Source organism: Primulina eburnea, chromosome 12 (assembly GCF_022965805.1).
Source record: "Primulina eburnea isolate SZY01 chromosome 12, ASM2296580v1, whole genome shotgun sequence".
NCBI classification, from domain to species: Eukaryota; Viridiplantae; Streptophyta; class Magnoliopsida; order Lamiales; family Gesneriaceae; genus Primulina; species Primulina eburnea.
Window position 1 is genome coordinate 30,638,578 of NC_133112.1, and position 60,948 is coordinate 30,699,525.

Sequence of the window (60,948 nt, forward strand, 5' to 3'; positions counted from 1 at the left end):
ATTTATTGATTACATATACACCACATAATTAAGAGTACACAGTGAGCACAAACACTAGCACACAAGTTAGTACAAATTTGTCAAATTTCAAACTCTTATTTATATTTATAAATTGATTTAACTCATATCTCATCAAAATCTCAAATATAGGATCAGATCGAGCTCGAGTTCGAAATTCAATTATAACAAACTCTTTCTCAGCTCGAAAAACAAAAAACTCTTATATATACATTATAGAAAAAAACGTTTAAAATAAGTTTTTAGATAAAAAGATATATTCTATCATAATTAATTAACCAAATCTAATGTTATTATCAATATATTACTTAAAACATTATCTCATAATAATTTATATTTTAGATTAAGTAGGTTACTAAAGAAGATCGTGTATAAATAAAAAAGGTGGCGTATGATTTTATGAAAAATTATTCAAGCGTTTGTTCAAGTCTTCTTCTCTCCCGGGTTTTTTTTTCTTTTTATTGAGTAGACTTTAAGGTACGCTGGAATATCAAAATCTCTCCTTCTGCGTGATCTTTAAGAGAGATTTATGTATTCTCCGTCTCTCTCCAGTTGTTGTGTTTCGCTATACAGTAATGATTTTTAAAGGGTTTTTTTCTTTTTATGATTTTCTTCCTAAATTGGTTGATTATTTACTTTTTTGGATTGTTGGGTTTTGAAGCTGGGTTTGTGTATATATATATGTAGTATATAAAGGTCAAGTCTTTGCAATTATTTCCATCTTACTGAATGAAGTGTTTGTGCCATTAATTTACAGGTAATTATTATTATTATTTTTTTATTTTAGATATGGGAATTTTGTGTGTATAATGCAAAGATCTCTCCTAATTTGTATATCTGAAACCGTGTTATTGAGATTTGTTCAGGGTGGAATGATTTCTGGTACGTGGGAATCGTTTTAAACGTGATGAATTGCTTTAGGATTGTGAAAGATTATTATTTATTGGGGGTTTTGTTTTTTCTTTGAGCTTTATAGATTTTTGGGTCGTGTTATTCATTGTAGAGAAACTAGTTTTTTTTGTCTTGCCCCCTAGATCAAAATCCTGGATTCACCCCCGATTTTTTGTTAGTTGAAATCTGTGGCTTGCCTGGTATGATGAAGGTGCATTGATGTTCATAGACTTTTCTGTGACTTGATCTAATGAAGAGACTAAAGCTTGTTTGTCTTGATTCCAATATGCCTTCAAGTTTTTATTTTTCAGCAGTTGAATAGTAAATAAATAGATTTGTTCCCTCTTTAATGTTTGCTGCTTGTATGATATGTGTCATGAGAATTTGAAAATTGTTGAGTAGTAGCTAATTTTTCGCTTTAATTTCTCTATTCGTTTTTTGAGACCACGAGTTTTCCAGTATTTAATTGCTAAAAGAATGTGTTTAAACTTTAAATGTTCTGGGTAAATCATGGCAATAGACTGGTCTATATCATTATCATAGAACTCATGCTGATTTTTGAGGACACTCACAGTCTGATTTGTATGTGGTATTTGATTTGAAATCTATCTGGTTTAAAACAGAATTCAGAAACCGAAAACAGGATCATATAAATGGCCAAGGAAGCATCAAACGGGGGAAACCATATCACCACCAAACCACCTCCCGAGCCTTCACCTTTGAGGAGAGCAAAATTTTTTAAGGTGCGATGAAACTGAATCTGCTCGCAGATCAGCGTGTTTTTTAAGCTTATCTCATTTGGAAAAAATGCTCTTCATCTTATGGGCTTGGTCGTACTCGTAGATGATTTTAACAAAATTCAAGAAGATGTTTGTATAATTTGGATTTTGGAAGATTATCTAAGAGCATTCCATACTTCTCGGTCTTTGTATTCTTTTTATAAAATAAAGAAAAACAGAGCGCTCAAAAGTATCTGGTTGTATTCTGATGTGTGGGACTCTGTTTTATTAATGACTTATCAATGCAGGCAAACATGAGAATTTTGGTTACTGGTGGAGCTGGATTCATTGGCTCTCATTTAGTTGATAAGCTTATGGAAAACGAGAAGAACGAGGTTTGAACTCTTGCTTTTTTAAGTTATCTCGCACTACCTGTGTGAACTACTAAGTTCGCAAATTGGATGAAATTTTTTTGCTAATTTTTTTTTTCCGATGTGCTCAGGTTGTAGTTGTGGATAACTACTTTACGGGATCGAAGGAAAACTTAAGGCAATGGATTGGTCATCCTCGATTTGAGCTTATTCGACATGGTTGTTTTCCAGATATCCCATTTATGTCCTAGTTCTCTTTCCAGGTCCCTTGTGTTTTTGCTAATCTTTATATTTTGTAGATGTTACGGAGCCATTATTAGTTGAAGTTGATCAGATATACTATCTTGCTTGTCCTGCCTCACCGATTTTCTACAAATACAACCCTGTGAAGGTCAGTCCCTTTGACCATGAAACTTTTTCTGAAAAAAATCATAATGTGACATTAATAGTTCGTTTTGTTAATAGTCCGTTTTTCTTTCCTTTTCCTGTGTCATGTTGACAGACAATAAAGACTAATGTCATTGGGACACTAAACATGTTGGGACTTGCCAAGCGCGTTGGAGCTAGGTTTGACAACTAGTTCGACTTTTTGTTTTATTATCCTTTATTTCATTACTTGTGAATGTCGATTACAAACACAATTGTTTTACTAGGATTTTACTGACATCAACTTCAGAGGTTTATGGAGATCCACTTGAGCATCCTCAAAACGAGAGTTACTGGGGCAATGTGAACCCTATAGGTATCCCATCTAGAAATCTACATCTTATTAATCTCTGATAGTTTGTCCTCGATATCTTGGTCTAACCTTACAATTCGAATAACACTTTAAAATTTTCTCAACTAATGATAATATCTGATGACATGCTCGATAAAGTGTTGAGAGAAAATACGCATGCACAGTGTTTAACTACTTAACATGGCATTGCAGGGGTCAGGAGCTGTTACGACGAGGGAAAAAGGGTTGCTGAAACTTTGATGTTTGATTATCACAGGCAACATGGAATTGGTACTGGTCTTCTTCTTTCCACTAGTGTGACCATTAGCCATTAAGTACACTCCTAACAAATATGAAATCATAATTTTTGTACAGAAATACGGATTGCAAGGATTTTCAACACTTATGGACCACGAATGAACATTGATGATGGCCGTGTTGTCAGTAATTTCATAGCTCAAGCTATACGGTAACTATCATCTCCCTCAATACCCGGATCTTGATTGCCCCCCTAATGTTTCCCGATAAATATCTGAACAATATGTGTTCTCTATACTTTGTATGTAGTGATGAACCTTTGACAGTTCAGTTACCTGGAACACAGACGAGGAGCTTCTGTTACGTTTCTGACATGGTACTAAGAAACATCTTGTGAAGCATCTTTTCAATCAATATTTCATGTTAATATCTGTCGCGGTCCTTACTCGATTTCCTTTTTGGTAAGGTTGATGGTCTTATTCGACTGATGGAAGGAGATAACACTGGACCGATAAACATAGGCAATCCAGGTTCATATTTATATACATTCAATCTGTCAACATATTCAAGTTTTTTATTAATTGTTCATTAATGCTACTACTCTCAGGCGAATTTACAATGCTGGAGCTTGCTGAGACTGTGAAAGAGGCAACTTTCTCAACTTTTCCATGTTCTAGTCATATTTATCCATAAACGCTACAACTTTACGCCCTCTGATGTTTAAAGAACCGATAAACATGATTGTTGTTTGCATGTTTTGCAGATGATCAATCCGGAAGTGAATATCATGACTGTGGAGAATACACCTGACGATCCTCGACAGAGAAAACCTGATATAACAAAAGCTAAGGAACTGATAGGATGGGAACCGAAGATCAAACTACGCAATGGCATTCCTTTGATGGAGGATGATTTTCGCAAGAGGCTTGAAATTCCCAGGAAGAAGTGAACTCTACAACGCAAGCTTCATAATTGTGATTTTTTCCTTTACAGGACTACTATTATCATATGTTTTTTGAACTACGGATCTTAAAATTGCTTTGCTTTATTTCATATACGACATATAAATAAACAATTATACATGTTGGGATTTTTTTGACTATGGAAAAGGGGAAATATTTATTTCGCATGATTATCAACAATAATCATGGAATTTTTGCAATGATGAATATTACATGCTCTTACATGCTTTTGAATATATTTTTGTAGTATTTAGTTTATATTTGGGAATTGATGTCCACCTATAATAATTATTTTAATTAAACGAATAAAACTATATCTTATTTCATTTAATAAAACTCATAATAAGGATTTTTGTGCAGTAAAATTAATGTCCACCTATAATCATTATATCAACTATTAATCTTTTTTTTTTCAAAATTCTTATAAATATTAAATATTTTTCTATCATTTTCTATGATTGTGAGATTGATAAAAATATTAGATTGATAAAAATTTTCATCAAAATAATTAATTAAATCATTTCCCACTATTGTCATTGGATAGGAGACTTGTTCCTGTGACATATCTGCATGTGTTGCAGCTTCATTTTGCTTTTAAGGTTGAATTCTTGTGAAGAGTGTTTTTTGAAACGAAAAGATCTGATTGGGTTTGATTGATAAGTTAATGTTGAGAACTGATAGGGTTTGATTGCTCCATATTAACGATAAAATTTAATATATTTGAAGATAGAAAAAATGAGTAGGTCTCATGTGAGACCGTCTCACGGATTCTAATCTGTGAGACGGGTCAACCTTACTCATATTCATAATTAAAAGTAATACTCTTAGCATAAAAAGTAATACTTTTTCATGGGTTACCCAAATAAAGATCCGTCTCACAAAATACGACCCGTGAGACCGTCTCACACAAGTTTTTGTCAGAAAAAATAATATATTAAAAAAATGTTAGAATTAACAATACGATTATTTAATATTGTTATTAAATTTAACATCTTACGTTCGAAAATATATTTATTGAGATAAAAGATTATGATAATAAACTAAAATAATAATTTATGTGTCATTGTAATGTAATAATAATGTGATTTTCAAAACAGAAACTGATGTATTTTGATTTTTTCAATCAATTTTATAAACAACTCTCAATATTTTTAGTTGGATAAACATGTTAAATCTATTAAAATTAAATATTTGAATTTAATGATGAGTGGGAATACATTATAAAATGTAGGGGTGTCAATCGGGTCGAGTGGGTCGGGTTTCAGGTTAACTCGCGAATTTTTTTTATTTTTTTTCAAACCGAACCCAACCCGAACCCGAAGCAACCCGAAAACCCCCAACCCGAACATGAACCCGTCTAACCTAACTCAACCTGCCTAACCCGAATTTTATTTACCTTTTAAAAAAAATTAATGAAAAAAATACTAAAAAAAAAAAAAATAATAATAATAATAATAATAATAATAATAATAATAATAATAATAATAATTTAATTTAAACATATAATAACAAAATTTCTGATTTAAATTTGAAAGTTTAATCGTAAAAAATTAAAGTAAATTTACTAAATCAAATAAAAAATTGTTAAAAAAATAAAAAAAATATACAAAATAAATATTAAGTGATGAAAATTTATCATATAATATACAATAAATTTTGTTCAAACATACAATATATAAAAATATAGGTAATATTTAAAAAAAAAAAAAATCGGGTCAACCCGCGACTCAATCCGAAACCCGTCTAACCTGCAGGCACTAACCCGAATCCACCAGAAACCGAACCCGAACCGAACCCGAAAAACCCCAACCCGAACCTGATTTTTTTCGTGTTGGGTCGTGTCGGTTGACGGGTCGTGTTGCATTTTGACACCCCTAATAAAATGAATAACTAATCTTTTGTAAAATTCTAGTAAATGTTTCCGATGTAGAGAAAATATTGTCTCAATTTTAATTGAAAATATAGAATGCATTGAAAATTTAAAGTGATCAATTTTTATGATTTAGTATATTGATTTTATGTCGCATGATAACTGTTAGTTCAAAGAATTGTATTACTTCTTTTTTTAAAACAAAGAATGTATTTGAGTTTGATTTTGTCAACATGCTATATATTTTTTTCCTGATTTTTATTTTATCATAAAATATAAATTTTCAAATAGATTAAAATGAATTTTTTTTTCTCAACTACTTATGTATAATATCAAATCATATACTCTACTACAATGTTTTATAAATTTGTATAATAAAGTAAAAGGTCATTTGCATAAACTTTTTTGCTAGGTAGAATAAGTTATCATACTATTTAAAAGATTTGAGTTGAACCGTTACTACCATCTATATCTTTTAGTATAATAGTATACTCTCGGTCTTACAATTTTTATCGGAATCAAGTTAACGAGTTTGATTCTCATTTATTACAATAAGTACAATTATTAGGAGAGAGATCGTTGGTTATAATAATTATCCTTGTTGGGTATAGCGCAAGAGCTGTTGTATAGTTTAAAAGATTTGATTTTCATTGTTACTATCAACTATAGTTTTGATAAAATGACAAACGTTCAGTCCTACATTATTCGATTGTAAACCTAAAAGAAATAAGTTGCATCAACTTTTAGTTTTGAATTGGTCCTTTACATATTACTCGATTTTTAAATTGAAAGCATTATTCAGTTTTCAGATGTTGTTGTAGATTGAATGATAATGGTTTCTTTTCAAATTGAAGAAATACACAATATAACTCATGTAAGTATTATTAACTAAAATATTTAAATAAAATATTGGACGTTTAGATCATCAAAATAAGAAATAAACAAAGTGCGATCCTTGAGTGAGAAATGAGATATTCAAAGAAAGTAATAATAACCACAATGAAATAGTACACCTGTATGTGTTTATCACTGTATTTTGCAACTAAAAGGTCAATAAATTTTTCCACATATTATTTTTATATCATATTTAAAATAATTATTGTTAATGAGTTGCACTTTGTTATGAAAAATCTTTGTGAATTAATTGAATTTGAAAATTCTTATATATATACACAGGGGCATAGCCATAGTATGAGTTGGGCTGGGCTCAAGACCAGCAAAGATTATCAATTTTTTTTATATATAGACATAGTGTAGTCCAATTATTTCATTAAGCACATCCATTACAAAAATAAAATGAAAAGAAAAAAAGAGAGAAAGTAAAAAAACGATAGAAAAAAAAGCTCATCTCTCACAGCTTCAGGAGCGCCTGGAAATTGAAATTCACATCTCAATAGAGCTTCTCACTCTCCGTGAAGCCTTGAATCCCAGTGATGGCTTCAAATCATTCTCTGAAAGTGCTATTTAGGATTCATTGGGAATTGAAGAGGGGAGAACGAGCAGACATGACTTTCCGGAACAACCAACCCAGATCCACCCTTAAGTGGTATTACCAGCCATTCTGGAGGAGCAGTTGATTTAGCAATTTCCTCGGAAATGCAGCCGGAGGGCAATCTGTCTTCCTACCCCTGGGAGCGATAATTTGTATCGATCACGATTTTTTGATTGATAAATTTTATCCTAATGATTTTTCTAAAGATGACATGAAACATTTGAAAACTCGATTGGATCATTACAAGCTTGATGTATTTGAAGATCCGAGGTTTAAAGATGTTGATTCTCTTCCTAAATTATGCTGACTACTAGTTGAAACAAAGAAGTCGAGTATTTATTCATTATTGATAGACTGATTCGTTTGGTCTTAAGTCTTCCAGTTTCCACTGCTAAACGTAAGTTTTACTACGTTTTAACATGTTTTGAAATTATGATGTTGTTAGAATTGAATACACGTCATATATGTTGTTCTTGACATGTTAGACAGAGTAGAATCGAAGTCAGATTAAGAAACAGACTGAATATGGAATTGTTATGAATTTCAGAATGAAATTGACTGAGAAGTGGTATCAGATTTGTATGGTGATTGATTTTAAATGAATGGAATTGATATAGACTGATATAGTATTATCAGTATCGCAAGATTGTACTGTTGTACTGTCAGAAATTGATAAAACAGAGATGTGGTGATTTGATTAGAATATTGATATTGTCATTGCCAGATTGAACAGTGACAGACGTTGAATCAAGACTTTGATTGTATCAGATCGACAGCAAGAAATGTATGAATAAATGTTGATTCGGGATTGCACAACTCGAGTTAGGTTTGACTTGAGTTTCCCTAAATCACATACTTTATTTTATTGCATTGATATTTGCAGATTATCAGATTGATATGTTATTGTATTGACTTAGAACAGAGTCAGAGTCCGAGCCTAGGGCAGACAGCCTAGCTAGGGCAGAACCGCCGAGTCTTTCTCAGAACCGATAAGACTCTAGACTTACGGTGTATCGACGAGCTTCAGATGTAGATCGACGTCTATCTCAGACACACTCGATACAGCATACCAAAGTCTAAATTAGATTGGGATCCCTAGATTTGAGATAAGATAAGATTAGATCACGAGTCATTGATTCATGTAGTCAGATTAGATACATGCTTCGATGTTTGTTTATGCTTTTATATATGTTTTATATGATTGCATGTAATACATTGTTTATACTGGGATATTTATATCTCACCGGAGTTATCCGGCTGTTGTCTTGTTTGTATGTGTGCATGACAACAGGTGGGACAGGTACAGGGTCACAGAGATGAGGACATATCGAGATTAGAGTGGTGATACCGGACTTGGACTAGAGCTAGGGTTTAAACACTTGATAGTAGTTGTTGAACCTGAGTATGTATGATTGTATATTTTATCAGATTTACACTTTTATACTGATATGTATAGGAGTTTGATTCCATTACCTTCCGCATTTGAAAAAAAAAAATTTTAGACCCTATTTATTATAATTGATTAATTAGTCCCAATGACGATTTCAAAGATGATTAGCGTCCGGGTCCCCACAACATGTTTACATATAACAAAATGTATAGACAATAAAAATAATAAATAAAAGTATTTTTTTCGACATTAATTTTTTTTTTTGTTGTTTTTATAACTTTTCATAGTGAGATGAAAAAATAGAAGGAAAATATATTTACACAAAAAACTAAAAATGGAGGAAGAGTGTCGTTTTTCATACAATGAATTCACTTTCCATGTGTGAAAATCATAACCGTGGAGAATACTCCAGATGATCTTCGACAGAGAAAGCCAGTCATAACCAAGGCAAGTCAGTTGCTTGGCTGGGAACCGAAGATCAAGTTACGCGAAGGCATTCCGTCATGAAGGGGGATTTCCGCCAGAGGCTTGGAATTCCTAGGAAAGATTGAACTACTGCTACTATGTTTTTCGACATGTTACTGTAATAGATGCTCTATTATCCAAGTGATTTTTCTCTTTGATCGGCTCTTAGTGTACTTACAATAATTGAACGATGAACATGCAATACTTGCATTGATGCAATTTTGATAGCATATAACAAGATCGTTCGTACTTCTTGCTTTGTCAAATATCACTTTCCTTCTTTTTTTTAGTTTTTAGCGTCTCTTGCGTAAACCTCATGGAACTCCGAAAAACAAAATAAAATGAAAAGCATTAATTAAAGTGATAAGACGATATTCACTGCAGAAGAGAGTTTCTCTTCCTCATTTTAATGTCAAATATGAACACTTGTAGAACTTTAAACCGATGGGAGGTATGATACTTCAAGTAAAATCTTCTGCAATGCTTGAGGCTTCGAGAAAAAAGGCGAGTGGTCGGAACCCTTAAGCTGGAAAGTTCGTGTTGGCGGATTAGATTGTATCATTTGTTCTTGAAGTGGGAGAGGAATGGCAAAATCTTCATCTGTTTTGACGTAGAATCTTGGAATGGAACCATAGTTTGCTTTAGAAAATGTGAGCTTCTGTGCTAATGGCCCAAAGGGTATAGTTCTCATGGTTACTGATGCTAGTGCAATATCCTGTGTGTGAAGACAATAAGGTTCAATTGTTTGATCAAACGTGGATGTAATAAAAAAATGGATAAAAATATATATATTGTACTTTATTACATGTTTGGTACGTAGAATAGGTATCTTGTAAGACGGTCTCACGAATTTTTATCTGTGAGACGGGTCAACCTTACCGATATTCACAATAAAAAGTAATACTCTCAGCATAAAAAGTAATATTTTTCATTGATGATCCAAATAAGATATCTGTCTCACAAATACGACCCGTTAGTCCGTCTCACACAAGTTTTTGTCTAGTATGTATAGGTTGAGCGTCGATTGAGCAATCATATTAAAATTTTTAAGATATTACTATGAAATGCATACCTTAGAAGGTGTACGGTTGAACAAGAAGTCTTCTAGCAATGATTTATCGAAATCAATGGCAGTGGGAGGCTGATTCTTCCCATTTGAATACAAAAAATTCTGAGCTCTTTGGTTTAATTCACTCAACAATTTCTGCAAAAAATATCACAATATATAGATTTGGTTAAAGATTATGGAGTGTATATTTTGAAGTGAGAATGTTGGTGTGTTTCAAGAAAATAGATCTATCTTTTTTTTACCCAAGACATATGTCATGTGAGAATATATAATAGGCGAAATTGTAATTTTGATAATATATATTCTATTTCTGATTTTGAATTTTTATATTTTCAAATTTCAATTTTGATCCGATAACATTGTTTTCTTTGTAATTTTATTCATATCTCCTGACATGGTGCCTACATTGCGCTGATTTGCATAGACATCAACAATCCAGCAGAAAAACGATTAAAATTGTCAAAATCGAAAGATATATGATTAGTTTTTTTAACAAAAACACCAAAATCTCAAAAAACATAAACATACACAACCAAAATTGTAATTTTCCCAATATCACATCAAGACGTATAGTTTTTAAAAACGATTTGTAATTGATTGAAATTTAAATAAACTTGAAAAATGGTGACAATTGACAAACCTTTTGAGAGAAGACATCGAGGGCACTTTGGGAATCAGCCAACATAGTTGCAGCAACAAAAATTGCTTTGGAGACTTTGGTTGGATGCAATTCCATTGCATAAGAAACACAAGCTCCACCAATATCATGTCCCACCAATATCACCTACACTCGTATACCAACCAAATTTTAGACCCAATAAAATAAAATAAAATAACATTTTCTTTTATTGATCGATGAGAATTTTGATTATTATAAAGTATAATAAGTTTTTTATGAAAAAAAAAATCTAAAAAGAATTTATGTTCGACCATAAATTTTCAGAAGAGTCTCGATGTTTAGAAATGAAGACTTATGATGTAGTTAGATAGACATTAAAATATGTATAAGATTGACAGTTTGCCGCTTTAACAAAAATATAACTGATGATAATGATACAAGTTATAAATCATTAAAAAATATAACAGTTCAGTATCACGTTTCGGCAGCTCATCACGCAATCTTATTGCTCCTAAACATATAAATAATAAATCATTTACTACGTTTATTTTTGTATTATAAAATCCCTAATTTATCCAGAATACATGTTTCATATTTTCAACATATATTTCTACCATATTTTATATTTTTCCACAATCTTTATTTTTAGCTCAACTTCTAGTGTTCCCAAAAATAACTCAATTTTTAAGTTATACTATTACTCAATAAATTTACCACATTGTCCAAAAAAGTGGTTTGTAGATCATTTTTCATCAAAGTTCCAAGTTAGGATGAGTTTCCGGTTTGATGAGACGGTCTCGGATTCAAAACTCAATCGTAAAAAAATTATCCTCCGACTCTCAAAAAAAAACCCTATAAACTATTAAAAATTTAAATAATCCAGCGTAATCTGACATATCTTTATATTTTGTCAATATAAATGAAAAAAAAAAGCCTTGAATTCAGATAAAACTAAAATATAACCAAAGAATTTCTCACTGAATGAGAGGGAAAAAGCTAACCTGTTTGCCATCTTCAAGATCGACAAGGAAATCAAGAAGTGGCTTTGAGTATTCTTCTAAAGTTGTGATTGAATTAATGTCACAAAAGTTGGCGCCAGAACCAGTTAGGTCTATGGCATCAACCCCACAATTGGCTTCTTTCAAAAGTGCAATGATTTTGTACCAACACCAAGCACCAAATCCTCCTCCATGGACTAGTACAAAATGTTTCTTGTCATTCCCTTCACTTGTTAATGATTCCTAAAAAAACATATAGGGCACACACATTAGCTAGGATGGCTCTTTCTAGTAAGCATAAAATTTAATAATTTGTATGCATGTATCTACCATAAATATAATGTCCGCCAATCGTGTCCACCTCACACTAGATATGCATGTACAAGCACCAGGTAGGCATAGATGTAGGTACAGCTGGTGGACAACGTATCAAAATTATATATATGTATGTGTGTGTATTGCATCAACGTTATGAGTGTAAGCTAACACATTATATTTGGCCTTTAATTTTCCATTCTAGGGGAGTTAAGCTAGGTTCAAATCTCCCAACCCCAATGTATCAAAATTATATAAACATAAAAATGGTTGATCTTATTTATATTGTATTGAGAATAACATTGCACACAAAAGACAATAAAGAATGTGAGAAATTAAGATATGTCTACATTTAAGTTGTATTTGGATTGAACGAATTTAAGTTGTATTTGGATTGAACGATTTGGATTTGAGAAAAAGTTTGAAAGAAAATTTGAAACAACTTTATATTAAAATGTGTTTGAAATATATTACAATATTTATTCAAAAAATAATTAGTTAAGCATTTAAAATTAATTATAAATGAATTTATTCAACCATAGATTTGAAATCCATCTCTCCTCTTCAAATCAATGCAATCAAAATGCATCCTTTTTTTACTTTTTCTTTTTTTTTTCCCCTTTGCATTCCTTAGTGCTTAATTCCTCTCATCTTAGTCAAAAAATAAAATGCAAAATTAGTTCAAATCCCGGTTCCTTATTTGTTGCAATTTCATCTTAATTTGAAGCTTTGAATTTATTTTTCGTTCTATACCCAACAACACACAAATAAGTCGAATCAAATTCAAGCCCAAATTATTTTATCCGACAAATTTGCAAGCAACTCTTGTTCATAAAATCTGAAACTAAATAATTTTAAGTCACATTTTGAAAATTTACACGACTTTTAAAATAACAAAGTTAATTAAACTTTAAAAATATCTAAATAATTCCTTTATTTTCGATGTTAAACTCAAATAAGAAAAATGTAGCACGTTTCAACTTTAATTTAAATTTCAACCCAAATTATTATTCTATAACTATATTTAAAAATTAATTTAACAATTTGTTCTAACCTAATAATTTTATAAATAATTAATGATCGATTTACCATGCAATAAAAATATTCTGGTCATAATATTTATTTGCCAAATATAATGTAATTATCCAAATATGTGTTATAATACATAAGAAAAATTATAAAAAAATAAGAATCAAATTAATTAAAAATGAAATAGCTTTTGTTAAATAATGTGGACACATTCAATAAGTACCTAACAAAAGTTGAAAATGTTCAATTAAAAATCTTTCGTATAACCACAGACAATTTTTCAGAAGTCAACATATTAAATTTCATTCAAATTCTGAGTCTAATTCTTTGGTACACGTTGCCTTCCACGTTAATGAATCCACACCATATTTAATTTATACGTTGTATTTTTCAAAGAAAGAAATTAATTAATGGTAATCAGTGGCAACATGATATTAATTCTTTTAATTAGTATACAAAATCAGAAGAAATTTAAAAAAAAAAATGATGACAAAATACAACTATTAAAGAAATTATTTCATGAAGGATAAACCTGAATAAACAGTGGTGAGGATTGCTGATGAATCGAACTCGAAACCGAACGCGATCTCATGGACAAATTCTTCTGTTTCTTGGAAGATGGTGGGTTTTTGGTGGACACAGAGCGGTTTAAATGGTGAAGAATATCGCTGTTGTTCTGCAGGTGATGCTGGTAAAGCATGGACGCAATTTGGGCTTGTTGTTTGATGTAAGAATCGTCGAAAATCTGATCGGATTTCGACGAGGAAGACGGAGGGGATGGCTCCTTTTTCCTTGAACTTTTGAAGGAAGAAGGTGACATCCATGGCGGAAGAAGATCGAAGGATGATGATGGAGGTTTGGGTGTTCTCTGAGGTGTTTGAGAGAAACATGTGAATGAGTTTCCCATTGCATGAACATTGTGTTTTGTGTGAGACTTATGGGTTTTATACTTATCAATGTAAGGGTGTTTTTGTCATTTCACTAAGTGATAAAAAATATTTTATTATCAATTTATTTAGATTAGACAGAAATAAATAAAAACTTTTCCTTCCTATTTTCAACTATATATATAGTTGAGTATTTTTTTTTATGACATGGTATTTGCAGATACTATTTTTCAGAAATTAGTCACACTATAATCCAGATAACTAACTTTTATATTCCATAAAACTTTAATGTAAAAACTTGTGTGAAACGGTCTCACAAATCGTATTTTGTGAGACGGATCTCTTATTTTAGGTCATCCATGAAAAGTATTACTTTTTATGCTAATAATATTACTTTTTATTGTGAATATCGGTAGGATTGACATGTCTCACAGATAAAGATTCGTAAAATCATCTCACAACAGACCTACTCAAACTTTAATATAAAAGTACACAAGGATTAAAATATAAATTTTAATTTAAAAAAATATATATAGTAATTATAATAATGGGTGCCCATTCCCTCACTCAATTGCACAGCAATGCAGGTGGCAATGTTGAAAACACAAAATTGTTGACAAAAGGAAACTTCGACATTATGGGAAAATAATAATAATAATAATAATAATAATAATAATAATATAACATTGACTAGGTCTCATGTGAGACCATTTCACGGATCTTAATTTATAGACGGGTCAATCCTATAGATATTCACGACAAAAATTAATATTTTTAGCATAAAAAGTAATACATTTTCATGGATAACCCAAATAAGAGGTCTGTCTCACAAATAAGACCCGTGAGACCGTTTCAATTTTTGCCTATAACATATCACATCACAAAACCAAGTCAAAGATAGCAACGTCTCCGACAGCAAATTTTAAAGTCTTAGATTGTCTTGAACCGTCGGATTCCTTCTTTCAAGAAATTCGACTTTTCGGTGAAATTTTGTACTCTTTTCTGTCCAGATCGACAAAATTTTCTTTACATCAATCTTCTTGTTATTCTTTCTTGATATTAGATTACACTTCAGTTAGTAGATTTTATATTTAAGAAATTAATAATATAACTTATTGTTGCATGATGAGATTCAACATCCTTACATCATCTCGCGTTTGACTCAAATTTTACGACAATTGAGTTATATTTTCTTTTTGTTTTAATTTTATAGTCTCATCGTTCTTTGTTTCATCTTACGAGTCAAGTGGTGTCATAGTTGGGTTGAGCATGCCGGCCGGATGTTCGAGTTTTAGACAGTGAGTTTAGAAAAAAACGATTGAATTTTTTTAAATAGAGAAAGGTTGGTCTAATTTTTCAGTCACTATTGAAAATTAGGATCAATTGGGCTTCGATCAATTCGCATTTATAGAGCATTTAATTACCGGACCAAATTTGGTAATGTGCAAACAAACAAACAAAAACAAAATTTATACGTTGTTATTTATAATGTTATTTTTATACAATATCCCAATTTTATTTTTTTCCCTAAAAAATAAAATTGTATAGTATGTTTTTTTTTTCAATTGTGATTCTCTGTATTATTAAAATTGAATTGTAGTTCTATATGCTATTAATTTATGATAATTTTAGTAATTTTTAATCGGGCATACTGATGCACATACGAACATCACATCGGTATCAGGTCAGCACTATGTCGGCCACTTCGAAATATGGCAAAATTTTAAGAAAAAAACAAAATGACATATTAAAATTAAATTTGACAATATGAATCAATACAAAATCTTAATTAATAAATAAACACAAACAAATTTACAATTTTCCCCACTAATATGCAGAAAAATGAATTAGAAGCAACAAATCAATTTTAATTCTTCTTAGTTAAAAAAAAAAAAAACCCTAATGTTTGGAATTAGCAACCCAAAACATACGGGCTTCGAGAGTTGGGCCATGATTTTCTTTCTTTCAATTACTTTTTCCTGAATTGAGTAATAGCAGTTATTCAATTTTTTTTTAGAGATTATACATATACAAATGCAGTTAGGATAAAACACAAGTTTAGACGATGATGAATGAAATTACTTAACAGTGTCAACAGATTTTATAAATCAAACTGTGTTAGCAGCTTGAAGTAATTTTCCAACCAAACTAAGTGATTCGAGCAACTAAAAGTAATAAAGTGCGAAAACAACTCAATAGACAAATTGAACAAAATTTACTCATAAGATAATATCGATTCAGGAGTTTTTTTATGAAGCTCGAAGACAAAGCTTCTAAGTTTCTGATTTTTTTGTTTCTAGTATGATTCCACTGGAACATTTGATTAATGCAAAATTTGTACAAAACCCACTTCAGCTCGGTCCAACAACTCTTTGAGCTAAAAATCTTCGAAACTACATGTAGTAGCCCGAATGCCGAATTGGGTAATTAACGGATTAATGGTGATTAAGAAGGTTTTATGTGTAATTTTTGACGTGGTCATGATCGGAAGGTCTGAAGATGGTTCGGAAGCACCGAAGAGTTCGGAAGGTCCGAAGTGGGTTAGGTGGATCCGATCATGAGGTGTCAAGAGCAGCTGGACACGTGCATGTTCGGACGGTCCGAAGTGTATGATCGGAGGATCCGATCATGAGCTGTCAAGAGCCGATGGACACGTAAGAGTTCGGACGTTCCGAAGAGGGTTCGGACGATCCGAACATGGCCTATAAATAGTGGTCGGATTTCCTCATTTTGACTCGCCAATTCAGAGAGTTCCGTAGCATTTCAGTCGTTTCTGACAGGTTCTAGTCTTGCTCCGAGATTTGGGCACTAGCGGGGAGCTGCTGGTCTTGTAGCAGAGCTGTGCTCTAGTTAGGAGCTAGCGGCATCAGCGGGCTAGCGACGGACGAAGGTTTGGAATTTTATCAGTATTTATCTCAGGATTATCTAGTTAAGTCTGGTAGATAAGTTTAGTGATGGTTTTCACTTGATGAATAGGCTTGGATTAGACCTGTTGTCTGGTTGTTCCAGTGGATTAGGATTGCTGTGATAGAGGTACGAAAGTACTATCCGAGATATCCTGGTTGAGTATACATTCTTATATGTGTTGCATGATTATGTGGTGCATTCATATATGTCATATGATGCATGCTATTATGTCACGTTTATTACTGCACGTTGCATTTCATGTTGAGCCGTATCTTCTTCGAGATAGCCTTTACTGTTGAGCTGTATCTCTTTCGAGATAAGCTATATCTTGGGGCCGCTCAGCCCTGTCTTGTGGACGCATGGACACCGAGAGTACACAGTGGCCGACGGGTCGGGAGGGCTTCGGTGGTCCGGGACATTTTAGGTCCACGTCTGTCTTGTAGTGGATGCAGTGACCCAGAGGTGTACCGCGCGGCACTATCCACTTGGCGCCTCTAGACTGAGCATTGTTGAGATCCTTTCCTTTGTGACTCCTGTTTCTTGACTACCCCGGTATCATGATCATAGCATGTGCATTTCATATAGGTCTGTATACTCATATTTTTGTACTGGGCGTTCTTATCGCTCACGTCCTCGGTTTTGTTTATTCTTGGACACCCCATTTCCCACGGGGCAGGCCTCAGGTTGGACAGCTCAGGAGGAGCAGGAGGAGGACGTTGAGTAGCTGGTTGGTTTAGTTTATCGGTATTGTTTTGATTCGTTTTGGTTGTATTGGATATTTTATTTTGAGTTATTCTAGACTTCGATTGGGTTGTATAACCATCATTTTGTTGACTTTTCCGCTGTTATCTCTGATTATTGTTTATTAGGTTAATTGCATGCTTAGTTTTTGATTAGTAGGTGATTCTGGAACGGGTCACTACATTTATGGTATCAGAGCATGCATACGATTTTGGGATATAGATTTCTGTTTTGGGATTTCCGTTGACCAATTTACTAGTTTCCCCATTCTATTGTTGTAGCAATGGCTGACCACTTTGGTGACGGGAGTAGTCAGGGGAGTGTAGGTCGATGGGGTGACCAGGACGATCGTAGGCGTCATAGTGAGCATCGTCATCGTCGGGATGGTCCTAGGCGTTTCGATATGCATCGTTTCATGCAGATGGGGCCTAAGCCTTTAGTTGGCGGTGAGACTCCCGATGATGCGGAAGATTGGTTAGAGCGCATGGAGAGTTGTTTCCGTGCATTCCAGTGCACCGATGAGCAGAAGATAGAGACTCTTAGTTTTCTTCTCGAGGGCCGTGCTCGCAGGTGGTGGCGATCGACTTCTGCGCCGATAGTTCAGTCGCAGGGTAGAGCGACGTGGGCCGATTTCCGTGCAGCGTTCATGCAGCTGTACTTTCCTCCAGCCCTTCGCCAGGCCAAGACGATTGAGCTCCTGAACCTTAAGCAGGGGAGTATGTCTGTTGATGAGTATCAGCAGAAATTCTTCGAGTTGTTACCCTTTGCGCCTCATATCAGTGGCAGTTCTGAAGCCAAGTACGATCATTTCCTTCAGGGCCTTAACCAGGAGATTTTTGATCGTGTCACCGTATGTGATAATCCTACTTCGTACGATGGGTTGGTGAACCGGTGTCGCCAGGCAGAGATCAGTCTCCAGCGTGGTAGGGCTATTTTTTCTTCTAGACCTTCGCATACTTTGAGCCCTCGACCTCAGTCTTTCAAGAAGTCAGGTTCTTCTTCTTCTGGATCTGGATCAAGGTCTAGCGGTGATGTTCGCTTTGGTGAGAAGAAGGATGCTTGTGTGCACTGTGGGAAGAACCATCCATCGGAGCAATGCCGAGTAGCCGCAGGAGCTTGTTATCAGTGCGGAGAGATGGGTCATCTCAAGAAGAATTGTCCTCAGCTGCGAGGTGGAGCAGGATCTGGTTCTGGATCCCAGACGACTGTTCAGCAGAGGAGACAGGGTCAGGCAGTGGGTAGTTCGAATCTTCGACCTCGTGCCCAAGGTCAGGTTTTTGCGCTGAACCAGGATCAGCCTGGGATGTAATTGTTATACAGTTGTAATGAAGAATATTTGCAGTGTATTACAATGGTGTTTTATTCTCTAAGCTTGATTTCGAGGACGAAATCTTTTTAAGGGGGGGAGAATGTAGTAGCCCGAATGCCGAATTGGGTAATTAACGGATTAATGGTGATTAAGAAGGTTTTATGTGTAATTTTTGACGTGGTCATGATCGGAAGGTCTGAAGATGGTTCGGAAGCACCGAAGAGTTCGGAAGGTCCGAAGTGGGTTAGGTGGATCCGATCATGAGGTGTCAAGAGCAGCTGGACACGTGCATGTTCGGACGGTCCGAAGTGTATGATCGGAGGATCCGATCATGAGCTGTCAAGAGCCGATGGACACGTAAGAGTTCGGACGTTCCGAAGAGGGTTCGGACGATCCGAACATGGCCTATAAATAGTGGTCGGATTTCCTCATTTTGACTCGCCAATTCAGAGAGTTCCGTAGCATTTCAGTCGTTTCTGACAGGTTCTAGTCTTGTTCCGAGATTTGGGCACTAGCGGGGAGCTGCTGGTCTTGTAGCAGAGCTGTGCTCTAGTTAGGAGCTAGCGGCATCAGCGGGCTAGCGACGGACGAAGGTTTGGAATTTTATCAGTATTTATCTCAGGATTATCTAGTTAAGTCTGGTAGATAAGTTTAGTGATGGTTTTCACTTGATGAATAGGCTTGGATTAGACCTGTTGTCTGGTTGTTCCAGTGGATTAGGATTGCTGTGATAGAGGTACGAAAGTACTATCCGAGATATCCTGGTTGAGTATACATTCTTATATGTGTTGCATGATTATGTGGTGCATTGATATATGTCATATGATGCATGCTATTATGTCACGTTTATTACTGCACGTTGCATTTCATGTTGAGCCGTATCTTCTTCGAGATAGCCTTTACTGTTGAGCTGTATCTCTTTCGAGATAAGCTATATCTTGGGGCCGCTCAGCCCTGTCTTGTGGACGCATGGACACCGAGAGTACACAGTGGCCGACGGGTCGGGAGGGCTTCGGTGGTCCGGGACATTTTAGGTCCACGTCTGTCTTGTAGTGGATGCAGTGACCCAGAGGTGTACCGCGCGGCACTATCCACTTGGCGCCTCTAGACTGAGCATTGTTGAGATCCTTTCCTTTGTGACTCCTGTTTCTTGACTACCCCGGTATCATGATCATAGCATGTGCATTTCATATAGGTCTGTATACTCATACTTTTGTACTGGGCGTTCTTATCGCTCACGTCCTCGGTTTTGTTTATTCTTGGACACCCCATTTCCCACGGGGCAGGCCTCAGGTTGGACAGCTCAGGAGGAGCAGGAGGAGGACGTTGAGTAGCTGGTTGGTTTAGTTTATCGGTATTGTTTTGATTCGTTTTGGTTGTATTGGATATTTTATTTTGAGTTATTCTAGACTTCGATTGGGTTGTATAACCATCATTTTGTTGACTTTTCCGCTGTTATCTCTGATTATTGTTTATTAGGTTAATTGCATGCTTAGTTTTTGATTAGTAGGTGATTCTGGAACGGGTCACTACACTACAGATCAATTTCAATTTGTTTAGAAACAGATTTTCTGACAGTTACAAGTTTCATACTACTCTATTCAGTTCAATTATATACATGATGAGTGATAATAAAACAAGTGCACAAAGTGATCCGAAAATGATATGGTATTAAGCATGTGCAGGTCATCTTGGTATGATGTAATTTTTGAGAGGTGCTAATAAGGATCCAGAAAATTCTCATAACTACGCAAAGATTTAGGCATAGTTTGGTACATGGGATAAGAGAGGGATTGATAAACAATCCTCCTTATCCCATTTTTGGTACCTTTTTAAAAAACTCATGATAATATCATGGGCCCTTGATAAATATTTTTTTAGAAGGATAAAATATCTCTAATAGAAGGTGTGATAATTTTAATCAAATGATAAAATACACTACAAATGACTTAATTACCCTCAATTTATAAATGATTTTTTATAAATCTATGCTAGTAGGTAGAAATTAAAATCAAATAAATATTTTATTTATTTTTATATATTATATAATATGATAATTATATAAATGATTTCGAGATAATTATATAAATAATTTTTATAAATCTCGATAAAATTATTATTATCACTCGATTAACCTTAAAAATTGATATTTGATTTGACTCAAAAAATCAATGGCTCAATTATCATATTATATAATATATAAAATTAGGTAAAAATAAATAAATCATGCAAGTACTATCGGCACATGTACAGATAAAAAATATGAACTCAAGCAACAACTTTGAAATTATAAAATTTATTATGATAAGGTTAATTTTGTCATTACAATCTAATATATAAATTTAATCACTCTTATTAAAATCATACCAAACATTAAATATAATATCTTACACCTTATTTATCCTTAACTTATCCTTATATTATATATCACATGTTTATCCTATCATGTGTACCAAACTATGCCTTAGAGTATAAGTTATCTTCAACATTTATTATGCATTTTCCTTTCATAAATAATGATTCCAACGTTAATAAATACGAATAGTACTCACAGATGTAATAGATTCCAGACAATGCATTAGAGAATATCACATGTCCTTGTCTTTCCGGATATAATACTGGGAAATAACTTTCCATGGACACTAGATAGATAATGATAATCAACCGATCTTTAATTCTTTTACGAAGAGAGAATATTTATACTTGCTGATTGAATTCAAATTAAAATATCAGATAATTGTCTTTTGTACGCATATAATGTTTTCAGATTAGCTCAATGATCAGATCAATTGGTCTAACTGATTTAGCTCAATTTATCTAAACGGGTCATTCGATTCTAAACTTGAAAATCTTGAAAAATTGAGTCGCTATTGGAATTACACTTCCTTCTCAAATTATTTTGATAAAAATAACTGAAAACAAAATCGCCATATGTTACAATAAATTTTTATATATCTTTCTGTATCTTATCAAATTTGAATATCCATCGAGAACTACCATAATACTATAGTATATTTTCAACAATACCAAGAATAAATTTATTTTTACTCAAACGAAACATGTTTTATGCTTATCGTAATTTCTCAACTTTACGAATTTTCCGTTTGGTTTTCCATTATCACAATTGGCTCGTGTTTCCTGCATAATTATATTGGATCTATCATTTATTTATGTCAGTAAAGGTGGATGGAATGATGAATGGTAGCTATACATTAATTTTGAGGAAAATTCGGGTCATCTTTTGCAGCAGAAAAAACGGAATTGGTATTTTGAATTCAGACGATTAAATTGTGCAAATATTCTCGCATTCAGGTGAGGAAGAATACATATAAATTGGTGCATAAATTCACCTCGTTTCTTATCTTATTCTTAGTTCTCTACTCTCATCTCATTGTATTTGAGTGTTTAGTTCTACAATATTTGTGAAGTGTTTGTTATCTTGTATTAAGAGAGTATGTTCTTTTTGAAAACATCGTAAAATATTATAGTGAAATTATTTTCATCTTACTCATGGTTTTTACCTTAATAATTTTTAGGGGGTTTCCACGTAAATCTCAATGTCCAATTTATTCTTTATTTTCATATTTATTATCTCAAGTTTTCGCACGTGAGACCAACAAGTAGTATCAAAGCTTTGGTTTAAAATTTCATAAAATTATGCATATGATCTATGGTTGCAGTCTAGATTGATCTTCCATATCAGAATTTTTTTTTTTGATTTTTTATTAAGGGAGATTATTGTCCATTCTATTAAATTGTTGTAGAGATAATGACGGACATGTACGAGATAACAAAATTCAATAGAAACAATTTTATATTATGGAAAATAAAGATTCAAGCATTTTTAAGAAAGAATAATTGTTTGGCGGCTATTGGAGATAGACCAGCAGAAATGACGGACAATAGAAAGTAGAATGAGATGAATGATAATGATATTACCAATTTACAATTGGCTATAGCAGACAAAGTACTTTCACGTATCTATGAAATAAAAACAGCAAAAGTTATATGAGATACTCTGACAAAGATATACGATGTCAAGTCACTACACAACAAGATTTTCCAAAAAGAAGCCTTTATACTCTTCAGATAACGGAATCCTCATCGATGAGCGATCATATCAACATACTAAATACTCTATTTGTCTAACTCACTTCTCTGAGGCATAAAATAGAGGAAAATAAACGTGCAGAGCTTCTACTTCAAAGTTTACCAGATTCATATGATCAACTTATCATCCATTAATCAACAATATTCTTATGAGCTCTCTAAAATTCGACGTTGTCTTATTTGCGGTTCTAGCAGAAAAAAGCCGACGCAAGAATAAAGAAGATAGGTTGGTAATTTCGAAGCAGACATAGAATTTACCGATGATAGAAGGAAGATTTATGAATCGTGACTCCAGTGACAGCCAAAGGCGAGGTAGATCAAAGTTAATAAAAAAAATATTTACTTCTTTAAATGTGACGGTAAAAAGTACTTCAAGAAAGAGTGTACAAGTATCGAGAATGGTTTTCAAGGAAATGTGACCAGTACTTCAGGCGGTGGTGAAATATTATTCAATGAAACAACAACAGTTGTAGAAGACAAGCAAAAATTTTGTGACACGTGGATGATGGATTCAGGAGCAACATGGCATATGGAGTCTTGGAGAGAATAGTTTGATCATTATGAACTAATCTCAGTAGGATCTGTATTCATAGGAAATGATCACATCTTGGAAATTGATGGGTCAGTACTATCAAAATAAAAATGTTTGACGGCACCATTCGCACCATACAGTAGGTACGACATGTGAAGGGACTAACGAAAAATCTTTTGTCCTTGGGACAATTGGATGATACCGGGTGTAAAACTCGTATAGAAAACGAGATCGTGAAAATTGTGAAAGGTGCTTGTGGTTAAAAAGACGGAAAAAGTTGCTGAAAATCTATATTTACTTTTGGGAAAAACACAAAAAAAAGCGGAATTAACTGTTGCATCAATCGGTTCAAGAGAAGAATTAACAGTGTTATGGCATATAAAGCTCAGACATATATCAGAACGAGGGCTGAAAATTCTCTCAGAACGGAAGCTACTGTTGGGGCTTACAAAAGTGTCACTACCTTTTGTGAGTGTTGTGTTATCAATAAACATCTCAGACGGATCTTCTTCGTGCTTTTGCTCTTCCAATGCCAAAATAAAAATCATGTTAGATCTGATTCATTCGGATGTTTGGCAAGCACACGTTATATCCCTAGGAGGAGCGAGAAACTTTTTTTCGTTCATTAATGATTTCTTTATGATATGTTGGGTTTATCCAATCAAGAAGAGATAAAAAATTTCTCCAGATCTTAAATGATTTAAAAGTGCAGGTTGAACTTGATTATGAAAATAAAATCAAGTGTTTGAGGATTGACAATGGAAAAAATATATCAGTGACAAATTTGATGCATTTTGTCAACATGAGGGCATCAAAAGGTAATTTACGACGGCTTAAACACCTCAAAGAATGGAGTGGCGGAGTGGATGAACATGACCTTGTTGGACAGAACAAGATCCATGTTAAATACTACGATTCTAGATAAATCATTTTGGGCGGAAGCAATTAAGATTTCTTATTATATTATCGATCGTTCTCCTTCAGTGACAATTGATCTGAAAACTCCGATGGAGATGTAGACTGTGAGGCCGACTGATTATTCTTATTTGCATACATTTGGAAGTCATGTGTAGGTTTTGTAAAATGAGTAAGAAATATTGAAGTTGGATTTAAAATCCAGAAAATATATCTTTTGGATTATGCTAATGGAGCAAAAGGATTTCGCTTGTGAGATCCTACTGTCCACAAGCTTGTCATCAGCAGGGATGTTATCTTAAAGGAACATAAAGTAATTGAGACAAATACACACTGAATTCAGAAACTTCTATTTTTTAGGTGGAAAATAAGATGGACGAATGTCAAATTTCTTTTGAAGTAGTGCCAAAGCACGAAGAAGAAAAACATGTTGGAGTATATCTCTTGTGAGACGGTCTCACAAATCTTTATCTTGTGAGATGGGTCAAACCTACTGATATTCACAATAAAAATTAATACTCTTAGCATAAAAAGTAATACTTTTTCATGGAAGACCCAAATAAAAGATACGTCTCACAAAATACGATCCGTGAGACCGTCTCACATAAGTTTTTGCCAACATATTGAGTCTAAGGTTTCCAACGTGAGGTAGTCAAATCGAGACAGAAGATCACCATTTTGGATTTCAGATTATGTCAATTAAGCAATATTGCATATTTTCTATTATTAGAGGATATTAAGTCATCGAGTAGTGACGGATCGGAAGTGATCCATGTTTAACCAATTAGTCGGGTTGTTCCAACTCTGTTGCTCGATCAGGCCGGTCCTTTTTCATCCAGTAGGGATCCAAATCTCACACTTGTTGTCTTAGATCGGTCGTCTAGTTTTTGGAGTTGAGTTAGATTCATATATCAATCTTAACATAATCAGACAATGGTAAAAGTGTAAGACAAAAAAAAGTAGATGTCGTCGCTGATCAGAATGGTTCCTACACTTAAATTTTTCTAAGCACTTAATTAATTAATTTAATGGAGGATCATGATACACAAATGATTGACTATTGGTTTTTCAACCTTATTTTTCCTTTCTTTCAGATTTTAAGTTTTTGTCTATGTATTTTTAGATCTATTATATACATATGTGGCTATGAGAATATGTTTTCTCCACAACAAAGTGGCTTTAATTGTATGGTTATTAATTCAGTTGTCTTAATTTTGTTTAAAATATAAGTTCTTCTAATGTTTCTCTACGTAGTGTGAGGGTTTTAGAATAACTACCTTTGAGGACACCAAAATATTTAATTCCATAATTACCCTTCTTAATCTACTAAAAACCTTTTCAAGTCACTCCATATTTTAAATATAAAAAAAATGAAAACAAAACTTACCTTTTAAATCGAACAACTTTTCTAAATCGAAAATAATTTCATGTTTATTATTTAGTATTATTTAATCAAATTAAAAATAATAATAGCACATACAATGCATGTGTATCTTTTACTAGTTATAAAAAAAAACCTCTGACTCATATAATTTCATATGAATGAGTAACAATACGCCTTTTTCCTTGGTATTCGAATATTTCTCATCGGATCTCTGGCCACTCATAACACATATCTCGATTTACTTTCGTGATCAAGGTACATGTTACTCAGATAAAAGGTTTTACATTAAATTGTTTTTATTATTATTTTTATAAAAAGAATTTCAGGAAATAAAAGTGAAATCATTTTTTTTAGTAAGAAAATAAAATCATTGATGCGTAGGCAGGAGCCGAAAAATGAACGCAGGAGAGAATTCAGGGCCCTACCGGATTCGAACCGGTGACCTATTGATCTGCAGTCAATTGCTCTACCACTGAGCTAAGGACCCCTTTGTCCTTATTCCGATCATAATTTTTTTTAATATTTAAAATTAACAAAATAGTATAATTATTTGATTATCATTACAGCTTGGGTTTTATATGTAAGATTCGACTTGTCATATGAATAATTACTTATGGCAAGAAAAAAGTTTGATTCAAAAGAGAAGAAGCAATAATTAGAACAAAAATATCTTGAATTAGTGGGTAAACGAGGTGGGGATTCTTTCATTTTTACATTGGCTTTGCAAATATTTTAGTATTTTACTCTTTAATATTTATTGGGATGTCATCACAACAAATGAAAAATCATGAGATATTCAAATCAATGTATTTAAGAGCCAAAAATTTTTGAAGAAGAAAGATCACCCTACTGCAGGTATCTGTTCTTGTAAGGATTTTAATGGAAGTTTGAAACAAATTTCTGATAAATGTATGAACTCCGAAGTACTGATCTCATTTTTGTTCTCGGTTGCACCTTGAAGCAAATTTGCTTCATAGATTCTACCTGAGATCAGTAAACTGGCAGTACTTCATTATTCTCTCTAAAAAATGGTTTTCTTTCTCTTGAAACCCATGAAAATGTTTTTACTTTGGGATACGATTGCAATATAATATTTTAACTATTTTTTTTCATTATCGAGCATTGTATTTTTTCTTTGCAGGTGGCTTTAGAAGATCAAAATTCAAAAGCATAAGATAGTGCACCTATGCACTTCTGTCCTTTATTTTCTCCCCTGTGCCCTTTGATCTTGTCTTTGGTGACTTGTTATTTTCAAATTTTGTTCGCCACGAAGAAACTTTGCACAGTTTTGAAAACTGTTTGTTGACGATAAAAGAAAGATGAAAAATCAAATCTCTACCTGCCTTGTCAATATTGGTGGTTCTATGAGAATTTTTTAAAATAGATATATATGATTCTTAATTCTACTGAAAACATCAATCTCCTATTATGTAACATACAGTAGGACCTAGAGCTGAGACTCGTGGTATTCTAAATCTCAATATCCAGTATTGGACCAGTCGTGGTTGGGCTTTGGTGGATGTTAACTATGGTGGAAGTACTGGTATTTTGTTTGAACCTTATCTTCCTCACGTCTCAATTTTTTGTAGCTGTGCCAAGTTTTTGGTAAGATAAAAATAATCAAACTTATGTCCGAATAATGTGGGAAACTGCAGATTTTCTTTTTGTGGCAATAATATGGTTTGGTTTCACAGGTTGATTGTGGAAAAGTTGATGGCAACCGACTATGTATTACTGGGGGTTCTGCTGGTGGATACACGACCCTGGCGGCACTTGCATTCAGAGAAACATCCAAAGCTGGAGCATCCTTGTATGGTGTGAGTGCTACAATTTGGTTGAAGATAGCATCATATATATTTTCCTCTCACCAGACTTTAATTTGTTGCGCATTTTGTATAATGCAATCAAACTTGGCAAGGATTCGAGATTCCTGAATGACATTTTCTTGGATCCTATTTTGGAGATTAGTCTATTTTTTAAACATGTCGGGTATTTGGATCAAAGTTTTTGCAACTCTATGCTTCTTAAGAAACAGGTTGCTGATTTAGATTCTTTGCGAGCCGACACTCACAAATTTGAATCTCGCTACCTCGACAATCTTGTAGGTAATAACTGAATATTAATATGGTGTTTTCGAAATTTCTGTCATCTTCTTTTTTAGTTTTTTTTATCATGAATTTTTACTAATTCTCCTCCGGATACTACTTGAATTATTCCAGGAAGTGAAGAGGAATTCTTTAAAAGATCCCCAATCGTCTGATTTCACAGGTCGTCCCTCCGAATCAAGCTCGAAAAATCCGATCTGCCCGGAACAACGGAGCGTCCGCGCAGCGGGTGCGCGGCCTGTGCGGACAGCGTGGGAGGCTGCCCGAGAACGTCTCGAGAACTGTGCTGATTATTGGGCTTGAATTATTTGGTCTTATGGTGCGATTTTCTGATTTTTCAAAACTTTGGATTAAATTGATATTTTATGAAAATTATTTTAATTTATCTTTTGAACAATTAATTTTTGAAAATATAATAATTTTCTTGTAAAATAAATAATTAGAATATGATTTTAATTATTTATGGTAAAAATGAATTTTACAATAAATCAATTATTATTGAATTAATTGTAAATTAAATAAAGATGTTTATTTAATTTATTAAATTTTTTGATAATTGTAGTGGTTAGTAATAAAATATTAGATACATGATTTATCAATTAATTAAATTTGTTTAATAAATTATTGTTAATATTTGACATTAAATGCATGAAGGATGATCGAGAGGCTTGACCAATGTGTTAGGTGTATGTTAGGATATTTTATTATTTTATTCATTTTGTTAATATTTGATATTATTAAAGTGGACCTGGTTTATTACTCGTTCCCACTCCATGAGATGTATCTCTTATGTACCATGGCTATTTAAATGTAATTATTAGAAATAGTGGGAGATCAAGACTGGAAGATTATGGGCCTGATGCACAAGATGAAGACATGTAAAATATTGGAAGCACTTGTAAAAGTTGCATTTTCATCCCTGCATTCACCTAGGTTTTGGACCTGGATCCATGTCTGGCTCACGTGGATCTAATACTGTTGGTGATCGATCATCTTTATTTATTGTTGAATATCATATTATGATATATGTGATATATAGTAGTATGCATGTATGTATATGATTAAATAATATAGTTCCATGAATCCGGCAAACATACAAACTCGTGGCACACGATTTTAAATTAAAATGATGAGACAATTTTAAGATTAAAATCCCTCATTTTGAATAATATTCAAATTTTATATCAAACCACAAAAGTAAAAATTAAAAGAGTTTAATTTATTCTTGTCTTCCATCAACCATGGTTGCATGTTGATCGCTATCTGCGGAAAGTGTTTGGCTCATATTATTGGGGAGGCCTGTACGCCGAAAAACTGGACTTCCACCGGACATATGATGTGAATTGAGTGGAGCTCCCATGACTTCAGCTCATATTATTTGGAGAACTTATGACGACCGTCCATTACAATTCAATATTGATGGGTTGGTTTGACACATGAAAATAAAAGACGTCATATTATTGGGTCCTTATTAAATATGAGGCGAAACACGCAGAGGTTGCATATGGATGCAATTGGATTCTACCTTTTAGAAATTATAATTGGCTGATATTATTCGGGATTATAATTGTCTAATTGGACTCTACGTGCCCACTAAGGAGATACGATTTCTCTTTTTCATCAGAGGGTGATGGAAATATCAAAATAGTGAGAGAGAAATTTATAAAATAAAAATCCATATCTTATATCTTAAAATTATTTTAAAATAATCAGCAAGCATTATTCTGTTTCCATATCAGTATATCGATAAGCATAAAACATGTTTCGTTTGAGTAAAAATAAATTTATTCTTGGTATTGTTGAAAATATACTATAGTATTATGGTAGTTCTCGATGGATATTCAAAATTGATAAGATACAGAAAGATATATAAAAATTTATTGTAACATATGGCGATTTTGTTTTCAGTTATTTTTATCAAAATAATTTGAGAAGGAAGTGTAATTCCAATAGCGACTCAATTTTTCAAGATTTTCAAGTTTAGAATCGAATGACCCGTTTAGATAAATTGAGCTAAATCAGTTAGACCATTTGATCTGATCATTGAGCTAATCTGAAAACATTATATGCGTACAAAAGACAATTATCTGATATTTTAATTTGAATTCAATCAGCAAGTATAAATATTCTCTCTTCGTAAAAGAATTAAAAATCGGTTGATTATCATTATCTATCTAGTGTCCATGGAAAGTTATTTCCCACTATTATATCCGGAAAGACAAGGACATGTGATATTCTCTAATGCATTGTCTGGAATCTATTACATCTGTGAGTACTATTCGTATTTATTAACGTTGGAATCATTATTTATGAAAGGAAAATGCATAAGAAATGTTGAAGATAACTTATACTCTAAGACATAGTTTGGTACACATGATAGGATAAACATGCGATATATAATATAAGGATAAGTTAAGGATAAATAAGGTGTAGGATATTATATTTAATGTTTGGTATGATTTTAATAAGAGTGATTAAATTTATATATTAGATTGTAATGACAAAATTAACCTTATCATAATAAATTTTATAATTTCAAAGTTGTTGCTTGAGTTCATATTTTTTATCTGTACATGTGTCGATAGTACTTGCATGATTTATTTATTTTTACCTAATTTTATATACTATATAATATGATAATTGAGCCCTTGATTTTTTGAGTCAAGTCAAATATGAATTTTTAAGGTTAATCGAGTGATAATAATAATTTTATCGAGATTTATAAAAATTATTTATATAATTATCTCGAAATCATTTATATAATTATCATATTATATAATATATAAAAATAAATAAAATATTTATTTGATTTTAATTTCTACCTACTAGCATAAATTTATAAAAAATCATTTATAAATTGAAGGTAATTAAGTCATTTGTAGTGTATTTTATCATTTGATTAAAATTATCACACCTTCTATTAGGGATATTTTATCCTTCTAAAAAAATATTTATCAAGGGCCCATGATATTATCATGAGTTTTTTAAAAAGGTACCAAACATGGGATAAGGAGGATTGTTTATCAATCCCTCTCTTATCCCATGTACCAAACTATGCCTAAATCTTTGCGTAGTTATGAGAATTTTCTGGATCCTTATTAGCACCTCTCAAAAATTACATCATACCAAGATGACCTGCACATGCTTAATACCATATCATTTTCGGATCACTTTGTGCACTTGTTTTATTATCACTCATCATGTATATAATTGAACTGAATAGAGTAGTATGAAACTTGTAACTGTCAGAAAATCTGTTTCTAAACAAATCGAAATTTTTTAGCTCAAAGAGTTGTTGGACCGAGCTGAAGTGGGTTTTGTACAAATGTTGCATTAATCAAATGTTCCAGTGGAATCATACTAGAAACAGAAAAATCGGAAACTTAGAAGCTTTGTCTTCGAGCTTCATAAAAAAACTCCTGAATCTCTTTACTTTCTGTCATTCACGATATTATCTTATGAGTAAATTTTGTTCAATTTGTCTATTGAGTTGTTTTCGCACTTTATTACTTTTAGTTGCTCGAATCACTTAGTTTGGTTGGAAAATTACTTCAAGCTGCTAACACAGTTTGATTTATAAAATCTGTTGACACTGTTAAGTAATTTCATTCATCATCGTCTAAACTTGTGTTTTATCCTAACTGCATTGTATATGTATAATCTCTAAAAAAAAATTGAATAACTGCTATTACTCAATTCAGGAAAAAGTAATTGAAAGAAAGAAAATCATGGCCCAACTCTCGAAGCCCGTATGTTTTGGGTTGCTAATTCCAAACATTAGGGTTTTTTTTTTTAACTAAGAAGAATTAAAATTGATTTGTTGCTTCTAATTCGTTTTTCTGCATATTAGTGGGGAAAATTGTAACTTTGTTTGTGTTTATTTATTAATTAAGATTTGGTATTGATTCATGTTGTCAAATTTAATTTTAATATGTCATTTTGTTTTTTTCTTAAAATTTTGCCATATTTCGAAGTGGCCGACATAGTGTTGACCTGATACCGATGTGATGTTCGTATGTGCATCAGTATGCCCGATTAAAAATTACTAAAATTATCATAAATTAATAGCATATAGAACTACAATTCAATTTTAATAATACAGAGAATCACAATTGAAAAAAAAAACATACTATACAATTTTATTTTTTAGGGAAAAAAATAAAATTGGGATATTTTATAAAAATAACATTATAAATAATTGTCGTAAAACTTGAGTCAAACGCGAGATGATGTAAGGATGTTGAATCTCATCACGCAACAATAAGTTATATTATTAATTTCTTAAATATAAAATCTACTAACTGAAGTGTAATCTAATATCAGGAAAGAATAACAAGAAGATTGATGTAAAGAAAATTTTGTCGATCTGGACAGAAAAGGAGTACAAAATTTCACCGAAAAGTCGAATTTCTTGAAAGAAGGAATCCGACGGTTCAAGACAATCTAAAACTTTAAAATTTGCTGTCGGAGACGTTGCTATCTTTGACTTGGTTTTGTGATGTGATATGTTATAGGCAAAAATTGAAACGGTCTCACGGGTCTTATTTGTGAGACAGACCTCTTATTTGGGTTATCCATGAAAATGTATTACTTTTTATGCTAAAAGTATTAATTTTGTCGTGAATATCTATAGGGTTGACCCGTCTACAAATTAAGATCTGTGAGATAATCTCACATGAGACCTAGTCAATGTTATATTATTATTATTATTATTATTATTATTATTATTATTATTATTATTATTATTATTATTTTCCCATAATGTCGAAGTTTCCTTTTGTCAACAATTTTGTGTTTTCAACATTGCCACCTGCACTGCTGTGCAATTGAGTGAGGGAATGGGCACCCATTATTATAATTACTATATATATTTCTTTAAATTAAAATTTATATTTTAATCCTTGTGTACTTTTATATTAAAGTTTGAGTAGGTCTGTTGTGAGATGATTTTACGAATCTTTATCTGTGAGACATGTCAATCCTACCGATATTCACAATAAAAAGTAATATTATTAGCATAAAAAGTAATACTTTTCATGGATGACCTAAAATAAGAGATCCGTCTCACAAAATACGATTTGTGAGACCGTTTCACACAAGTTTTTACATTAAAGTTTTATGGAATATAAAAGTTAGTTATCTGGATTATAGTGTGACTAATTTCCGAAAAATAGTATCTGCAAATACCATGTCATAAAAAAAAATACTCAACTATATATATAGTTGAAAATAGGAAGGAAAAGTTTTTATTTATTTCTGTCTAATCTAAATAAATTGATAATAAAATATTTTTTATCACTTAGTGAAATGACAAAAACACCCTTACATTGATAAGTATAAAACCCATAAGCCTCACACAAAACACAATGTTCATGCAATGGGAAACTCATTCACATGTTTCTCTCAACCACCTCAGAGAACACCCAAACCTCCATCATCATCCTTCGATCTTCTTCCGCCATGGATGTCACCTTCTTCCTTCAAAAGTTCGAGGAAAAAGGAGCCATCCCCTCCGTCTTCCTCGACGAAATCCGATCAGATTTTCGACGATTCTTACATCAAACAACAAGCCCAAATTGCGTCCATGCTTTACAAGCATCACCTGCAGAACAACAGCGATATTCTTGACCATTTAAACCGCTCTGCGTCCACAAAAAACCCACCATCTTCCAAGAAACAGAAGAATTTGTCCATGAGATCGCGTTCGGTTTCGAGTTCGATTCATCAGCAATCCTCACCACTGTTTATTCAGGTTTATCCTTGAAATAATTTCTTTAATAATTGTATTTTGTCATCATTTTTTTTTAATTTCTTCTGATTTTGTATACTAATTCAATGAATTAATATCATGTTGCCACTGATTACCATTAATTAATTTCTTTCTTTGAAAAATACAACGTATAAATTAAATATGGTGGTGGATTCATTAACGTGGAAGGCAACGTGTACCAAATAATTAGACTCAGAATTTGAATGAAATTTAATATGTTGACTTCTGAAAAATTGTCTGTGGTTATCCAAAAGATTTTTACTCGAACATTTTCAACTTTTGTTAGGTACTTATTGAATGTGTCCACATTATTTAACAAAAGCTATTTCATTTTTAATTAATTTGATTCTGTTGAAATAATATATTTTAATATGGAAAAGTAATAAGTTGAATATTTGAATGTTGAAAATAAGAGTTGTAAAGTTAGAAATTTGTGTGTGATGATGTAGGTAATGATGTATTTTATTTTTGGATTATGTGTAATGAAACTCTATAAATAGATCTCTCATTTGTGAAGAAAATCATAATTGAGTAGAGAGAAAAATATTATAAAGTGTGTAGTTTGGTAAATTTTGAGAGTTTGAGATTTTTACTTTTTACCATAAATTTTTACTTTTTCACAACACGTTATCAGCACGAAGCTCTAAAAGTCCTACATACTATTCCAAGCTCCAAACAGAAGAAAAAGGTAACAAAAGTAATAATATTTATTTTACTGTTATTTATTTATTGTGTATTTATTTAATATACAATATAATGTTATTATTAGAAATAATAAAAATAAATTTTTCATAAAACTTGTTATAAATCCTGGGAGGATGTTAAGACGACATCCCACACTCCCGGTAAGGGATACGACAAGTATAAAAGCCTATACGGTTTTTAAACAAAAAGTAATAATATTTATTTTACTGTTATTTATTTATTGTGTATTTATTTAATATACAATATAATGTTATTATTAGAAATAATAAAAATAAATTTTTCATAAACTTGTTATAAATCCTGGGAGGATGTTAAGACGACATCCCACACTCCCGGTAAGGGATACGACAAGTATAAAAGCCTATAAGGTTTTTAAACAAAATAAATTGCTACATTTTAAACAACAAAATCATGGAAAATAATTAGAAGCCTTTACCATGGCAGATGTTGTAATGGAATCAACGAATCTGGAATTGCTACATTTTCTTCGAGTTCGACATTCCCTTTCCTACCGGCGTTTGATTTGGGGATTAGGGTTCTTGAACAGGTGGGGGAGTAATTTTCAGAAGAAATACTCGACTTACTGCCTTCATAAAGAAATCGGCATGTGAGTAGCACGTGATGCGAGTCAACGTTAATCTTAACGTCGGGGCAACGGCAGGGACCAATTCGGGCGTATTTTAAAAACATTAAGGATTAATTAATCAGTCAACAATCATGAAGGACTGAAATGGGAAAAGCGGGTAACGAAAAGGACGAAAATGGGCATTACCCCGGATTTTAATGGAAGCTTGAAGCAAATTTGCTTCATAGATTCTACCTGAGATCAGTAAACTGGCAGTACTTCATTATTCTCTCTCTCAAAATGGTTTTCTTTCTTTTGAAACCCTGAAAATGTTTTAGCAATTTGGGATAACGATTGCAATATAATATTTTAACTATTTTGTTTTCATTATCGAGCATTGTATTTTTTCTTTGCAGGTGGCTTTAGAAGATCAAATTCAAAAAGCATAAGATAGTGCACCTATGCACTTCTGTCCTTTATTTTCTCCCCTGTGCCCTTTGATCTTGTCTTTGGTGACTTGTTATTTTCAAATTTTGTTCGCCACGAAGAAACTTTGCACAGTTTTGAAAACTGTTTGTTGACGATAAAAGAAAGATGAAAAATCAAATCTCTACCTGCCTTGTCAATATTGGTGGTTCTATGAGAATTTTTTAAAATAGATATATATGATTCTTAATTCTACTGAAAACATCAATCTCCTATTATGTAACATACAGTAGGACCTAGAGCTGAGACTCGTGGTATTCTAAATCTCAATATCCAGTATTGGACCAGTCGTGGTTGGGCTTTGGTGGATGTTAACTATGGTGGAAGTACTGGTATTTTGTTTGAACCTTATCTTCCTCACGTCTCAATTTTTTGTAGCTGTGCCAAGTTTTTGGTAAGATAAAAATAATCAAACTTATGTCCGAATAATGTGGGAAACTGCAGATTTTCTTTTTGTGGCAATAATATGGTTTGGTTTCACAGGTTGATTGTGGAAAAGTTGATGGCAACCGACTATGTATTACTGGGGGTTCTGCTGGTGGATACACGACCCTGGCGGCACTTGCATTCAGAGAAACATCCAAAGCTGGAGCATCCTTGTATGGTGTGAGTGCTACAATTTGGTTGAAGATAGCATCATATATATTTTCCTCTCACCAGACTTTAATTTGTTGCGCATTTTGTATAATGCAATCAAACTTGGCAAGGATTCGAGATTCCTGAATGACATTTTCTTGGATCCTATTTTGGAGATTAGTCTATTTTTTAAACATGTCGGGTATTTGGATCAAAGTTTTTGCAACTCTATGCTTCTTAAGAAACAGGTTGCTGATTTAGATTCTTTGCGAGCCGACACTCACAAATTTGAATCTCGCTACCTCGACAATCTTGTAGGTAATAACTGAATATTAATATGGTGTTTTCGAAATTTCTGTCATCTTCTTTTTTAGTTTTTTTTATCATGAATTTTTACTAATTCTCCTCCGGATACTACTTGAATTATTCCAGGAAGTGAAGAGGAATTCTTTAAAAGATCCCCAATCGTCTGATTTCACAGGTCGTCCCTCCGAATCAAGCTCGAAAAATCTATCAAGCATGGAAGGAGAAAGGGTTGCCAGTGGCACTCGTGGAATACGAAGGAAAGCAACATGGTTTTCGCAAGGTACGTTGTTTGTAGATTGTATTTCGATGGAAGGACATTGATGATGAATAATTGTAAATTTGCAGGCCGAAAATATAAAGTTCACTCTGGAACAGCAGATGCTGTTCTTTGCCCGTTTGGTCGGACGACCGATGAAATCACTCCAATTAAAATCGATAATATTGACTGAGGATATCGTGTAGTGTTCCAGATTATCTAATTCAAATATGCGAATTATCATTTGTATTTTGTTTTATATTGCAGTGTCTGTATATTTTACTTTATGAAAAAATTTGTTTTCGTTTTTTTCTAGTTGAGTATTATAAAGTGGATTGTGTTGTGAAAAAGTAAAAATTTACGGTAAAAAGTAAAAATCTCAAACTCTCAAAATTATCAAACTACACACTTTATAATATTTTTCTCTCAACTCAATTGTTATTTCATTCACAAATGAGTGCTCTATTTATAGAGTTTCATATACAAATATTCCAAAATAAATTACCTCATTACATACATCATCACACACTAATTTTCAATATTCAACACCTAATTTTACCTAATTTTCAACATTCAACATTCAACATACATATTTTAATATTATATTTTCAACACTCCCCCTTGTGATGATGATCATAATGATTGTCTTCATTACGTGTTTTTATACTGCCTCGTTAAAAACCTTACTTGGAAAAACCCATTGGGATAAAAACCATAGTAAGGGAAAAAGAGTGCAGTCACGTAAACTCCCCCTGATGTTGACATGAACAGTTCTTCACAAATTTCGTAGATTGCGCATCCCAATATTATATATGTGCTTTCTGAATATTGACGTAGGAAGTGCCTTTGTGAAGAGATCTAATGAGTTTTCACTTGATCGAATGTGACGAACATCAATACATTTATTCTTCTCAAGCTACTTGGTGAATGCGAAGAACTTAGTAGGAATATGTTTAGTTCTGTCGCTTTTTATGTATCCTTCTTTCATTTGAGCAACACATGCAGCATTATCTTCATATAGTATCACAGGTTTCTCGTCGAATGATAATCCACATGAGATTTGGATATGTTGGGTCATTGATTTTAACCACACACATTCACGGCTTGCTTCATGTAGTGCAATAATCTCGGCATGATTTGATGAAGTTGTTACTAGTGTTTGTTTCTGTGAACGCCAAGAAATTGCAGTGCCTCCACGAGTAAATACATATCCAGTTTGGGAACGTGCCTTATGTGGATCAGATAAGTATCCAGCATCAGCATAACCAATTATACTTGGATTAGCATCTTTTGAATACAAAAGTCCCAAGTCTGTCGTTCCTCGTAGATAACGGAATATATGTTTAATTCCATTCCAGTGTCTCTTTGTTGGATATGTGCTAAATCTTGCCAACAGATTCGCGGCAAAAGATATATCAGGCCTTGTACAATTTGTAAGGTACATAAGGGCACCGATGGCACTTAGATATGGTACTTCTGGACCAAGAATATCTTCATCATCTTCACATGGACGGAATTGATCCTTTTCTATGTTTAATGATCTAACAACCATTGGAATACTTAAAGGATTTGATTTATCCATATTAAAACGTTTAAGGATCTTTTCTGTATAATTTGTCTGGTGAACAAACATTCCACATTCTTTTTGTTCAATTTGCAAACCCAGACAATACTTGGTTTTTCCAAGATCCTTCATTTCAAATTCTTCCTTCAAGTATGACACAACTTCTTGAATTTCCTTACTCGTTCCAATGATGTTTAAATCGTCAACATATACAGCAATAATTACGCATCCGGATGTTGTTTTCTTAATGAAAACACAAGGGCATATTGAATTATTTACATATCCCTTCTTCATCAAGTGATCACTTAGCCGATTATACCACATTCGGCCGGATTGCTTTAACCCATATAATGATCTTTGTAATTTCACAGAATAACATTCTCTGGGTTTTGAACTTTGTGCTTCAGGCATCTTAAATCCTTCAGGGATTTTCATATATATATTACTATCAAGTGATCCATATAAGTAAGCTGTAACAACATCCATAAGATGCATTTCTAAATTTTCAGATACCGCCAAGCTAATCAAATACCGAAACGTAATTGCATCCATCACAGGAGAATACGTTTCTTCATAATCAATTCCAGGCCTTTGAGAAAAACCTTGTGCAACAAGTCGAGCTTTATATCTTACTATTTCATTTTTCTCATTTCGCTTTCGAATAAAAACCCATTTGTATCCAACAGGTTTTACAACTTCAGGTGTAAGGACTATAGGTCCAAAAACATTACGTTTATTTAGCGAATCCAATTCAACCTGGATGGCATCTTTCCATTTTATCCAATCCTGCCGATTTTTACATTCACCAAAAGATTTTGGTTCATGATCTTCGTTATCATTTATGATGTCGATTGCCACATTATAAGAAAATATATCATCAATTTCTTCTATATCTTTTCGGTTCCATATTTTTCCAGTATTAATGTAATTGATAGAGATTTCATGATTCTCGTCAGTTTGTGGTTCTGACAGAACATTTTCATCATCATGTGTTTCTTCAAGAACACCATTCTCTATTTTGTGATCATCATGTGTTTCTTCAGAAACATCATTCTTTATTTTGTGATCATCGTGTTTCTCTATGAATTTTCTTTTACGAGGATTTTTATCCTTGGAACCGACTGGCCTTCCACGCTTCAGGCGTTTAATGACATCATGAGTATCTTCCATTTGTTTCTTTGGAATTTCAATTCGAGCAGGGGCATTTGCAGCATGTATATATGATTTAGTTACCCCTTTTGTGTCTGCAAATGCATCTGGTATTTGATTTGCTATTCTTTGCAAGTGCACAATCTGCTGTACATCCTTTTCACATTGTTTTGTTCTTGGATCCATATGTAACAATGATGATACATACCACGTAATTTCCTTTTCGGTATGTTTCTGTTCTCCCCCTAACATTGGGAAGATTTCCTCATTAAAATGACAATCAGCAAAACGTGCTGTGAACACGTCTCCTGTCTGAGGTTCAAGATATCGAATGATTGATGGACTATCATAACCGATATAAATTCCAACCTTTCTTTGAGGTCCCATTTTCTTTCGTTGCGGTGGTGCAATAGGCACATACACCATACATCCAAAAATTCTCAGATGAGAAATGTCTGGTTCTTTACCAAATGCAAGCTGTATTGGGGAGTATTTATGATATGCACTTGGTCTGATGCGAATTAATGCAGCGGCATGTAAAATTTCATGTCCCCATATAGAAATAGGGAGTTTTGTTTTCATAATCATTGGTCTAGCAATCATTTGCAGACGTTTAATCAATGATTCAGCCAATCCATTCTGTGTATGTACATGAGCAACAGGATGCTCAACAATGATTCCCATAGACATACAATAATCATTGAAAGTCTGGGAAGTAAATTCACCAGCATTATCAAGTCTAATTTTCTTGATTGTATAATCGGGAAATTGATTTCTCAATTTTATTATTTGAGCAAGTAATCTTGCAAATGCAACATTTCGAGTTGATAATAAACATACATGTGACCATCTGCTGGAGGCATCAATCAATACCATAAAGTATCTGAATGGTCCACATGGTGGATGGATTGGTCCACAAATATCACCCTGAATACGTTCAAGAAACATTGGTGATTCAGTTTGGATTTTGCCTGGTGATGGTCTTATAATAAGTTTTCCGAGAGAACAAGCTTTACATTGAAACTTATTATTCTGAAAGATCTTCTGGTCTTTCAACGGATGACCATGTGTATTTTCTATAATTCTTCGCATCATTGTTGAACCAGGATGTCCCAATCGATCATGCCAATTGGTTAATATCGAAGAATTATCAACTACCATGTTTGATTCAATGGGACTTATATGTGTATAATGCAATCCAGTAGGGAGCATTGGTAATTTTTCAATCACATATTTCTTTCCTGATTTATATGTGATAAGACACATATATTTCTCATTCCCTTCATTCATTGTTTGAGTATCATACCCATGGGAATATATATCATTAAAACTCAACAAATTTCTTTTCGATTGTGGTGAATATAAAGCATCATTGATCAAAAATTTTGTACCATTAGGTAACAAAAATTGTGCTTTACCACATCCTTTAATCAAGTCTACAGGACCTGATATTGTATTCACCGTTGTTTTTGTTGGTTTTAGTTCCAAGAAATATCTTTTATCTCGGAGTATAGTGTGCGTTGTACCACTATCGGGTATGCAAACTTCAGTTTTGCTCATTGCATTTTCCATATTTGAACTTCAAAAAAAAAAATATGCAATGAAATAAATTACTGGCAATATATATTTAAATATAACACATATCATAATTATACAATAAAACATTATTCTATGAATACATGAAAACAAATTATTGTACATTTATATTCTACCACTATATTGTTCATTTTCAGAAAAATCATTTAGAAAATCTGCAGCATCAAAATTGTTCATTTCTATCCCACCAACATCATTTCCAGAGAAATCATTCATAAAATCACCAGCATCAAGATGAGTTGAATCACTCAAACGGTCACTGCGTTCAGTGAAGTTGGTCTCCTTTTCTTTCCCCTTTAATGATTCTTTATAAAGTTTACAAAGGTGCTCAGGGGCTCGACAAACTTTGGACCAATGTCCTGGAGTACCACATCTGTAACAAGAACTTTCATATCTTTTTGAGTGATCCTCATTAACACTTGTATTCTCATGATGCCTTTTCTGTGGATGGTTTGGGCGCTCTTTTGAGATGAGTTATAAAAATAACTATCTCTATTATTTTCAAAACCACGGCCTCGACCACGACCACGGCCAAATCCACGTCCACGTCCACGTCCACGACCTCGACCTCGACCTCGACCAAAATCTTGTCTTTGAATTTGATTTTGGTTCCGAGGTTTAAATTCATTTTTATTTACAGCATTTACTTCGGGAAATGCTGTTGATCCAGTGGGTCAGGACTGATGATTTCTCACTAGAAGCTCGTTGTTCTTTTCCGCCACAAGAAGACAGGCGATGAGTTCAGAATATCTGGCAAATCCACGTACTCTATATTGTTGCTGTAGAGTAATATTTGATGCATGAAATGTGGAAAATGTTTTTTCAAGCATCTCAGATTCAGTAATCTCATGGCCACAAAATTTCAATTGCGAGATTATTCTATACATCGCCGAATTGTAATCACTGACTTTTTTAAAGTCTTGGAATCTTAATGTATTCCATTCATCCCGGGCGGTCGGAAGTATAACTTCTCTTATATGTTCAAATCTTTCTTTTAATCCCTTCCACAAAGCCATGAGATTTTTTTCAGTCAGATATTCACATTTCAATCCATCGTCGAGATGTCGACGTAAAAATATTATGGCTCTTGCCTTTTCTTGTGACGTGCATATGTCATTTTCTTTAATGGTCTCGCTTAGACCCAATGACTCGAGATGCATTTCTACATCTAGAGTCCATGGCATATAATTTTTCCCAGTAATGTCAAGAGCGATGAATTCGAGCTTTGTCAAGTTTGCCATGGTGGTACTAAAAATCACGATGCATTTTATTAGTTAATGAATATTGCAATACAAAGTAATGGATAAACAACAAGTACAAGTATTCGTAAAAATAAAGAAAACACACGAGGAGGATATTCTCCGATAAATACAAGACTCGTGAGTATGATAACTAAAATAATTAAAAATAATCTTGCGAAAGCCATCTTCTTTTTTCTCCGAAAATTTGATGAAGAATAATTTTTAGAGAAGAAGAGAAAGTTGGGGTGATTGAATGAGTTTGAGAGATCATATTTATAGGGCAAAAACTAGCCGTTTTGTTACCGTTTATGACCGTTGGTGAATAAAAGAATAAATGTATGTATTTGTATAATTTTATGGTAATAATATGGTATATATAATATTAGACATGTTTAAATAATTATATATATCATATCATAATATTATAACGACTGTCATAATTTATTTTGTTTAAAAACCTTATAGGCTTTTATACTTGTCGTATCCCTTGCCGGGAGTGTGGGATGTCGTCTTAACATCCTCCCAGGATTTATAACAAGTTTATGAAAAATTTATTTTTATTATTTCTAATAATAACATTATATTGTATATTAAATAAATACACAATAAACAAATAACAGTAAAATAAATATAATTACTTTTGTTACCTTTTTCTTCTGTTTGGAGCTTGGAAAAATATGTAGGACTTTTAGAGCTTCGTGCTGATAACGTGTTGTGAAAAAGTAAAAATTTACGGTAAAAAGTAAAAATCTCAAACTCTCAAAATTATCAAACTACACACTTTATAATATTTTTCTCTCAACTCAATTGTTATTTCATTCACAAATGAGTGCTCTATTTATAGAGTTTCATATACAAATATTCCAAAATAAATTACCTCATTACATACATCATCACACACTAATTTTCAATATTCAACACCTTAATTTTACCTAATTTTCAACATTCAACATTCAACATACATATTTTAATATTATATTTTCAACAGATTGCAAATGATAGGCCTTTATATTTTGGTGTTCATTTATTTTAATTTTAACTTAGACACTTATCTCCATATTCGATTTCCATATATTAATTTAATTATATTTATCTTGTAAATTGAATTTTATGGAAAAATATGCAAGTTGAATATAATTTTTTTTAATACAATTTAGGGGTGGGTGGGGAAATTTTTAACTTTGACTTAGAACCCAAGCCTCTCCCAGCTGCCAACTTACCTAAAATGTGGTAGGTCCGGAGTTCGTAGATGTCACTTGTTGATATCGGCTCATGTCGAGCCTAACTTCCCCTCCAGGGCTGCGGCCCCAATTTTTAATGACAAAAATTTGTTTGAGACGGTCTCACGGGTCGTATTTTGTGAGACGGATCTCTTATTTGGGTCATCCATAAAAAATTATTAATTTTTATGTTAATAGTATTACTTTTTATTGTGAATATCGGTAGGGTTAATCCGTCTCACAGATAAAGATTCGTGAGATCGTCTCACAAAAGATCTACTCATTTTTAATTCAGATGGAGAATGAAGTGTTTGCTCTTCTAGAGTTGACGAATATCTATCCCGACTTTTGTCTGGATTTAATATATTTATGATGAAATTTTTGGTTAGACGATCTCAGATTCCATTTTGTCAGTATTTACAACAAAAAAAACATATTTTTGACATAAAAAATAATATTATTTTATGAGTGATCCAAACGATGATTCGTCTTACAAAATTAACTCTTAAAATCGTTTTTGTACAAATATATATGGATTGTCAAAGAAGAAAAGTAGACGATACTACAATTCAAGTTTTTGTCTAAATTCGTATCTTCACTTTAAATTTGTCAAATCATTCGTACTAAATATGTCACAATTATGTTTTCCTAAATTAACTTATGTGGGTTAAATTGCTTTTAATTCTATATTATGAAATGATGTCTCATTATCATCTTTATAAAAAAATCTTTCACTAAATGTTGCACAAAAAATATTGTCGAACAAAATCTATGGCATATTAAATATAATTGTAATGTCCGAGATTTTATATCATGTTAATATGAGATTATTGATTATGAATTGATATAATTATAGACGGGCTATTACGAGACCGGATTGGCCAAATCATATGAATTGGATAATTTTTAGACAGAATTATTGGCGCCCGAGCAGTAGAAAATAACCGCCCGAGCGCCAATGTTCAACAGGAGCATGTTTCGGGCAGAAGATGTGGCGCCCGGGCGGTAGTTTGTGACCGCCCGAGCGCCAATGAAGGATAAGTTAAACCTTCGGACAGAAAGCTTCGCGCCCGAGCGGTAAAGATTAACCGCTCGAGCACTGATCAAAATACATGAAAATGTGCCACGTTTCTCTATCATGCAACCTAGGATATATATACATATATACGTTTGTTCCTTCAGTAGAAAGGAAAGAAAGAAAAGTTCCTGTATATGTGTTGAAAATCCTTACGCCTTTTATGAGAAATCCGTCCGTCCGAATTGTAATCTGACTTCAGTACTGTAATCCTATCAATGTAGACTACAACTTGACGTAAGTTTTACTACGTTTTGACATGCTTTGAAATTATGTCATTTTCAGAATTGAATAGGATTCATATATGATGTTCTTGATATGTTAGACATCGTAGAATCGAAGTCAGATTAAGAAACAGATTGATTATGGAATTGTTATGAATTTTCAGGGTATATTGATTTATACCAGACAGATTGGAATTATGACTGGACTATATATCATATTAGATATGGGTTATGGATTGTAACTGTTATCTGTTGATATGGTAGTGACGGGGATACTGAAATTGTTCCGTTATGCCGTGATTTGAATTGAATCCAGATTAATCAGATTCAGTGTTGAATTGAGAATGGAATATTGATATTATGATTCTCGATATGTCGTTTCAGATTTACAGAGACAGTCTTGAGTTCAGAACTGATATTGCTACAGACCGAGAGTACAAAAACGGAAGGTATAAGTCAATGTGATATTGGGAGATCGACTTGAGTCGGTTTAGACTTGAGTTTCCCTAAATCACATACTTTACTTTATTGAATTGATATTTGCATTGATTTGACTTATGTACTTGTTCTCTTGAATTATAGATAGCAGGTATTAGACGAGTAATCTTGTGATAGAAGTGTCTGATAGTGGCGGGATCGCCACGGACACATTGCACGATGTCTCAAGATAGGATATTGACGATAGAGCTACAGTCCATGACGGTTAGGTCAGGACACCGGATGTTTGGTTATATCGAGTAAATAGAATCGGAATTTCTTCTATTACGGAATTCGATATAGGAACACCATATTTGGTTATATCGAGTAAATAGAATCAATGTTCCTTGTATTACGGAATTCGATATAGGAAGACCACATCCGGAAATCGGGATCTCTAGACTAGGATTGAGTCTAGTCTGAATTGTAGAGTTACGAGCATTGTCGACAGTCTGTGATTGATTATGTTTCAGATTTTGATACATATTGCTGTTACCTTTTACAGGCTTTATATTTGTTTATATGATTGCATGTTTCGTTGATTTATACTGGGATTATATTTTCACCGGAATTATCCGGCTGTTGTCTTGTTTGTATGTGTACATGACAACAGGTGGGACATGATCAGAGTCCAGGAGATGAGGAGAGATTGTGATAGAGTGGAGACTTCGGACTTGGATGTATATAGGGTTTTAACACTTGATATTTAGATGTTGAAACTTAGTTGTACTGAATTGTAGACGGTACAGGACTTGTACTTTATTTTATAATGAGTTGTATATTAGTTTGATTTCACTACGTTCCGCATTTTAAAAAGAAAAAAAAAATTTAGACCCTGTTTTATAATTGATTAATTAGTCCCAATGATGATTAAGAACTTAATTAGCGTCCGGGTCCCCACAATAATTTACTCCATAAAGTGTACGCTATCGAACTATTAATTAATTATGCTGTAATTAAAAATACATATACAAATAAATGCAATTAATGACTTGAAGTTTGAAAAAAAAAAGGATCTCTTTAATATTTTTATTTTATGATGTAATTTTTAAGATAGTCCACTGACTGATACAACAATAATAATAACAAAGCCAAATAAGTTGTGTTAAGAAAACAGGAGCGGAAGTAAGTATCAAGAAAACAATTAGAGTCGTAGAGTGTGAATTCTACTAGACATTAGTGAGTTGCTTGTAAGATTGTCCAACACATAAAGATATTATATTTGAATCTAACTCTACTTCAAATGTTAGTTGAATCAGAGATGATTATCCAAGCTCAAATACAACTTCCAAGAACTCAATCCAATCGTCGTGAGACATTTAATCTATATTATTATTATATTAAAGTTGAGCACATGATAGTAACTACCTTGGAGGACACCAATTTTTTCTTCCAATTTTACCCTTATATGATACTAATATTACACTTTTATTTTTGTTATTTTGTTTTTGTTTTTAATTTCAACACACTTTTATTTTTTACTTTTTTATTTCAACAATTCAAATATCAATTTAGTCATTCCATAAATTGTCAAATTACATTTTAGTCCATCAATAATAATAAAAAAAATTTTACACACACGCATCGCGTGTGCATAGCAACTAGTATAAATGATGTGGTTGGTTATGTGTGTGTGTGTGTGTGTGTGTGTGTGTGAACAAAGTAATATAGCAAAACCAGAATTTCCAATTGATTTGTATGTTCATGATTTTATTATTTTACACAGCCGAAAAGTAACGAATTCTTATAAACATTTGAAAATAAATAAATAAACAAGCGATGAACCAGAAGCACATTTTTATGTAAAAATGAAGATATGTATGTATATTATTTGTATTTGATTTCATTTACGAGAGAAGCCAAAGATGTGTCACATAGTTATCGAATTATTATGCAACCCTCGATGAACCAATGGTTGTAGATTCGATCGTGATATATGAGATGAAGGGACCGTACTGTACGTTAATCATAATCGACTGGTTCTTGCATGCACTATCAGTGATACCTAGGGAATCATGGGGCGATGCTACTAGACACTCTTACCATGATTCGATTAGTTTATTCATAAATATGATTTCGGGCATTCTCATGATCAATATTTGATATATAGAATGTGGCAAATTAGGATAAGCTCAAATAAATGATTATATCCTGAATCACAAAGAGTCTATATGTATCTCTGAACCATTGAGGGTCACACAAGCACTGGTCTACTTGTTCCTATTGAGATAATAAATTCAATGAGTTGAATTTATAAGAAATAAGTTTGATATGATCAATCGATAAGCTTATAAATAAAGTTTATAAAAGCTTATACAAATTTTGAGAGCATGACTGCTAATATAGTCAAAGGGAGTACACATATCTTATTTGTACATTGGTGATCTCGAAATTAAAGTGTGCATCATAATAACAATAAGTTGAAATTGTCACATCGATGATGTTGGATCGTCGATCGGGATTATGATGAGATTAATGTAATGAGATCATGGATTATGAGCTTGTAAGAGTATAAAAACATCATGCTAATTTGTTAAAGTTCAAATGGGCTTTAATAATTAAATTATATTTTAATGAATTAAAATATAGCCCATTAAGTTTTTATTAAATATGGTATTGATTTATGTAATATTAAAATATTCATGATGCTATATTTTAAAACTTGCACACAAAGAAAATAATATTGGATGATTAGTTGTGTACCATTTTCGAGTGTCACCATGTTTGGATAATAATTAAGAATCTTTAATTAACTTAATTAATTAGATTAATTAAGTAAAAAAGATTAGTACTAAAATAAGGATATTATTATTCTTAATTGGACAAGCATCATCCGAAAGCTTTTGGGCATGGATTTTAGATCTATAGTTTACTTAATTAGTTAGATTAATTAACTAAATGATGTATTAAAGAACTAATTAGAATATTTTTCTACTGATTAATATAAATTCATTCGAGACATGCAAAGTTGTTGCAAGAAAGAATTTCGGCTTTTCCCAAGTTTCGGTGATGCTCTCAATTTTTCTCTCTTGTTGAAGAAGTTTCGGCAACCTTAATTAAGAGGTAGTGGGTCGATTTCTTCTGTGCTCTATCGTTATGCAAAACATCATCTATACTTTCTAGTGCAAGTTAAAAGAGGAACAAGTAATCCGGTCGTGGACCTGATTTGAAGATTAAAGAAGTAGATCGAAAAACGTTCGTAGAGAATTCATCAAGAGCTATTTCCGCTAACAATAGTTAGATCCGTGTCAATCTTTCACCAAAAGTATAAAATTTAAACTCCCTATGAATGTTTATTTAATTTAAATCATACGATTGTCCTAATATTTTGATTGTCAAAATAAATTTTTTTAAATTTCCACTGCTATTTAGACACGAGAAAAACGATGACCCAACAGCGGTATCAGAGACAGGTTCTCTAGCTATATCGTATGTTTTTTAAATCATATTGAATAATTTATTTCTAACAACACAAGAAAAGTTTTCATAAAATTGATGCAACATAAAAAAATTTATTTTTCCAGAAATCAAGGAAAAAAAAGAAAAAAAATCCGATCTGCCCGGAACAACGGAGCGTCCGCGTAGCGGGTGCGCGGCCTGTGCGGACAGCGTGGGAGGCTGCCCGAGAACGTCTCGAGAACTGTGCTGATTATTGGGCTTGAATTATTTGGTCTTAGGGTACGATTTTCTGATTTTTCAAAACTTTGAATTAAATTGATATTTTATGAAAATTATTTTAATTTATCTTTTGAACAATTAATTTTTGAAAAAATAATAATTTTCTTGTAAAATAAATAATTAGAATATGATTTTAATTATTTATGGTAAAAATGAATTTTACAATAAATCAATTATTATTGAATTAATTGTAAATTAAATAAAGATGTTTATTTAATTTATTAAATTTTTTGATAATTGTAGTGGTTAGTAATAAAATATTAGATACATGATTTATTTATTAATTAAATTTGTTTAATAAATTATTGTTAATATTTGACATTAAATGCATGAAGGATGATCGAGAGGCTTGACCAATGTGTTAGGTGTATGTTAAGATATTTTACTATTTTATTCATTTTGTTAATATTTGATATTATTAAAGTGGGCCTGGTTTATGACTCGTTCCCACTCAATGAGATGTATCTCTTATGTACCATGGCTATTTAAATGTAATTATTAGAAATAGTGGGAGATCAAGACTGGAAGATTATGGGCCTGATGCACAAGATGAAGACATGTAAAATATTGGAAGCACTTGTAAAAGTTGCATTTTCATCCCTGCATTCATCTAGGTTTTGGACCTGGATCCATGTCTGGCTCACATGGATCTAATACTGTTGGTGATCGATCATCTTTATTTATTGTTGAATGTCATATTATGATATGTGTGATATATAGTAGTATGCATGTATGTATATGATTAAATAATATAGTTCCATGAATCCGACAAACATACAAACTCGTGGCACACGATTTTAAATTAAAATGATGAGACAATTTTAAGATTAAAATCCCTCATTTTGAATAATATTCAAATTTTATATCAAACCACAAAAGTAAAAATTAAAAGAGTTTAATTTATTCTTGTCTTCCATCAACCATGGTTGCATGTTGATCGCTATCTGCGGAAAGTGTTTGGCTCATATTATTGGGGAGGCCTGTACGCCGAAAAACTGGACTTCCACCAGACATATGATGTGAATTGAGTGGAGCTCCCATGACTTTAGCTCATATTATTTGGAGAACTTATGACGACCGTCCATTACAATTCAATATTGATGGGTTGGTTTGACACATGAAAATAAAAGACGTCATATTATTGGGTCCTTATTAAATATGAGGCGAAACACGCAGAGGTTGCATATGGATGCAATTGGATTCTACCTTTTAGAAATTATAATTGGCTGATATTATTCGGGATTATAATTGTCTAATTGGACTCTACGTGCCCACTAAGGAGATACAATTTCTCTTTTTCATCAGAGGGTGATGGAAATATCAAAATAGTGAGAGAGAAATTTATAAAATAAAAATCCATATCTTATATCTTAAAATTATTTTAAAATAATCAGCAAGCATTATTCTGTTTCCATATCAGTATATTTTCGATTTCGTCATGTAATCCAATTTTGTTATTAACAAGCTAATTGAATCTAATTTTCAAAATTGTTTCGGAAAATTATTCTGAATTCGGAGAAAATAGCATACACACTAATGTCAGTCCTACTTAACTGACAAAGCATGCAAGATGGTAGAACCATAGTATGCAAGCTAAAGTGTAACATACTCGCTTTTATGTCAAATGAACTGTAGAGACAGTTTGAGAAAATGATGAATGATGCTGACATTCGAATGCACGTGCAAGAGTTGCATGATGCATGAAACTCATAAAATGATGCACATCACTTTTAAGGAGCTCATGACTACACGCATGCAAGATGTGGTTTGGCCCATGAGCGTGATATACATATGATTGGGCTTATTGAGAATGTGGCGGGCCTGGAATATGTGATTCCTAACGAGTTACCTGATGACATGAAATTGTTGTCTTTCTCTTCCTCATTTGACGGGGTTATGGTGAACTTCAATTTGAATAAGATACATGATAGCCTTGAAGAGCTAGTCAATACGCTTATGACTTATGAGATCACCATAAAACAGGAAAATGTTGTTTTTCTAATGGGCCTCTCGTCAAGACGAAAAATGGCCCACAAGGTAAGGGAAAGAAATGTTTTGTCTCTCAAAAGAAAAACAAACCCGTTAAGAAGCAAACTCTGAAGGACACTTAAAGGGCCTACAAAGCCCGATAAGTCAGAACATATTTATTTAACTGGAAGAAGCCCAGACATAAGAAATTTCAATGTCGATGGCAGACATCTCTCCTTCAAGAGCTTTAGCACCTTTCATTTGTACCAGGACTGCCTTCATCCTCTTTCGCCATATTGAGAAGTTAGTCTTCCCATCGAACTATTCGACCTCCACTCTGGAGACTCTCATTTCTGATATAATCAATTTCATCGAACAACCCGACTCTTATACCAGTTTGATATGAATTATTCCCAGTTACCACTTCTCGTAATTGATCAAGAACTCAACACTAGATTTACATGCACTCAACACGTCATTCAATTGATATTCAAAGTACAATAAAGAATCAAAATATGAGAACAAGAACACAGACACGGAAAATTATAGTGGTTTGGCTCAATTTGCCTATTAATTCATAAAAAATATACAAATATGTTGAAAAAAAAAACTTCTACAAGCCCACTTATATTTTCCTTTTTTTTAATTTCATTATTTCAAATTTCATTTTTATACATATATCTTTTCGCTTTCATTTTATTATTTAAAATTAAAATTCAATCTTTCATTAATTTTTATAATTATCATATGATATTATTTAAATATGATCATTTGAAACTTCATTATTTTTAAAAAAATATATGATATTATCTATATTTTAATATTATAATAATTAAGAAAATAGAGCGACTGCGTACACACTCTTGTTCACAGATGGGTTCCAGCTTTCTTGATGCCGAACAAAAGGCAACAAATTTCCACAGCTTTACAATATTATTCGTTTTTATTACACCGAAATACATACATATATTTGTTTAATATCTATATATTAAAATTCAAGAAAACAGGGAAAACGCCCCTGCCATTTACATCATCTTTCCTTTCTCTTTTTGACAGAGAAAAACGCACAATTATGGATTATCTGGCATCGTTCGAGGCCCATGCCGGGATCTGCGTTTCTTGATGACTATGGCCCGACAGAAAATTTCGCAAGACCCTTTATCTCTGTTTCGACGTTTTAAGCCTCCATTCTGTCAACATTGTGTTGGAAGTGGATGTTTATCCCGACTTGCTATTTCTCTAAGTTTTTTTGTTTAAGATTTTTGTTTATTGGATCAATTGGAGAAGACGATAACAAAGCAAGAAGGCGTTGATTTGCTGAAAAGTTATTTTTTTTAAAGGAGAAAAGGATGAAAAACCAAAATCTCAAATTCTAGTGTTCTTGGGGTTGAATTGTGCGAGTGGCAATGTTGTCCAAGAGCGATGACCATCATACGGTCCCATTATCTGTTTTATTAAAGCGGGAATTGGCCAACGAGAAGATTGAGAGGCCTGAAATCTCACATGGTCAGGCCAATCAGAGCAAGAAGGGCGAGGACTTGACGTTTATTAAGACCGAATGTGAACGGGTGTTTGGTGATGGAGTCACCACGTATTCAGTTTTTGCGGTACGTAGTTCTTCTTGTTTTACTTTATATGTAATGGGTCAATGTTATTTGAGCATCTTATTGGATAATTGATGTGAAACGCCACGATTAGTCTTATTTTTCATTTTGTGAATGTTGGCATTTACTGCAAAGCTTGTAGGTACTTGGTACTGAGAAATTTCCTAGTTGATGGATAATGTAGGTGATAATGACACCTTTTCTATTTTCCTGAGGAAAATTGGAACCGATGGGAGTGATAAACGTGAATAATGGATTGTCAGTCGCTTATCTCTTCTGATAACTTTGTGAATAATTAAAGTTATGTGTGCTTATTGGGATTGGGGGGTGGATTTCTCTAATCTTTTAATAAAGACAGTTGAATCCTTCTCTTTATCCCTCAGAATAATGTTTCTTCTGTCTTTGTTACCAAGGGATCCAAAATCTTATCAGGCATTCCCATGGACCATTTACTTTCTTTGTATGGGTATTATTTTTTCCACATTCTTTCCTACAGTTATTTGATGGCCACAATGGATCTGCGGCTGCTATATATTCCAAAGAGAATCTCTTGACCAACATTTTGCATGCTATTCCACCAGATCTTAACAGTAATGAATGGATCTCGGCATTACCCAGGGCTTTGGTTGCTGGGTTTGTGAAAACAGATAAAGATTTCCAGGAAAAAGGTAAAGCTGTTTCAGAACCAGCATTCATGAATACTTGCACCTGATGCAAAAAGAACCTGGTTTCTTTTGCGCCTGTGATGTAGGAGGAACTTTGTTTAGGTCTATATTGTTACAACATGAAGTTTTATTTAAAATTATGCTTGTCTGAGCATTCTTTCTCAAAAATTTTGTATGTAGTTTCCACCTTTCACTTCTCTTCCAACCTGTCATTTGAAATTTAACACAGCGTTTGGTCTTTCTCTCATGCAAACGACTGCTAATTATTGGTCTGTTAATCTATCAGCACAAACTTCGGGCACAACAGTGACCTTTGTAATAATAGAAGGATGGATTGTAACAGTTGCTTCAGTTGGTGATTCTCGCGCCATACTTGAATCCAGTGAGGGGGACATATATTATCTGTCAGCAGATCATAGACTTGAATGCAGTGAAGAAGAGTAAGTGATTTTTGTTCCAGGCTATACATGTTGACTGGATTATATTTTCCTTAAAAAAGCGCATTAATTCTTGGATTTTTTTCTTAAATAGGAGGGAAAGAATAACATCTAGTGGAGGTGAAGTTGGGCGGCTTAATACTGGAGGTGGCACAGAGGTATTATTCTTCTAAAAGTAAATTCATTATTGGTTTCACATTAATTGCCAGAGAGCCCAGCGATTTTATATTTGACAGTGAAATGATTTTACTCATAGTAAAATATGCACGGAATTTATCATCACTTTTAATGTCCGAAGACTCAGAACTACTTGTCATGGTTCTACAGAGACATATGCTACGAGAGACATATGCTACGAACTGCTTGATAAAAATACATTGTTTGTTATGGTGTGGATACGACTCATATGGATGCTTTAACTGAAATTATTATCTTGCTTTTGTTGGCAGTTTACGCGGCAATTTTAGAACTTTCACATGCTTCCCTTTTCGGTTCATGTTACATTCATCGATAAAGTTCATGGGATTTGGGAATTCAATGTGAAATACAATGTGATCTCATTCATTTTCACATAAATCTATGAACATTTGTTTCATTATTGTTGAATGGTTTGCAGAGTATGTTTTGGATGATTTGATGTGATTTTCTTCATTATCTAGTTTTAATCTTTATGGTCTAGTGTCCCTTACCTTAATAATGAGTGTGACAGCCTTACACGTTATGCTAGTGCACACCTAGCACCTTTAATTATTGTATCTGATATTTCTTTTAGTTTTATACATAGTTTTTTTAAATTTTAATAGTAGATTTATTATCTGTGCATTGGTTCATTGTAGATTGGTCCGTTGAGATGTTGGCCTGGTGGATTGTGTCTTTCACGATCTATTGGAGATATGGATGTTGGAGAATTCATAGTTCCAGTTCCTTATGTAAAGCAAGTGAAGGTTCGTTTTGAAGAAAATGTTGTTTATCCAGAATTGAAACTTCAAACATTTTCAATAGGTCTTTGAAAAAATGTAAAAAATATAGTTTTCAAATGACTTTTGATATGTAGTGATTAGAATTGTTGAAAAAAGGCAATGTAAGCTTATTCACATTCTAACAACAAAGTTGTTCGAGATTTTATTTGGTTACCGTCAATTAAATGTAATGAGAATCTACAAATTTCTCCGTGACTATAAGCTTTTCAGTGGATTGAATCATGGGATCAAAAGTTATGTCCATCTGGTTTGCCTCATAACAATACTCATTTCTTGTCTTGATATCTGCCTTCATTAAAGGCGAACATGTTACACAATCTACGGGTTAAGTAAAGCAAGAATAATTGGTAAAACTGAAGATTATTTATGAAAAGAAAAAGAAAATTATTATTTCCTTGGTTGTAAGTATTTATGGGAGACTACTATTAAGCAAGTTCAGGAGATTTTTCTTTGTATCTTTTCTTGAAAATTTAAAGAGACTTAGTTTACGATTGTGAATGAGAACAGTTTTTTTTAAATGACAACAACCACAATATTTGCAGTTATCAACAACCGGAGGCAGGCTTATTATCTCAAGTGATGGTGTTTGGGACGCATTATCTGCAGAAACAGCTGCTGAGTGTTGTCGAGGGATGCCACCAGATGCTGCAGCATCAGAAATTGTCCAAGTAATTTTTTTAGAATTCGAGTTTTCACTTTGTTTCAGTGTTAATAGACCATATTTGGTGTGCCAATCGTACCCTCCCATTCTTTTAGGAAGCCGTACAGTTGAAAGGCCTTCGAGATGATACCACATGTATTGTAGTAGATATAAAACCTCCGGAGAAGCCTGATCCTCCAAAACCACCTCCAAAGAAGCAAGGGAAAGGAGTCTTTAAGTCTATGTTTCGCAAAAAACCTTCTGAATCATCTTCTCAGGTTGACAAGGAAGAAATTTTTGAGCCAGATGTTGTAGAGGAATTATTTGAGGAAGGATCAGCGTCACTTTCAAAAAGGTATCTATGTACTGTTTAAGCTCTTTCTATTTTATACACCAGGGGTATCAACATTATCTGAACTATGGAACTTTCTTGAGATTCATAGGAGCTACATAGAAACGACATTGAGCTCATTTGTTGTAAGATAAAAACACCTGGTGTATGTCCACATCTTGGGAAAAACTACATCTGTCATCACCTACTGGTATTTCGATGGTTTCATTTGTTTGTACTGGATTGTAGGTTGGACTCGAAGTACCCAATCTGCAATATGTTCAAGTTATTCATGTGCGCAGTTTGCCAAGTGGAAATAAAACCTGGAGAAGGTATATCCGTACATGCAGGAACATCCGACCCAAGAAAATTACGGCCTTGGGACGGTCCCTTCCTCTGCTTGACATGTCAAGAGAAGAAAGAAGCCATGGAAGGGAAAAGACCTTCTGGAGGTATGCATTCTCGATTCTTGTATTCTGTGGAGCATTTAAAAAATCAGGAAACTTGATTCATTTCCGATTTTCCTGTTTTACCAGCTGGCTCTAGATATAGTAGTGGAAGTGAATAGTAAATCTTCACCACTTCGTTTTGTTCCACATACTTTTTCGAACAGACCGTAACTGAGAAGGCCAACATGTTCCAGTAGAGAAATTTTTCTTGTGTTTTACGTATAAGCAGTGAGGGAAATCGAACCCTTATGTGAATATTTGGGACACAACATAATATTTTCACTTTTGCTTGGTTTGGACTAGAAGATGGAGATTAATGAGTTTTGTAGTGACTTGAGTCGGAACCATTGACGGCAGAGGATCATCTGGTGGATATACCTTTCTCGAATCAAAGGGACTAAATCTCCTCATGTACAACTACTGTAAAAAAAATTAGACGTAACTCATTTATCCCCAGGATATATTTTCTTATATACTTTCACTTCAGGTCAAACTATAGGTGAAAGCTATTCGATTGTAATATTGTCAAGCGAGAGTTTGATTGGAGTTATTATCATTTAACATTGTTTTGTTCTTTTCTTACATTCTCTTCCCTTCCCTTCCCTTCCATACCTGGGGAAGGTATAAGTTCAGAAAAGAAAATTTGTTCATGTGTTGCACCTTATACATGTATTTTGTGGGTCTTCTTTTGCCATCTTCACATTTTTTTCAACCTTACTTTTCACTTTCTTGAAATATTTGTTTATTTGATGTCTTTTGTGAGTGGTTTTTAGGTTTTTTTTTTCCTTAGCAAGATTGGTTTGTTTGTATTGTATACTTGTGTCAAGTTCTTTGCAGCTTTTGAATTTATTTTCGGTAAATTGAAATTTTATGTGCAAATATTTTTCAAAAATGAAATGTCCATGAGTCCATCATATGCATGAGATCGCCAGTCTCAAAAATGCCTTCTATCGCTTCATAATTCTGATAGTCTGCTTACATGAATGAATCATTTTGTTAGTTCAAGTTTCCCCAATTTTACATATTTTAGTTGATAAATAAATAATGGTGGCTAAATTTATAACAATGGGCATATCTTTTTATTAGCCACTTGAATTCGTGTTTCTTTTTTTTTTTATTTTTATTTTTAAATCCCTCAAGGCAGAAAGTGCAAGGACAGTTACATGCCAGCAAGAAACTTGACATAAGACAAAAACTTTGCAATGACACTTTTTTCACATTCTTTTATATTTGAATTATACTAATAATAATAATGCATATTTTGAGTGGAGGACATGAGCCTGCTTACCTAAATAATGCCTATATGATTGAGATGTAACCTAGCAAACAATGAGTTTTCATGTTACCATGGACTATCGGACCACTGCCTACACCTGTGTGTCCTACCAAACTGCAACTTTATACCATAGGATTCAAGATTGAGTTATGTACATTTGAAATCGAGCTCGAATTTTTCAACGGGTTGGATCTTTGAGTTCAACTTCACTTAACGTTTGGATTCGAGTTAGTTCAAATTTAATAATCGAGTATTATTATTCTAAGTATTGGATTTGGAAAGATCTTCACATGGAAGATATTATTATTGAATGAGTTTTAATATAATATACAAATAACTTGCTATAGAAACCTTTGACTTTGTGTATTGATATTCTCGTACAAGTTTAAACAGAACATTAAAGGCTGTCCGAAGAAATATTTTAAAAGCGAATTCTTGCTGCACGGTGGGAAAATCTTTTGTTACAAGATGAATACTTTTGATAACTCAACATGCAATAATTAGTTTAGAAACATATCGTTATCCCTCTCCCTCTTACAAAAATTGCAACAATGGAAAAACAGTCTGAAATCGAAAGAAATACAGAAGAAGAGAGCCCTGATGAATCCAATCCACTGTCACCAACATCCTCTCCCAGCCATGAATTCTCCTTCACAATCTCCCTCCATCCGCAGTCGAAAGCTCTGGGTAGAAACAAATCCAGGCCTTCATTTGACTTATCACCTGCAGATAAAATTTTCTTCCATGGCCATTTACTTCCTCAGCACTATCTCTCTAATCTGCCTATCTTCCCGCGCTACTCCATCGATGATTCATTCGACAGTTTCACGCTCCCAATCGATGGATTTTCCGGAGAAAATAACTCCAGCTCCAGAACTTACACAGACCAAGAATACATCAGCATTGATCATATCAATCCCAGTACTTGCCAAGAAAGTTGCAGCTGTGTCTTGCAAGAAGAAGAGGTACTACAGGTACGAAGGAAACCAAGATCCTTCTAGATTTTGAAATGGAGAAAGAGGTGTGATGAGAAGAAAAATGACAAGGGTGGTCAAGAAACAGATCAAAAACAGCAAAGGAAGCCCAAATTCAACTTAAGCATTGTCGTGAAAAGATACACGAGATTCATAAATCAATTTCTTTCTTTAAGAAACAGGAGAATGAATCCTCAGTTCCACAGGAAAACTTCTTCCTCATTGTCGGGGAATTTGCGGGTAAGAAAAAACAAGAACTGAGCAGAGGCAGGAGAAGAGAATTCTCAGCACCAGCTTCAATGAGGAATTCTCCTACAAATAGTGGCCTTTTGGTGGCAAGTGGAACTCCCACTCCTTCTGCAAGAGATAGTACCATGGAAGAATTACAGGCTGCAATTCAATCTGCAATTGCTCATTGCAAGAAATCCATTGCTGCAGAAGAAACAATACTTGTCAAATAAGTAATTGGCCATATGTGTGTACCAAATTTACCTTGTTTAAACATGTGATATGTACGTCAACGTTTAATATTTAGTCCATGGGAAAATTAAGGTACTAAATTCAAACAAGTTAGAATACTTTGCTTGTAGTCTCATACCATTTCATAGTTTTATCAACATTAAATTAAGACAAATCATTCAAATCGATAGCCTAATGATTATCTGGTATGCGATTTTTGGATATCACGCATAGCTTTTGTGGTTTCCAATAAACAACATGTATATAAAACATTACTACATGAAAAACTAAACAAAAGGGTTCATGTGATCAAAGTGGTAAATTTTTTGAAGAACTCAATTCTTTTAGGTTTGTCCAATATATCTTTGCTTCAACGTTGTGTAGAGTGAAACTTTGACAGAGGAGATGGCATTACTGGCAGGCAAAGATGGTGGATTGAACTCCTGAAGGATTATGACTTGACAATAAGCTATCATCCGGGCAAGGCAAATAGGGTAGCTGACGCTATGACTCGGAAGGATATGGGCAAAGTAATCCTAGCGTTACTTTCAGCACAACCATGCCTCCGAGAAGCAATTAAGATAAGTCAAGATCGAGACCCCACTTTTGTAAAACTGAAACAACAAGCTGAAGAAGGAAAATCATCGGATCTCCAAACAGATGACATGGGAGTTGTGTGGATGAAAGGACAATTGTGTGTACCTGACATTGAAAATCTTCGACGAGAAGTCATGTCTGAAGCACGCAAGTCAAAATTTTCAGTTCACCCTGGCAGTACCAAAATGTACAGAGATTTGAAGAAAAGTTTCTGGTGGAGTGGAATGAAGAAAGACGTTGCAATGTTTGTTTCTAAGTGTCACGTGTGCCAACAAGTCAAAGCAGAGCACCAGAGACCTAGTAGACTTCTTCAACCATTAGAAATTCTGGAATGGAAATAGAAACATATTTCTATGAATTTTGTAGTCGGTTTACCAAAGTCGAGACAAGGTCATGATGGAATATGGGTAATTGTAGACAGACTCACGAAGTCTGTGCATTTCTTACCTGTCAGCATGAATTATAATATGGATAAATTGGCCACATTATACATGAAGGATATCGTACGATTACATGGAGTTCCATCTAGCATACTATCAGACAGAAATCCTAGGTTTACATCTCGTTTTTGGAAAAGCTTTCAACAAGCTATGGAGAAAAAAGTTACTCTTAGTTCGGCATATCACCCTCAAACTGATGGCCAAACTGAGAGGAAAATACAAACTCTTGAGGACATGCTGAGAGCATGTCCTCTAGACTTCAGTGATAATTGGAGTGAACATTTGCCCTTACTCGAGTTCGCGTATAATAGTAGTTATCACAGTAGTATTGGAATGGCACCGTACGAAGCTCTGTATGGACGAAAGTATCGATCACACTATATTGGGATGAAATAGGGGAAAAAGTCATCTTTGGACCCGAACTGATCCAAGAAACAGTGGATAAAGTTGTTATGATCAAGGAGAGACTAAAAACTGCACAAGATCGACAGAAAAGCTGGGTTGACATGAAAAGAAGACCCGTGGAATTTGAAGTTGGAGAAAAAACATATGTGAAAGTATCACACATGAAGGTGTAATCCGATTCAATAAGACTTGAAAACTGAATCCCAGATATGTTGGACCTGACCTTTTGAAATTCTAGAGAAAGTGGGAACACTTGCTTATATTAGCACTTTCCCCCGATATATCAAGGATCCATAATGTTTTCCACGTTTCTCAATTAAGAAGATATATTTCCGATCCAAATCATATTCTTGAAGCTGGACCACTGTTGGTTGAGGGCAATCTAAATGAAGAACTGAAGTATGAAGAAATTCCGATTCGAATTGTGGATAATAAAGACCAAGTACTGAGGCGACGAACTATTCCATATGTCAATGTACAATGGTCCAATCACACTGGAAAAAAAAGCTACGTGGGGGTTGGAAGAAAGATGCGAGAACAATACCCTTATCTCTTTGAGGATCATGTATAACCAAGTTTCGAGGACGAAACTTCTCATAAAGAGGGATTGTGAGAACCCGAATTTCCAGCAATAGCTAGCATTTTGCAGAAGCTAGCAATATTCAGCAGCAATGCAAAAATTCCAGCAGCTAACAATTCCAGCAGCAGAAGAGTTCAGTAGCACGAGATTTCAGCAGACATCTATTGATTCTGCTTATGAC

The 60,948-nt window shown here is 33.3% G+C and overlaps 4 protein-coding genes, 2 long non-coding RNA genes and 1 other non-coding gene across 12 annotated transcripts; 5 read left to right on the forward strand and 2 right to left on the reverse strand.

Moving 5' to 3' along the window:
- The first annotated feature begins 365 nt into the window (after positions 1-365).
- LOC140807960 (UDP-glucuronic acid decarboxylase 6-like) lies at positions 366-4,067 on the forward strand. Of its 2 annotated transcripts, none has more exons than XM_073164926.1 (13): positions 366-495; positions 1,533-1,652; positions 1,937-2,023; positions 2,131-2,218; positions 2,299-2,390; positions 2,502-2,566; positions 2,653-2,741; positions 2,931-3,008; positions 3,093-3,186; positions 3,285-3,351; positions 3,442-3,505; positions 3,583-3,623; positions 3,739-4,067. In XM_073164926.1, the coding sequence occupies exons 2-13, from the start codon at positions 1,563-1,565 to the stop codon at positions 3,922-3,924; spliced, it is 1,041 nt and encodes a 346-aa protein (XP_073021027.1). In that variant the 5' UTR covers positions 366-495; positions 1,533-1,562; the 3' UTR covers positions 3,925-4,067. The 2 variants fall into 2 exon arrangements, with proteins under 2 accessions (XP_073021027.1, XP_073021026.1); XM_073164925.1 differs by lacking the exon at positions 366-495 and adding an exon at positions 569-775.
- Positions 4,068-9,419: 5,352 nt separating this feature from the next.
- On the reverse strand, positions 9,420-14,105 carry LOC140808416 (putative methylesterase 13, chloroplastic). The gene is made up of 5 exons (XM_073165545.1): positions 13,717-14,105; positions 11,844-12,083; positions 10,864-11,007; positions 10,227-10,358; positions 9,420-9,869 (listed from the first exon to the last, which is right to left on the reverse strand). The coding sequence occupies exons 1-5, from the start codon at positions 14,089-14,091 to the stop codon at positions 9,591-9,593; spliced, it is 1,170 nt and encodes a 389-aa protein (XP_073021646.1). The 5' UTR covers positions 14,092-14,105; the 3' UTR covers positions 9,420-9,590.
- A 12,279-nt stretch (positions 14,106-26,384) lies between these two features.
- TRNAC-GCA (transfer RNA cysteine (anticodon GCA)) lies at positions 26,385-26,456 on the reverse strand. The gene has a single exon. It is a non-coding gene; the product is annotated as a tRNA-Cys (tRNA).
- A 1,073-nt stretch (positions 26,457-27,529) lies between these two features.
- On the forward strand, positions 27,530-28,267 carry LOC140807878 (uncharacterized). The gene is made up of 4 exons (XR_012112773.1): positions 27,530-27,574; positions 27,664-27,786; positions 28,005-28,074; positions 28,189-28,267. It is a non-coding gene; the product is annotated as an uncharacterized lncRNA (long non-coding RNA).
- Positions 28,268-33,445: 5,178 nt separating this feature from the next.
- On the forward strand, positions 33,446-43,511 carry LOC140807565 (uncharacterized). The gene is made up of 8 exons (XR_012112717.1): positions 33,446-33,826; positions 34,479-34,532; positions 34,994-35,994; positions 36,084-36,206; positions 36,425-36,494; positions 36,609-36,762; positions 36,828-37,058; positions 43,497-43,511. It is a non-coding gene; the product is annotated as an uncharacterized lncRNA (long non-coding RNA).
- Positions 43,512-51,918: 8,407 nt separating this feature from the next.
- Positions 51,919-56,597, forward strand: LOC140807320 (probable protein phosphatase 2C 12). 5 transcript variants are annotated; one of them, XM_073164123.1, is made up of 9 exons: positions 51,919-52,096; positions 52,175-52,537; positions 53,031-53,202; positions 53,486-53,639; positions 53,731-53,794; positions 54,473-54,580; positions 55,159-55,284; positions 55,373-55,611; positions 55,837-56,597. In XM_073164123.1, the coding sequence occupies exons 2-9, from the start codon at positions 52,337-52,339 to the stop codon at positions 56,093-56,095; spliced, it is 1,323 nt and encodes a 440-aa protein (XP_073020224.1). In that variant the 5' UTR covers positions 51,919-52,096; positions 52,175-52,336; the 3' UTR covers positions 56,096-56,597. The 5 variants fall into 5 exon arrangements, with proteins under 5 accessions (XP_073020224.1, XP_073020225.1, XP_073020223.1 ...); XM_073164124.1 differs by having other exon boundaries at positions 52,271-52,537; XM_073164125.1 differs by having other exon boundaries at positions 51,920-52,537; positions 55,837-56,039; positions 56,124-56,597.
- A 1,266-nt stretch (positions 56,598-57,863) lies between these two features.
- LOC140806771 (BRI1 kinase inhibitor 1-like) lies at positions 57,864-58,747 on the forward strand. Its single transcript, XM_073163307.1, has 2 exons — positions 57,864-58,286; positions 58,463-58,747. Exons 1-2 carry the CDS (start codon positions 57,864-57,866, stop codon positions 58,745-58,747), a joined length of 708 nt encoding a protein of 235 aa, XP_073019408.1.
- The last annotated feature ends 2,201 nt before the right edge of the window (positions 58,748-60,948 follow it).

What these genes read in the sequence shown, in the direction of transcription:
- LOC140807960 (XM_073164926.1), top strand. Translation starts at nt 1,563, where the DNA reads ATGGCCAAGGAAGCATCAAACGGGGGAAACCATATCACCACCAAACCA. An exon ending in GGAGAGCAAAATTTTTTAAG is followed by an intron (nt 1,653 to 1,936) that starts GTGCGATGAAAC and finishes TTATCAATGCAG; the next exon opens with GCAAACATGAGAATTTTGGT. An exon ending in GATAAACATAGGCAATCCAG is followed by an intron (nt 3,506 to 3,582) that starts GTTCATATTTAT and finishes TACTACTCTCAG; the next exon opens with GCGAATTTACAATGCTGGAG.
- LOC140808416 (XM_073165545.1), bottom strand. Translation starts at nt 14,091, where the DNA reads ATGGGAAACTCATTCACATGTTTCTCTCAAACACCTCAGAGAACACCC. An exon ending in TCGATGTCTTCTCTCAAAAG is followed by an intron (nt 10,359 to 10,863) that starts GTTTGTCAATTG and finishes TATTTTTTGCAG; the next exon opens with AAATTGTTGAGTGAATTAAA. An exon ending in TCAACCGTACACCTTCTAAG is followed by an intron (nt 9,870 to 10,226) that starts GTATGCATTTCA and finishes CTTCACACACAG; the next exon opens with GATATTGCACTAGCATCAGT.
- LOC140807320 (XM_073164122.1), top strand. Translation starts at nt 52,337, where the DNA reads ATGTTGTCCAAGAGCGATGACCATCATACGGTCCCATTATCTGTTTTA. An exon ending in TAAAGATTTCCAGGAAAAAG is followed by an intron (nt 53,203 to 53,485) that starts GTAAAGCTGTTT and finishes TTAATCTATCAG; the next exon opens with CACAAACTTCGGGCACAACA. An exon ending in CTTATGTAAAGCAAGTGAAG is followed by an intron (nt 54,581 to 55,158) that starts GTTCGTTTTGAA and finishes CAATATTTGCAG; the next exon opens with TTATCAACAACCGGAGGCAG.
- LOC140806771 (XM_073163307.1), top strand. Translation starts at nt 57,864, where the DNA reads ATGGAAAAACAGTCTGAAATCGAAAGAAATACAGAAGAAGAGAGCCCT. An exon ending in AAGAAGAAGAGGTACTACAG is followed by an intron (nt 58,287 to 58,462) that starts GTACGAAGGAAA and finishes TCTTTCTTTAAG; the next exon opens with AAACAGGAGAATGAATCCTC.